The sequence below is a fragment of the Gorilla gorilla genome, chromosome 1, assembly GCF_029281585.2.
Source record: "Gorilla gorilla gorilla isolate KB3781 chromosome 1, NHGRI_mGorGor1-v2.1_pri, whole genome shotgun sequence".
Lineage (NCBI taxonomy): Eukaryota > Metazoa > Chordata > Mammalia > Primates > Hominidae > Gorilla > Gorilla gorilla.
This window is the reverse complement of record NC_073224.2, coordinates 191,716,239-191,775,845: the sequence shown is the minus strand read 5'-3', so window position 1 is coordinate 191,775,845 and position 59,607 is coordinate 191,716,239. Positions and strand designations below refer to the sequence as shown.

Sequence of the window (59,607 nt, the reverse complement as noted above, 5' to 3'; positions counted from 1 at the left end):
TTTCCTTAGCCCTGTCCTCCTTATTCCACTGTCAATTAGAAAAGACTGAGGAGGCTAATTTGAGGTTTTCCTGCATAAGGCACTGGGTTCTAAGCTGACTTTTGTAATTGCCTCCCCTTCCTTAAGGATGGATCTGAGGGGCATGTCCTGTGGTATGGAGATGCAATTACCCATCTGTGAAAAGAGAACAGAAAATAAAAAAGGAAAGAATGTGTCTCCTCTTATTTCCCTATTATCCTTTCCTGAACAGGTCATCGCCCATTTGTCCATAGGGTTCTGGAATGAACCAGTCTCACCAGGTACCCTTAACCTTGGTCTCATCTCATCACAGTTACCCTCTTGAGAACAGAGGAGATACTAGGGTAAACATGGGGATCCTATTCATTTCCAGGGTTCTGAAATTAACCAGTCTTATGGGTACCCCTAACCTTACCTTCCTCTCTGTTCTATTGGTAATCTGTCCTGGGGTCAGCCTTCATCTCTCTGTCCTATGGGCACTTCTGTCTCTTGCATCTGCAGCCTTGGGCTGGCCTATATCCTTGTCTCCATGACCTTATAGTGACTCTAGCTTGGGGCATTCTGGCAACAAAATGATTATCTCTTTTCTTATAATCACATTTCCCCATGCTTTTTAAATATATGAGAAGCCTAGTTTTTAGCTAATTTCTGCAAGAGGCTGGACTTACCTCCCTTCAAATATGACCTTAAAGGTCTTGAGGTATACTGAGAAGGGCATGAAGGTGATTAGAGGAATGGACGAAATTTTGTATTTTGGGTTCCTCATCCTCCCAGGGTAATGTGCAGAAAAAATACTTGAGCAGACAGGACAATCCTATTACTATAGGAGGAAGCTGGAGGAAGAAGGGGGATACTCAAGGAAAGGCTTCATGTGCTTGCAAAAACGACAGCCCTTGGATTTGTGATGGCAACATTTATTTGCCCTTTTGACATAAATGAGAAATTCTGGAAGATGTGGGGCTCGGGATAAGGGCTTACAAATGCAAAGGAAGAATTTTCCCTCCTACCAAACGGGTGCTAACTCATAAAAAGCAAGTAGATGGGGTCCTTAAAGGGCCATAGAGGGAAGCCCTCTGCAGGTGAACAAATTGCTTCAAGAGCCACTGAAAAACTTGGCTATGGAGCATAACAGGGACAAAAAACATAGGGTAAGTCATAAGAAGCTGGCAGAGCCATGGTTCTAATTACTGTCTGTCCCAGCAATAAGCCAAAAGACATCCACAGGGGAGCCTGTTTCCTTGCAGCTGCACAAATGCAGCAAGAGCCACAGGTGTATGAATAATAGGGAGTGTGTGTTTAAGGCAGAGAAGGAAGTCCTATGGCATGTGAAGTGAAAGCAGGGAAGAGACATACTTGCCTTTGAGACAGACTGTCCAGTGGGTGTGCAAGGCCATTTCAGAATACACACCGAGAAAACAGGAGAGTAGGCAGTGTGGGTCTTGCGGAAAGACCTGATTTTCATTTCAAAAGCAGAGGAAGCCCCAGACATGGCACCGTCCTAGGCTTTAGCCCTACCACTCTCACGAGCCTCCTGTCCAGAAGGGCTATTAGTGGCTCAGATCTGTTTGATGTGGACTTCAAGGTCTTTTCCACAAGCCACTCATCAGTGTGAGATGAGAGATCAGCTGTGGGGAGCAGAGCCACTGTTTGCCCCAAGGGAAGAATCAGGGGAGGAATCATTCTGGGCGTTGCTTAGTAAGCAGGAGAGCAAAAGGGGAGAAGGAAACCACATAAGGAGGTTGAATACCTCCAGCCCAAGAAGGAAAGGCATAGAGGTATCTTGCCACTAGGGAACGTATGTGAGTCATGGCACTGAAGTATGTTAGCAGTGGCAAAGACATACAAGTCAGCAGCAACTCGATTCTTGCCTCCTTGAAGGAAATAATTCACCCAAGGATTATAGGCAGAATGAAAGACCAAGGCATGTTTCAGAGCAGGAGTGAAAGTTTATGAAAAATTATTGGAGCAGCAATGAAAGCAAGTAAAGTACATTTGGAAGAGGGCCAAGCAGGTGATTGGAGATATCCAAGTGTGCTGTTTGACCTTTGACTTGAGGCTTTATCTGTTGGCATGCTTCCAGGTTTTTCATCTCTTCTACCCCAATTCTTCCCTTGGGGTAGACTGTCTGTATGTGCAGTGACCTGCTAGCACTTGGAAGCAGCCACATGTGCAGTGTGTTTACTGAAGTTGTGCACCTGCTTATCTGAGGTATTTTTCATTTTTCCCCTGCCAGTTGAGTGGTGACCAATTACTACTTTAGAGAGAAAATTTAACATCCCCCATGACTATCATCTGATGGTCACTTGACAATCCTGGCAGACTTAAATGTAAGGCTCAAACTATAAAAATCCTGGAAGACAACATAGGTGATACCATCCTCGAAATAGGAATGGGCAAAGATTTTATGACAAAGACACCAAAAGCAATCACAACAAAAGCAGACATTAACAAATAGGATCTAATTAAACTTAAGAGTTTCTGCACAGCAAAAGAAACTATCAATAGAATAAATAGCCTACAGAAGAGGAGAAAATATTTGCAAACTATGCATCCAACAAAGGTCTAATATCCTGCATCTATAAGGAGCTTAAACAAATTTACAAGAAAAAAAAAATAAGCAACCCCATTAAAAAGTAAGCAAAAGACATAAACAGACATTTTTCAAAAGATGACAAACACACATAGCCAACAAGCTTATGAAAAAAGAAGCTCAATATCACTGATCATTAGAAAAGTGCAAAGCAAAACCACAGTGAGATACCATCTTACACCAGTCAGAATGGCTATAAAGGTCAAAAAATAATAGGTGCTAGAGAGGTAATGGGGAAAAGGGAATACTTATACATTGTTGGTGGGAATGCAAATTAGTTCAACCAATGTGAAAAGCAGTACGGTGATTTCTCAAAGAGCTGAAACAGAACTACCATTTGACCCAGCAGTCTCAATACTAGATATATACATGGAGGAATATGAATCATTCTACCATAAAGATACATGCATGCAAATGTTCACTGCAGCACTGTTCACAACAGCAAAGACATGGAATCAACCTAAATGCCCATCAATGACAGATTGGATGAAGAAAATGTGGTACGTATATACCATGGAATGCTATGCAGTCATAAAAAAGAACAAGATCATGTGCTTTGTGGGAACATGAGCTGTTGTGGGAGCTGGGACTATTATCCTTAGCAAACTAACACAGAAACAGAAAAAATAATATCGAATGTGCTCACTTATAAGTGGAAGTTAAATGATGAAAACTCATGAACACAAAGAAGGGAACAACAGACACTGGGGTCTATTCGAGGGTGAAGGGTGGGGAGGAGGAAGAGGAGCAGAAAAGATAACTATGTGTGTACTAGGTTTAATACCTGGGTGATGAAATAATCTGTACGACAAACCCCTGTGACATGAGTTTACCTACATAACAAACCGGCACCTAAAATAGAAGTTAAAAAAAAAAACTTTAAGTCAAAGAAAAAAAAACTGCCTTTGTAGACGATATGATTCTTTCTACAGAAAATCCCAAGGAATCTCAAAACGAACAAACAAAACCCTCGTAAAATTGATAAGTAGTTATAGAAAGGTTTAGGATACCAAAGTCAATTGCCTTCAGTTGTATCTTTGCAATTTCTTGTGAATGTATAATTACTTCAAAACAAAAAAAAAAGTCTTAAATGGAAAAATGACCTACTCTCATAAACCACAGATATATGTAATCTTGCTTGGGCTTGATAAATAAATGGTGATAACTTACAAAATGACAACAAGAATTACTGTTCTCTTTTGGACTTATTGATGGGAGGTAAGCCGAGGAATCCACAAAAAACCTCTGGAAATGAAATAATTTATTTTAATATTAACTTATACTGAATCATGCACACAACTGTAGCCTCACCTTTCAAATAATATTAGTATTAACATTTTGGTATATTTCCATCCAGTATTGTGTGTGTGCTAAAAATTGAAGAATTCCAAAACTTTACCGTTCATGAGAATTACCTGCAGGGTTTTTTTAAACACAAACCACTGGCAACACTCCAGAGTGTCTGACTCAGTAGCTCTAGGTGGAGTGCAAGAACTTGCTAACAAGTTCCCACGTAGTGCTGATAATATTGATACAGGGAACACATTTTTGGAATGCTTGACAAACACTATAATTCTATTCTCTTTTTTTACACTCCAGAATACATTATGAACCTGTTTTATTGTTGGTCTTCAAAAACATAATTTTAATAGATTTACAGGTTTCCAATGTATTTCTGTCCCATCATTTATTTTTAAATTTGTATATTTTGTTGGAGCTCCAAAGGGGCAAAAATTATAGCTCCCCTTTTCTTTCAGTCTAAGTTTTGAATTAATTGAGAAAATAAAACTATATAGTAAAGCAGGAGATCAAAATATTACTTTTATTAAAGAACAAAACTCTGATATTGGGAAGTGTGCGCAGTATCTATGAGCAAGTCAGCTTCTGAATACTAAATCCAGGAATTAAGCAAATCTTCCCATTCCAGCACTGGAATTCTTGCACCACCAGGGAATCCCTGTGATGGCATATGCCCAAAGGCAGTTGGGGGCACATGGTCTGTGTGGGTTGCTTGACTCCCAAGAGAAGAAGCCGTGGCTATCCCCATCAATAATAGGAAAACAGCAACCTTTCAGTGCAGCTCGCTTTCACGAGGCTATTCCACAGCACCATGGTTTAACACGGTTTAAAGTCACATGAGATACGACAGGTGAAAGAGCTAAGGACAAGCCATGCCAAAATATGCCGCTTTGACATATTAATTATTTCCAGCTGACGACACTTGAGAAACAGCAGATGCAGGAAGAGTCATCTGACGGCTCCTTTTCTACTGAAAACAAGCCACAGAATTTTCCATAAGAAAGATTCCCTCCCTGTGCCAGGAAGAGAAGAATACCCTTATCACCAGAGACTGGGAATCAATGCTGAAATGGATCTGTACAAACAAACATACTAAAATAACCCTTATCTTCCACTAGTTTTATTCCCTGCCCCACCACCACCATATGTCTCCTAGTGACTTCTCCACAACTTACAGCTCCTAGTTCAAACCCTTTTGTCTTGTCATTTCTTCACAAATGTATTGTTGGGGCTCAGAAACAGATACCCCAAATTCAATGCGTTGACAGGCTGAACAGAAGAAGCCTCAAGGTTTCTCTGACCTTCTCCCTCTGCTGTCTCTCCCAAGGAAGGTGAAGTTCCTTTATCCATACAGTCTAAAGATAGAGGAATTTCCTTTATCCATACCTACTTCCCCTTCCTGTAAGACCACAAATGTGACCACACCAGAACAGGCCTTTTCACTGTCAAAGAGAACTATTTACAAGTTACTCTCAGTTCCAGAATCCATTCATTCTCCTTCATAATCCTTTATTGCCCCTCAATGGAATTCCTCTTCTCACCACTCCCATAACCTGTTGTCAGGATGTTACATAAGCTTCTTAACCCCATTACAAGGTGAGTAGTCACCCTGTAATTCCCTCCATGTGCACTTTCTGTGCATGTTGCATGAAGGCAGTTCACTTCTTAAATTTGTGTGCATTTTATCCTATTAAGCTGTCTCATGTCAGTGATTTTTCAGTGAGCTTTCCCTACAGTATCATTTCTTTATTTAAATGATATAAAAGCTTTCTGTTCCAGTCACTCCTTCAGGTCTTTGTCCTCTTATAAAGATCCCCATATACGCAGTGGCTCATGCCTGTAATCCCAGCACTTTGGGAGGCAGGCAGATCACCTGAGGTCAGGAGTTTGAGACAAGGCTGGCCAACATGGCAAAATCCCATCTCTACTAAAAATACAAAAAAAAAAAAAAAAAAAAATTAGCTGGGCGTGGTGGCGGGCACCTGCAATCCCAGCTACTTAGGAGACTGAGGCAGGAGAATTGCTTGAACCCAGGAGGTGGAGGTTGCTGTGAGCCAAGATCGCACCACTGCATCCAGCCTGGGTGTGGGAGCAAGAGTCTATCTAAAAAAAAAAAAAAAAAAAAAAAAAGAATAAAGTTTGCATGCTGTTCTTCTGTTAATCTGTTTTATGTTGGTTTCATTTTTGGGCCTAGCTAGAAACTCTAAGAGGATAGAAAATTTTTTCCTCTCCCACATATGCATAGGTTTGAATAGAATACTGCTCCTCAAGCTGGTGAAACCCCAGCTCCTTTAGGGCTCTATGGGTGGATGTGTTCTTTATCATCCAATTATTAAGATTAAATTCCTGCAACTCAGATTGGGCCGGGCAGAACAAACGTGGCTATTGGCAAAGCAGGTGGTTCCTAAGACAGCCTGGGAAAATTTCTTTCTCCCCCAGTCACATGCCCCAGAAACCTTCCCTACCTACTCATTGGCCTTTTATCAACATCAAAGCCTTCCCATCAGGAAGTAAAGATGTCACCCCAACCCACACAGAAGTTAAGGAAAGAGCAGTGAAAAATGGATACTACATGCTTTCTGTTAACCTAAAAGGAAAAAAAAAAAAGACTGAGGCAAAATTAATATAAGTAGAGAGTTTATTGGGGCCACATTTGAGGACCGAAACCCAGGACCATAGATTCAAGTTGCCCTGAATATACACTCTGATTGGCAACAGTTACAAGTTGTTTTTTTGTTTTTTCTTTTGTTTTTTGAGATGGAGTCTCTCTCTGTCACCCAGGCCGGAGTGCAATGGCACAATCTTGGCTCTATGCAACCTCCATCTCCCAGATTCAAGTAATTCTCCTGCCTCAGCCTCCCTAGTAGCTGGGTTTACAGGCACCCGCCACCACTCCTGGCTAAATTTTGTATTTTTGTTTTTAGTAGAGATGGGGTTACACCATGTTGGCCAGGCTGGTCTTAAACTCCTGACCTCAAGTGATCCACCCACCTCAGCCTCCCAAAGTGCTGGGATTATAGGCATGAGCCACTGCACCCAGCCTCAAGTTGGTTGTTTTCTTTTGTTTTGTTTTTTCAGACAAGGTCTCACTCTGTCACCCAGGCTGGAGTGCAGTGGCGCAGTCATGGCTCACTGCAGACTTGACCTCCCAGGCTCAAGTAATCCTCCCAACTCAACCTCCCAAGTAGCTGGGACAACAGGTAAGCACCACCACATCTGGCTAATTTTTAAATTTTTGGTAGAGACAGTCTCACCATGTTGCCCTGGTTGGTCTCAAACACCTGGGCGCAAGCAATCCACCTGCCTCGACCTCCCAAATTACTGGGATTATAGGTGTGAGCCACTGCGCCTGGCCACAGGTCAAGTTTTAAAGGAAAAAAGGAGGCAGTTTCTATGTTGTTTATCAAGATGTTCTTAAAATAACATCAGCTATTGATTGGCTATACATTGTTCTTTGTATCACGAATTTCAGAAACATGAAGATAATGAGTGAGGCAACTAGTCAGGAACAAAATATCTTTAAAAAATTGCCCCCAGATATAGGTGCAGGGTGGAGGTGGGGGTGACTGATGTCCTAAACTCTTGTTTCTCTGGGCCTGATAAGTCTTCTATACCTCACATGACTCAGACTGCTCTGAGTTATTTTTTCTTCTCATTTCCTAAAAGCAAAATCTGATGGATAGCACAAAGGTCTTGCAATCTAGAAAGAAAATTCAGTCATTCTTTCAATAATTATGTAACCACCCAACAGATTCTCCTTACCTACTTCCCAGACACAGCCAGTTTATCAAGACAGGGTAATTCCAATAGAGACAGAGTTTAATTCACACAGAGCCAACTGAACAGGAGACTGAAGTTTTATTACTCAAATCCATGTTCTCAAAAATTCAGAGGCTGGGGCTTTTCAAGGACAGGGGAGGCAGGGGAATAGATTCTGCTGATTAATTGAGGATGCAATCCTAGGGGTGTGGAATACGGTCGTAGCACACTGAGTCTGCTTCTGGGTGAGGGCCACAGGACCAGTTAAGTCCAGAGTCGTGGATCCAGGTGGGGCCATCCAGTCATCATAAATGCAAAAGCCTGAAAAGACAACTCAAAAGGCCAGTCTTAGGTTCTACAATAGTGATGTTATCTGCAGGAGTAATTGAGGAAGCTGATTTCCAGAATAATGACTAGTCATCATTTATACCCACATCTTAGCCGAATTCAGCCTCCTCTCATCCTCCTAACCTGATGGTCTTAGTTTTACAAAAGTGGTTTAGTTTGGGGAAGGGCTATTATTATTTAAACTATATACTAAATTTCTCCCAAAGTTAGCTTGGCCCAAGCCCAGGAATGACCAAGGTTAAGGGTAAGATGGGGGTTGATTAGATAAGATCTCTTTCTCTGTCATAATTTTCCCACTGTTATAGTTTTTGCAAAGGTGGTTTCAATTAGGGATTTTCTATGTGTCTGGCACTGTGCTGGGGATAATATAATGAGCAAACAAAGGCCAATCCCTGTTCTCTGGAGCTTGTGGGAAGAACACGGATCTTTGAGAGCTCAGAGTAAGGGAGTGGGCCCAGGAGAACTCACTGGCCAAAAGCAAGAGCATGTGCAGAGGTCCTGCAGTGGGAAGAAGTACAGGACATTGCCAGGAAATCTAAGACAATAGCAGGTGAAACATAGCAAAACAGAGGGAGATTTGAGGCAAAATGAGGCTGCAAGGCAGACTGGGCAGGGACCAGTAGACTATGTTCAGGAATTTTAGCTTTATTCTGAGAGTTCTGGAAAATCACTGAAAGGTTTTAAGCAGAGTGTAAGATTTGGGAAGGACATACACAAATACTCATTTGAAACTATCTCTTTGGCTTGAGTGTGAGAAAAGATTGGAGAAGGGAGGAAAGGCCAGGTCAGTGACTCTGCCATCACCTAAGTAGTCAGTTAACAAACGCTCCATCTAGCCTGCCCCACACGTGCCTGCAACAGGCAGAGCAAAGTAAGGCAAACTCAATCCCACTCTTGAGCAGCTCAATCTTTTCTTCTGCCCACATTTGCCCCCATCCAGTGCTACTTTGGAGACATTCCCTTCTCTCCTTTCTTCTTATTCCCTCAGGGCTAAAGCCTGATAAATAGACTCTGGCTTTCTAAGCAGAGATCTGCATTTAGGGAAAAGAAATAACACACAGCAACCCCACCCCTCAGTTTTAAATTTTTTAACTTAAACAATTCTCTTTTTCCAGCAGAAAAGCCAGGATGTCACTGTTTATTCACAGCCAGGTCTCCACTCTGAACACTAAAAGTCACCGTAGTGTTTGCAGTCCTCATTCAAGCAGCGAGTGTAAAAGGAATTCCATCTGTCTCTAAAGATCTTTTGACAGGAATGAAAGACCTGTGAGGCAGTGGTTTATTCACCACAGCATCTTGATAGCTCAATTTAAAAAAAAATGGCTAGCAGGCTGACATTACCAAAGCAGACATTACTTCTCTTTTAAAATTGGTTTTCCTGAGGCTAAATGCTAAACTTTATAGTTTTTGTAATTAAATATTATCCTGATAGAGTCAAATCAATTATAGCAGATAATAACTGCTTTGCTTTTGATTCTCTGGATAATGAATAAGTTGTCCTTACCAAATCTGATAGCCCTTTGGCAAATTCTTTATTCAAATCACTCAACACGTTTGTCAAGAAAGAACGTGGTTAAGTCCCTGGAAGCCTGCCTCCAGATTGCCATGGTAGCATCAGCTACTGCAGAGTCATCAAACATGCATTTCTCCATATTTCCCGCAAGAGATTTTTGGAAAATGTCCTTTTGAAACACCAACATGAAAAGCTTTGACTGCTGGGCCCATCACATAATTGATGCCTAAGAACTACTTAATTGTTTGGTCAATAGATTCTCTTAGATCTGTTAATCAATTAATCTTAAAAACACAGGTAAAGCAGTAAGGCATGTCTCACATGACTTAGTCTCAACGGGACCCACTGGCTTCCATCACTCCCTGTTTCTTCCTCCAAGTAGTCGCAGTGGATCCTTTAATAACCTGTGAGTCTCCCTTGACGTTCAAGCATACATGGGTGTATGTTTACACTCCATTTATTTACCCATCTCAAAGGGAGCCCCATTCCCTTCTGCCCCTCCTGCCCCTCCTTTCTTGGCTCTGCAGCCCTCCAGTTCCTATGGGGGCACCATGATCTTTCTCCCAGACTAGTGGTTTCAGTGATACTCTTCTGCAGACCAGGCTCTCTCTATTTTCCTACAAATACAGATTCCCTCTAGTCAGGCACCAGTTGCCTCTTCTTGGACCCAGCCAAGCCCATTACAAAGGAGAGACGTGTCCCTCCTCAAATTTTAGTTAAATACCATGATAATGTGTTGAACATGCTCCCAGCATTTCTTACTCATTGACTGATACTGTCCCTCTGCTTGGACCCTATCTTCTCTTCTTTTTTAACAAAACCCCATTTATTCTTCCTGCCTAGCTCAAACCCAACCGTCTTTAGAAAGCCTTCAATAGTATTCTCACTTGATGAGATGTATTCTTCTTTAAAGCCTCACATCAGCATTGTAGGAAGGTTTTAGAGTCCGAGGCTCACCTAGATTGGCATCTAAATTCTCTGCCACAAATAACAAACCATTTGGCCACTCTGAGCCTTGCTTTCTTCAGCTACAAAATCGCATAGGAATTCTTTGAGGATTAAATCACATTTCAAAGTGTTTTACACCTGGCTAGCACTCAAAACTAAAAGCAACTATCGGTATTATTTATTTTGATCTCTTGCTGTAATTAGGCTCACTTTTATTATAGTGTTTATAAATTCATTTTTGCTTCCTTCTGCACTTCCTCCCCTCCTCCACTGTGAGAAACTTGGGAGACAACCTAACTAATCTGTAGAAGCCCAACCTCAAAAAGGGGCTAGGATGGAGAACATTTATTACTAGAAAAACTGACATTATCTAGAATTCTCTGTTGTACAATTCAGAAACCATGTGTGTGGTTATTTATATTTAAAATTAAAAATAAATTAACTTTAAAATTGTGTTGCTTGGCCACACTGGCTACATTTCAAGTGCTCAGTAGCCACATGTGGTTAATGACTAAGATTTTAGACAGCACAGACAGAACATTTTCATCATCGTGGAAAATTCTATTAAACCACAGTGGTCTAAATTCTAAATGCAATGACGTACTGTTCAGCAATAGCTCAGACTTCCAGCTGCCCAGAAAATCCCCATCTGATGCTAACACTGCAGGCAGATGGGGTCACACATAAAATAGTATATGGAAATACCACTAATGCTTTACTCCTCATCCCTGAATGGGAACGCCTCTGAAAGATGCTGAAACCTGCCCCATTGCGCCACCTTGTGCCCAACCCTTGATATTGCACATTCAACGTGCAAATAATTCTTACATATCCACCATCCCACAAAAAGCCGCAGAGAAGAGAATGTCCTGGGCTTACACAAAGCAACTTCCTAAATGCAATAGACTTTCTGAGTTACTACCTCTCCATGGCAAGGGCTTACGAAACACACACAGATCTCTCCATGCTCTGAACTCCTGTCTCAATGAAAGTCATGAGGGTTGTTGGTGTTTACCCAGGCATTTTACACTTGACTCATCTATTACTGACCATAAGCATGTAGCAGTGGCACGTGAACTATCACCCCCAATCCTCACAAAAGTCATGCAGTCCCCATCATTATTTTCACTGGATTAGGAAGGAGAGACTTTGAAGAAAGCCATTTGCTCAAGGTCATACAAATAGTAAGACAAGGAGTGGAAAATCAAACCTAGATCTGACTCCCCAATTGCCCAGCTTTCTCTGTTCCCAGATCTAGCTGGAACTTCACTGGAGGAAAGGGATTTGATCTCCACCTTCTTCTGAACCAAGAAAGGTGTAGCCCAGAACTGGGAAGTGAGCAAATTCCTAAGAGGGATGAGCTAGTGAGCGGGAAGGGAGTATTTGTCACAAATAGCAGCTTCCTTTGCCCGACACCCATTTGCTGTAATGATAATGGGCTGCGATGGACAGATGGACCAAGAGTCCTGAGATTCAGAGAGAGTTTAAGGAGAAAGCCATAACATTTCAGCCAGTTTCATTATATTTCTGAGATATTATCACAGTGTTCCAGAGAATGTTTACAAAAGTTTCAGAGATATAGATACTTGTGGATTTTCAGAGAGAGAGAAAGATTGGGAGAGTTACACAGAGAACTTAAGAAAATTCAGAACAAGGTAGAGAATAAATAAAAAGTCAGATAGGGTCAGAGATTTTTCTATACGTCGGCTCCTACTTGCCAGGAACGTCTCAGAGAATGTTCAACATCTTGCTGCAAAATGAAAAGCCCAAGGAATTCCTTGGCTATCTACAAATATTGTATATGGAAGTTAGCCTTACATCCAGAATGAGATGGGGGTAGAAGGGAGTGGAGAAAGGACAGGTACCTAGTGATCTGCCTCATGGCCCAGAAGGCAGGTGGGATGGGAGATGTTAAAGTGTGCTCTACTCCTCCCCACTGTGGTCATCTTTTGTACTGCATATTCTGAAAAAGCCTTTTTTTGTAGGCAAGCTATTTATTGATAATAAAAAATGCGTCATCAGAGAAGACAATCTGGAAAAATACATAAAGGTGCAAAGAAGGAGTAATTCAAAATTACCTTCTTTGATATATTGAGAATAGCACTTTTTCTGCTAGTACATATGTGTGAATGTATATATGCACATATATGAATGGTTTTGATTTTACAAATATATGGTACGTACTCACATATTTACAAATGGAAATCATACTACCTGTAATTCACAAATTATCACACTAAACATAAACCATTTTTTCTCTTTTTATTTACTTAATATTATAAGCACTTTTTCATGTTAAGCATTCTTTGTAAACACTAACTGCCTGTGTAACATCCCATTCCATCAATGATTCTCAAACTCTAGCAGGTATCAAAATTACCTTGAGGGCTTTAGGAATTCTGAGCCTCACTCCAAGAGTTTCTGAATCAAGAAGTATCAGCTAGGACAAGAATCTGCATTTCTAACAATTTGCCCAATAATGCTGATCTTGCTGGTCTGGGAACTACAAAGTTGTTCACTACGTTATACAAAAATTCCCTTATAATTGAATATTTAAATTGTTTTTATTTTTAACATGAAGCCACCCCTAGCCCCACCTGGGGCCTCTCAGAGCTCTGGGCTTTGTCAGGACCAAGTACCTGGACCTGGTGTTAAATCTGAGTAAAATCTTAATACATGATAATTTTCATAGAATAAATTTCTACAATGGAAATAACTAACTACAAACTTATGAAGGTTTTGGAGACTTAATATGTATGTTCAAGCTGACACAAATAACTGATACCAAAGTGTGTTAAAGGAAAAGACATGGGCCTGGAGGTCGGAGACCTGTGTTTAAATCTTGCCCTGCCACTTGCTTGCTGTCTGACCTCGGACAAATGACTGGAACTCCCTGAGCCTCGGTGCTATAATTACCACATCAAATATAAACAGGAATGGCCTTCTTTTAAGGTCTTGAACTCAGCCCAAATTCTCCAGCCCCATCTTCTGTCTCGGATAGAATACTGGAGTTGGAAGGAACCTAAGACTGTATCTTGCACGCCATGAAGGGTCAGTTTCCCATCCTCTGAGCCTAGGGAGCCATCTATACTTACAACATTCACATCATTTATAACAGTACATTATAAGCAGTTGTTTAAGGGTCAGCCACCTTCCAAGTCAGAGCACGAGGTCATTGAAAGAGATTAGGCCTCGTTCATTTCTGAGTCCCAAGTGGCTATTGCACACACGGCAGATAGTCGCGAAATGTTTGTTGACAGAATTGTGAGGGAGGAGCTCAACCTCCACCATTCCCAAGAAGCCCTGGCATGAGATGATGAAGAGAAAAGAGCATAGCCCTGTAGCTGGGAGCCTTGGGGGTACATCTCAGTTTTCCCATAAATTCACTGAGACCCTGAGAAACTGCCTGACTCCCCCTCAGTTTCTAAGGAATCCCTTATCCCTAATTACCACACAGGGCTAGTAGGTGAAGATAAGAACATGGTGTGTCGTTTAGACTATAAAGTGTGGCATGGCTGGGACTCCTAGGATCCTCCAGCACCATTATCTGTTCCTGATTTTTAAAATTTCAGATTCTTGACAGGGCACAAGATCACCCAAAATAATGACAGTGTTTCCCACCCTGCTTCGCGGCTGGATAAGACCACATGACTAAGTTGTGAGCAACAGAATAATAGTGGAAAGGTTATGTGCAATTTCTAGGAAGTATGCTCTGGAATACTGAGGCAATGGCTGGAGATTGAGCAGCCATGTTAACAATGAGATGGAATATGGTAGAGAAGAAGGATAAAAGGGGCTGTGCACCTTTAAAAATTGTGAATTATCCTACCAGTCCTGTTCTATCTATCTCCAGACTTACATGAAAAAAAAAATCTTTCCTGCTTAAGCTACTCTTAACTTGGGCATGTATTATAGCCAGATTAATCGCAGCTGATACATATGGTTCTGCTAATGACAATATTTACATTGAATTACACTTTATAGATAGCTTTCAGGGGAAAGGAAGAAATTAATGTAATATTCACTCATTCATTTATGAGATGAAACAATGAGCATCACTGTGTGTCAGGCCCTGGGCCATGTGCCAGGAACAGAAATGAAGCTGGTAAAAACCCTGCCTCCCATGAGCCCACCACTAGCAAGGGAAACAGATGAGCAGTCATGACACAATTGAGCGGTGTGGTAATGAGGGAAGCATGGGCAACTGTGGGGTGCCATAGGACCCAGGATCTAGGAAAAGGCATGACGTCCGGGATCGATGGGAATGGTGGCAGGAGCTGTGGCTCCAGATCCCAGGCTCTGCCTCCGATTGCTAATCCCAGGCTCCTCTGAATCTCCTTGGCTCAATTCCTATGGAGGCATTAGGGAACCTGTGGCCTGTATTTTCCCTCCCAGTGAGGACCAGATGCTGGTTGAAGAGCTCCCCAGAGTCTTGTTGGGATAACTGCAGTCTCTGCTTTCTGTAGAGGATGTGACAAGGTGAGCTTCAGACTCAGGCAGAAGCCACCCCAACTTAAGGCCTCTTGGGGCTCTGGGATTTGTCAGCACCGAGTAGCTGGACCAGGTGAACACCAGTGTGGAGCCAGGAGAAGCCGTTCACCTGTGAATGATAACAAGGCCAGCACCAGCTCCTACTGACTGAGCATTTCTGTGCCAGGCCAAGGGGTCTGTGCTTTACACACTCACTTCATACCTCAAGATGACTGTGTGAGGTAAGCCTTGCTGTCCCCATTTCACCTACAGAAAAGCTGAGGCTGGGGAGGGAAAATGAGTTGGCCAGCCTCACACACCTGTGACTGCCCTGCCCGGGCCAGGCTCAGATTCACACGCCTGACTTTTAAAGCCTGGGACTTGAGCCCTCATGGATAATTTAGTCTATCACACTTGAGAGTTCCAAGGTCATTAGAAACTACTGCAGACGTCACTTCACAGATGAGGAAGCAGGGACTCACAGTGACATACAGTCTTATCCGGGGTCATCAATGTGCACTCATGACTACTCCATAGTGCTTTCCCAGACAAGCTACCAATAGTGTGTGTGTGGGGGGGGGGAGGGGTGGTGTGTGCATGCGCGAGTGTGCACCTGCTGGACACACCCATGCATGAACTGTAACTCAACACCAAGACCTACTTTCTAAGGTCCAAATGATGGCCATGTCTCTAGTATTAGCCGCCCTTTCCTCCTGTCTTTGTGTGTGGATGCATTGTTTTATTTTTATTTTTTCAGCTTTATTGAGGCATAATGAACAAATAAAAATTATATCTGCTTAAGGTATATGGTGTGATGACTTGATATAGGTATACATTGTGAGATGATTACCACAATCAAGTTAATTAATACATCTATCACTTCACATAGTTACCATTGTGTGTGTGTGGTGAGAACACTTATGATCCACTCTCTTAGCAATTTTTATATAAACAATTCAGTATTATTAACCACAGTCACCATGCTGTACATTAGAGCCCCAGGACTTACTCGTCTTACAACTGCAAGTCTGTACTCTCCTCCTGTCTTGAGAAACCTGTTTGCCCAGGTACATAGCAGCTGGGCTGCCAGCAGCAACAACAGCTCCCAGCCCTAAGCTGGGGTCTTCCTTCCACATCTGACCCTGGGGGTCTGGAGCACTCTGAGCCCAAAGCAAGACCTCTCTGTTCCAGAACCAAATCTGGTAGCAAAGCCAAGTGCTGTCCCTCAGAGGCCTGAGCCCTGTAGACTGGAGTGAGACTTCTGGGCCTTTCCAACTGCCTCACCTGGGAGTGGAGCCAGGCCACATCCATAACCTTCACAGCCCTCCTGGCGCTGTCAGAGCAGCTGTCAGAGGCCAGCAGGAGCTGCTCCATGCCTGGGGAGCTGCTGCCCAGGAGACTGGGCCAGAGAACTAGGGCCCCAGGAGGTTTTATCCAGGCCAGGCTGCAGAGGGCTGCACAGGTAAGGGTTGGCCGGGGCTGGCAGGGGTGAGGTTTCAGTGGCTAGAGTGTACCATTCTCCTTCATTTGCCTTCCTTTCTTTTCTCCACCCTTGGGTTCCTGTCACCATCCTCCTCAGACCTACTCACCTACATAACAATCCTTTCCTCTTGGAATTGAGCATTTAGCCTGTCCACACAGGGTCTCCTTCCACCCCCCCACCCCCCACCAGCACTTTGCCATCTGACAGGGAAGCACCCTGAGGCCTTGGCCCTGATGGTTGAGGGGGGCATACTGTGATGACAGAGAGCACCTCTCCTGTCTGCAAGGGCCCCGTGAGCTTCTTCTCCCCCTGTACCCAGTGCAGAGAGCAGAGGCACTGCTTCCACAGTGCCAGGGGCATCACTGGTACTGTATTCTTGGGTAATGGTGCTCCCTGGAGCTGTGCAGTGGGACGGCCTGACACAGGGCCTGGCACAGAATGTGCTCCGTGAGTGGCTGAGATTAATCAATGGAATTGCATTTGTGCATGAACTGAGCTGAGCATAGCCATGTGGGAAAAAAATAGCATCACTAGGCCTTATGAAATGAGGGCTAGAGGAGGGCAGGAAAGGAGGGATAAGTGAGGGACAGCTGGCAGAGGAGGGCCTGGCACGGCCTCTGGAACTGGGGCCCAGACCCAGTGGAAACCCCTATCCCCAGTCCAGACATCTTTGTGCCCTCTCATGAAGTGGCATTGTTGTCTGGGGTAAATACCCAAGATTCGTTGTGTCATGGCCATGGAAATCTAGGACGCGGACCCACCAGAGTTAGGTTAAGAGTGGAAGTTAAATAGGCTAAGGAAAGAGAAGAGCTCTCTGTGCATGGGGTTCATGGAGAAAATGGGTTGCCGCCTCCGTGGTGAAATGCAGATTTTGTAGATGAGCTTGAGGAGACAGTGTCTGATTTACATAGGGCACAAAAGATTGGTCAGATGAGGTGCGTCGTTTGCATAGTGTGGAAAAAGCTGACCGCCCCACCGTAATCTTTTCTTATGCAGATGGGTTCTCCCTGGCCGGAGCCATGTTACCTTGTTCTTTAATGTACATGTCGTGACAAAGAAAAGGGAAGGTGGAGCCTCCATGTTGAACATACCTGGCTTCCAGGTAGCCCTTTTCCATTGGCACAGCTGCCAGCATTCACCCGTGCAAGTTTCCAGCTTTCTTATCTATGTTTGCAGCTCGATTTTTCAGACTGCTCTTTGTTAGAAAAGAGATGATTTGGGGGCTGCTTTTTGTTAAAAGGGAAATCTGCGAGGACCCTGGTGCCCTTTCTATCTGCCTAAATAATTTCTTTCTAGCTCCTTTATCACTCAGAGCTCCCATGCAGAGGGGCAAAACAGAGCCACTGTCCACCCACCACCAGGAGGGATGCCCCTTCCATGCCCTCTGCCCTGGAGGGAAGGGATGGTGGTGCAGCACAGCTTTCAGAGTCAGACAACCCAAACAAGCAGTGGAAATCAGCCAATAAATTTCACTCGCATCTGTGTGAAGAGACTACCAAACAGGCTTTGTGTGAGCAATAAAGCTGTTTATTTCACCTGGGTGCAGGTGGGCTGAGTCCGAAAAGAGAGTCAGCTAAGGGAGATAAAGGTGGGGCCGTTTTATAGGATTTGGGTAGATAAAGGAAAATTACAGTCAAAGGGGGGTTGTTCTCTGGCGGGCAGAGTGGGGGTCACAAGGTGCTCAGTAGGGGAGCTTTTGAGCCAGGACAAGCCAGGAGAAGGAATTTCACAAGACAATGTCATCAGTTAAGGCAGGAACAGGCCATTTTCACTTCTTTTGTGGTGGAATGTCATCAGTTAAGGCAGGAACAGGCCATCTGGATGTGTACGTGCAGGTCACAGGGGATGTGATGGCTTGGCTTGGGCTCAGAGGCCTGACATTCCTGTCTTCTTATATTAATAAGAAAAATAAAATGAAATAGTGGTGAAGTGTTGGGACAGTGAAAATTTTTGGGGGTGGTATGGAGAGATAATGGGCGATGTTTCTAAGGGCTGCTTCTAGCGGGATTGGGGCGGCGTGGGAACTTAAGAGTGGGAGAGATTAAGCTGAAGGAAGATTCTGTGGTAAGGGGTGATATTGTGGGGTTGTTAGAAGAAACATTTGTCATGTAGAATTATTGGTGATGGCCTGGATACAGTTTTGTATGAATTGAAAAACTAAATGGAATAACAGAAGGAGAAAAACAGGTATAAAAGGTCTAAGAATTGGGAGGACCTAGGACATCTGATTAGAGAGTGCCTAAGGAGATTCAGCATACTCCTGCCAGCAAAGATTATTTATTTACTTCAAGAGTTAAGAGTGGCACTTTGGGGATAGCACCAGGAGATATCAGCTGTGATGGCTTGGAGAAACAGTATAAACCGGCATTGTAAACAAGAGCAGGGCATGTATGAGTAGTTGAGAATGGTGAATAGGAGTATGACTAGACAGAAGATAGTAGGGATGACAAGTTTTTTTGGGGCACAGTCTAAGTTGGCCTGGTGTCTGGAATGAGACTGGGACCTAATAAAAAGGAGCGCCTATACAGGAGCTTAAATGGGCTGTACCTTGTAGCATTCTGAGGACAGGTCTGACTTCTGAGAAGGGAAAGTGGTAAAAGTATTGTCCAGTCCTTTGTAAGTTGGTGGCTGAGCTTGGTGAGGTGTGTTTTTAAAAGACCATTAGTCTGTTCTACTTTTCCTGAAGACTGAGGACTGTAAGGGATATAAAGGTTTCACTGAATACTAAGAGCCTGAAAAAATGCTTGGCTGATTTGACTAATAAAGGCTGGTCTGTTATGAGACTGTATAGAGGTGGGAAGGCTAAACTGAGGAATTATGTCTGACAGAAGGGAAGAAATGACTGCGGTGTCCATCTCAGACCTTGTAGGAAAGGCCTCTACCTATCCAGTGAAAGTGTCTACCTAGACTAAGAGATATTTTAGTTTTCTGACTTGGAGCATGTTGAGTAAAGCCAATTTGCCAGTCCTTGGTGGGGGCAAATCCTTGAGCTTGATGTGTAGGGAAGGGAGGGGGCCTGAATAATCCCTGAGGAGTAGTAGAATAGCAGATGGAACACTGAGAAGTTATTTCCTTGAGGATAGATTTCCACGATGGAAAGGAAATGAGAGGTTCTGAGAAGCAGGCTAGTGGCTTGTACTATAGCATAGCCTGCCTTTGCTGGTGTGTGGCGATTAGGCCTGGTGGAACTGCCATCAATAAATCAAGCGTGATCAGGGTGAGGAACAGGAAAGAAGGAAATATGGGGAAATGGGGTGAATGTCAGGTGGATCAGAGAGATACAGTCATGGAGGTCAGGTGTGGTATCAGGAATAATGTGGGAGGCTGGATTGAAGTCTGGGCCAGGAACAATGGTAATTGTGGGACTTAACAAAGAATGAGTACAGCTGAAGGAGCCAGGGAGCAGAAAGTACATGCGTCAGGTATGAGGAAGAAAATAGATTTTGGAAGTTACGAGAAATGTAGAGAGTGAGTTGAGCATAGTTTGTGATTTTGAGGGCCTCTAAAAGTATTAGGGCGGCAGCAGCCACTACACAGAGACATGAGGGCTAGGCTAAAACAGTAAGGTCAAGTTGTTTGGACAGAAAGGCTACAGGGTGAGGTCCTGGCTCTTGTGTAAGAATTCTGACTGCACTAACCATGCCTAGGAAGGAAAGGAGTTGTTGTTTTGTAAGGAATTGAGGTTTGGGAGATTAATCAGACACGATCAGCAGGGAGAGCCCTTGTGTTTTAATGATAATTATGCCGAGATAGGTAACAGATGAGGATGAAATTTGGGCTTGACTGAAGTAATGGGGGCTGTCTGTGAAGCCTTGCGGCAGTACAGCCCAGGTAATTTGCTGAGCCTAATGGGTGTCAGGGTCAGTCTAAGTTAAAGCAAAGAGAGGCTGGGATGAACGGTGCAAAGAAATAGTAAAGAAAGCATGTTTGAGATCCAGAACAGAATAATGGGTTGTAGAGGGAGGTATTGAGGTTAAGAGAGTATATGAGTTTGGCACCATGGGGTGGACAGGCAAAACAATTTGGTTGATAAGGCGCAGATTCTGAACTAACCTGTAAGCCTTGTCTGGTTTTAGGACAGGTAAAATGGGGGAATGGTAAGAAGAGTTTATAGGCTTTAAAAGGCCATGCTGTAACAGGCGAGTGATAACAGGTTTTAATCCTTTCAAAGCGTGCTGTGGGATGGGATATTGGCATTGAGTGGGGTAAGAGTGATTAGGTTTTAATGGGATGGTAAGGGGTGCGTGATCGGTCGCTAAGAAGGGAGTAGAGGTGTCTTATACTTGTGGGTTAAGGTGGGGAGATACAAGGGGAGGATGTGAAGGAGGCTTTGAACTGAGGGGAAAGGTGGCAATGAGGTGTGGCCGCCTAATTTAAAGTGTCTCAGCCTAATAAGGGAACTGGGTAGGTGGGGATAACTAAAAAGGAGTGCTTAAAAGAGTATTGTCTAAGTTGGCACCAGAGTTGGGGAGTTTTAAGAGGTTTAGAAGCCTGGCCATCAATACACACAACAGTTATGGAGGCAAGGGAAACAGGCCCTTGAAAAGAAGGTAATGTGGAGTGGGTAGCCTCCATATTAATTAAGAAGGGGATGGACTTACCCTCCACTGTGAGAGTTACCCAGAGCGTCTGTGATGGTCCTATAGGCTTCCGAGGTGATCGGGCAGCGTCAGTCTTCAGCCGCTAAGCCGGGAAGGTCTGGGAAGGAGTCAGTCAGAGAGCCTTGGGCCAGAGTTCCAGGGGCTCTGGGAGTGGCTGCCAGGTGAGTTGAACAGTCCAATTTCCATGTGATTTCCAGTGGGGTCCTGCACAGATGGGACACGGCTTAGGAGGAATCCTGGGCTGTGGGCATTCCTTGGCCTGGTGGCCAGATTTCTAGCACTTGTAGTAAGCTCCTGGGGGAGGCAGTTCTAGAGGAATGCCTGGCCACTGCGGTTTAGGCGTTTGGAAGTTCTTGTGTGCTGGAGATGTGGCTGGGGTTTGTCTCACAGTGGAGGCAAGGAATTGCAACTTTTTTCTATTATTGTACACCTTGAAGGCGAGGTTAATTAAATCCTGTTGTGGGGTTTGAGGGCCGGAATTTAATTTTTGGAGTTTTATTTAATGTCGGGAGCAGATTGGGTAATAAAATGTATATTGAGAACAAGATGGCCTTTTGACCTTTTAGGGTCTAGGGCTGTAAAGCGTCTCAGGGTTGCTGCCAAACGAGCCATGAACTGGGCTGGGTTTTTCATATTTGATGAAAGAGCCTAAACACTTACTGATTTGGGAGAGGTCTGATAAAGAAAAAGGAGCATTAACTTCGACTATGCCTTTAGCTTCAGCCACCTTTTTAAGAGGAAATTGCTGGGCAGGTCGGGGAGGGCTACTCACGGAATGAAACTGTAAACCGGACCAGGTGTGAGGAGGGGAGGTGATAAAAAGATTATAGGGTGGAGGAGCGGAGGCTGAGGAAGAACTGGGACCTAGCTTGGCCTGGCAAGGAGCAGCCTGGGGAGGAGGGGAGAGGTCAGACGGGTCTGTAGAAAAGGAAGATCAGAAAGACTCAGTGACGCTTGGGGTTGGGACTGAGGGGACAGGCGGGAGGGAAAGAAGATTTGGGATGATAATAATCGTCCCAAATAATAATCTGTGCACTGGGCACAGAGACTAGGGAGAGATGAATGTGTAAAAGAATGCCTGAACATCAGGCACCTCAGACAATTTGCCTATTTTTCGACAAAAATTATCTAGGTCTTGTAGGATGGAGAAATCGAAAGTGCCGTTTTCTGGCTATTTAGAACTACTGTCGAATTTGTATTGGGGTCAAGCGGCATTGTAGAAGAAAATAAGGCATTTAGGTTTTAGGTTAGGTGAGAGTTGAAGAGGTTTTATGTTCTTAAGAACACAGGCTAAGGGAGAAGAAGGAGGAATGGAGGGTGGAAGGTTTTCTATAGTGAAGGAGGCAAGTTTAAAGAAAAGGGAGAGTAGAGACATGGAGGGAAGTGGTTCAGGGGTTCTTACCTTCCAGAAAAGCGGGAAAGGGGTTGGGGCACAGAGATACAAGGTCAGGGTGTGGAAATAAGGGATCAGGGTGCAGAGATTCAAGAGGTTGGGGCACGGAAATAAGGGATCAGGGCACAGAGGTATGAGGTCAGAGCAGGGAAATAAGGGATCGGGGTGCAGAGATAAGAGGTCAGGGCACAGAAATAAGGGATTGGGGATTCTTGCCCCCTAGAAAAGCGGGACTTGCCTCTAAGGGTGAAGGAGAAGGGGTTGAGGGGTTCTTGCCCCTCCTCCAGAAAAGCGGAGAAGGGGCAGAGACAAAGAGAAGGGGTTGGGGTACTTGCCCCTCCCCCAGAAAAGCGGGACTTGCCACTAAGGGTGAAGGACCAAGGCAGGCGTCCTTGCATGGTCTGACACCTCTGAAATGTGGGCGAATAATCAGAGAGGCTTCCCTGCAATGATTAAACACCAAGGGAAGCCTGCCTTCCCAGTCTGTGACCGGCGCCAGAGTTTTGGGTCCACGGATAAAATGTCTCCTTTGTCTCTACCAGAAAATGAAAGGAATTGAAATTAAGAGAAGGGAGAGATTGAAGTGTGGCGCCAAGATTGAAAGGAGAAAGAGGTTAAGGGATAGTGAGGGAGGTTGGAGAAGAGAGTAAAAAGAGGCCGCTTACTGGATTTGAAATTGGTGAGATGTTTCTTGGGCTGGTCGGTCTGAGGACCTGAGGTTGTAGGTGGACCTTTCTCACGGAGCAAAGAGCAGGAGGACAGGGGATTGATCTCCTAAGGGAGGTCCCCAGATCTGAGTCACGGCACCAAATTTCACTCGCGTCTGTGTGAAGAGACTACCAAACAGGCTTTGTGTGAGCAATAAAGGTCTTTATTTCACCTGGGTGCAGGTGGGCTGAGTCCGAAAAGAGAGTCAGCTAAGGGAGATAAGGGTGGGGCTGTTTTATAGGATTTAGGTAGATAAAGGAAAATTACAGTCAAAGGGGGATTGTTCTTTGGCGGGCAGAGTGGAGGTCACAAGGTGCTCAGTAGGGGGGCTTTTGAGCCAGGATGAGCAAGGAGAAGGAATTTCACAAGACAATGTCATCAGTTAAGGCAGGAACAGGCCATTTTCACTTCTTTTGTGGTGGAATGTCATCAGTTAAGGCAGGAACCGGCCATCTGGATGTGTACGTGCAGGTCACAGGAGATATGATGGCTTAGCTTAGGCTCAGAGGCCTGACAATAAGCCTCATTTCCTCACCTAAAAATGGGATTCATAAAGCCAGCTCACACAGTTAGTAAAACAATGTAGATCATATTTGGGATGTGACCTACCCGATAATTCTGGCACAAACTGGTAATCATCAGCCTCCTTACCCCTCACTGTTCTGGCAGGGGAAGTTGTCAGCAGGAAGACTGGCTGAGAGTGGTTTTTCAGGAAGAACTTGCAGTGCCCAGGGTGGAAGCCAGCCAGAGGCACATGGAACATGCCCAGGATTTTCCTTGGGGTGGGGAATGCTGGAAGGAGACAGAGAAACACCCAGGCAGCCGCATAAAAGGGGCTTATTTTCTGTATGTAATACTGTGATTCCGTGGGGCAGCTCGAGGGTTCCAGGCTGAAGACCATTTGGTATCCTCAGCCCATAATGCTCTATGCTCCAGGGCTTGCCACAGTGCTGCATTTCCTCAGCCAAAGGCCTCCCAACTGACCTAGCCTAGAAACAATGTCAGTCCCTTTGGGAGTGGAACAAACTCAAGGCTGCTTCTCACTCAGGGCTGCAGGCACTCAGTGAGCACTCATAGGAACTGGGAGCTGAGTGAGGAGAAGGAGCACTAAGGGGTGGGGGCAGGACCCCAGGTGGGAAGAATTGGAGGGGAAGCCACACAGGTCTGCATGCTTCCAGTTCAGTAAGAACAGCCAGGACATTCCTCTCCACCCACTCAGCTCAGCACCCGTCTCTGCCTAAAGTACTGCATCAGCTGCCTCCTTCTTATCCACCCCCATGCTGGCCCCAAGAGGGATTTTCTGAAATGCCAGTCACCACCTACATTCACCGACTTGCTCCAGTCACTGTAGGCATAAACACAAGTAAGATACCAAGGTCCCCACCCTCAAGGGGCTCACATCTAAGGCAGATGCACCCCAAGTCAATAATCACATTCAGAGAGATAAATGGGGAGTACACTGGGGCTGTGGATTTTTCCAGGCTAGGAGTCCGTGCTTCTGAGGAAACAGCGCTCAGAGAGCTGAAGGTGAGGGAGGGTGTGCCCCTCTAGGAACCGCATGGAGTTCAGTTGAGCAGCCAGGAAGCACAGGAGAATTCTGACCCAAACCCCAGGGGGCATGGAGAGGGAAGAGCCTCTTTGGGAGAAGCTGCCAAGGAAGAAGGTGCCTGCAGGACAACCTAGTCACCACGACAGTTGGTGGACAGTCAGCCGATGGAAAGCTTGAGAACAGACAGGTGTTGGTTTACATGGGCCCTGCAGCATGGAGAAGGAGGGACAATGGGAAGCTGGATGGGGCAGGGCAAACATAGCCCCATGAAGGCAGGAAGATGAGAGAGTTGAGCTTTGCACAGGAACTCATACATAAGTGTGGTCGGAAGACAAGGCTGTGAAGCTGGTGGGATTAGCTGGCTCTGAGATTCCAAGCAAGACTCTGGTTTCCAGAATCTTCAGTGAGGGCACAGCCTAAAGCCTATGGGAGACAGGAGCTACGGATCTATAAGTAGGGGCCTGACCCTCCACTTACTGTGAACTGTAGATGGAGTAAACTGGACTCAGGGCACGTAATCCTAAAAGCAATTTTCTTCATCAACTGACTTAAGCAACTTGTTCAATGGGTATAATCCTTCCCTTGTCTTCTGGTTACAATTAAGCCATAGAAATCCCTGCTATCACTTTTAGTCTGAAAACACAGTCTCAATTTGGATATTGTAATGCCCAAGGCCATAGATTATGCAACACTTCAGTCTTCATGCAAACGTAAGACTTCTCCTCCCTGCAGGTCCCACCCCCAGCTAGGGCTGCTGCAGGGCCTGCCTACCTTGGGAAAAGGGAATGTATCCAGCTTGTCATGTTTCTCACTCTCTTCCTCCCCACTCGAGAACTGCTAACTCTGACCCCTGGGAGCAGCCATTTGAGGAGGGAGGAGGAGTTGTAGGGAGCAGGGAAGTTCTGCCTTTAGTAGGATGCTCTTACGAAGGCTCGGGCTCATGGGCCTGGATCAAGCATAAGGCATCTTCCCTGTGGATGCCCTGGTAGAGTATGAAGGATTCCCCCAGTCTGGGAACCTTCCCTGTGCACTCTTCACTAAGCACTGCATCCCTAAGCCGTGAGCCACTTCAGTTCTTCCACAGCCTCCACACTTCCAGCAGTTCACTTCCAGATCCTGTCACCTGAGGACCCAATCCCCCTAGGGAGCATATGGAACAGGATGGAAGATCTCAACACTATCTTTTTCATGTACGTGGCCCACATCTAGTTCACATAAACACATGCTAAAGAAACACTCCCACAATCTTTGCCCAACCCCTAGGGGGCAGGCCAATCCCAAACCAACGACTCCCAACTACCCCCACCTGCATACTCCACCAGGACATCCACAGAGAAGAGTCAGCCTTCTGCTGTTCAGGCCCAAGAGCCAGAGCCTTCTTAGGAGCATCCTACTCAAGTCAAAACATTCCTGATCCCTACAACTCCTCCTCCCTCCTCGAACCACAGCTCCTGGATGCCAGACTTAACAGTTCTCAAGTGGGAAGGAAGTGAGTGAGAAGCAGCGAGGAAGCCAGAGGCTCTTGCCCTTTATGTATTTTTGACTTGAGTCCGACCCTGGTCCACGGTGCCCCAACTGAGGGGCATGCCTCCCAGCTCTCCACGTTTCCCTGCCAACGCTCCTGGACCCGAAACTACACTTGGGGCAAGGGGCAAGCTCAAGGCTGCTTGCCCCAAACCCCTTCCCCCATCATTAGGAAAATGCAACAAAGATTTGTCTAAATAAATGTTTACAAAATCTTTTTGTATCCCCCTTATAGAGTCTTTGGAATTGCAAATTCAGTTCTTAGTATTTCCTTTACAAATCTGCTCTTTATTTTGTAATTTGTATGTATATTATGTCTTTTTTTGTATACATTTTATTGTGGTTAAATATATATAATGTATAACTTACCATTTTTCAGAATAGAGTTCAGTAATATTAAGTACACTCACTGTGTTGAGCAATCATTACCACCATCTATCTCCATAACTCTTTTCATCTTCTCAAATTGGAACTTTGTACCCATTAAACAATAATTCCTAAGCCCTCCTTCTCCAAACCCTGGCAGCCACTATTCTACCTTCTGTGTCTATGATTTTGACGACTCTAGGCACCCTATATGAATGGAACCATACAGCATTTGGGTCAAGGACAAATGCTGTATGGTTCCATTCATATAGGGTAGATCAGCTCTCAACAAAGGGCATTCTTGAATGGCAGCCAAGAATGTTGTTTCTGTTGCTTAAGTCACCCAGTTTGTGGTCCTTATTATGACAGCCCTAGCTATAGGCTCTAAGGAAAAAAGGCAGCAAGACTGGGCATCAATGATCAAGGACTGTTGCTTATGAGAGGTGAGGGTTTCAATGTGAGCTTTTAATCTAGTAAACTCTCTATTTCTTTTCTTATGTATTTGTTTCTTGCCACTCAAAAATTCTCTTTCATTCAGCATAATGTCAAGGTTCATCTCTGTTGTAGTATGTGTCAGCCCTGAATTCCTTATTAAGGCTGAATGATATTCCATTAAATGTTTTGACTACATTTTGTTTATCCCTTCATTTGTTGATGGACATTTGGGTTGTTTGCATCTTTTGGCCGTTAAAATTAATGCTGCTATGAACATGGGTGTACAAATATTTCTTTGAATCTCTGTTTTCAATTCTTTTGGATATATGCCCAAAAGTGAAATTGCTAGGTCATAGTAACTCTGTTTTTAATCTTTTGAGGAACTACCATACTGTTTTCCATGCAGGCTGCACCATCCTATATTTCTACCTGTGATGCACAAGGTTTCCACTGTCTCCACATCCTCACCAACACTTGTTATTTTCTGTTTTATTGATAATAGTCATCCAAATGGGTACAAAGTGATATTGTATCACAATGATAAATGATTAGTGGTGTTGAACATCTTTTCATATGCATTTTGGCCACCTGTATAACTTCTTTGGAGAATTGTCTATTCAACTCCTTTGCTTATTTTTGAGTAGGGTTGTTAGTTTCATTTGTGTTGATTTACTGGAATTCTTCATATATTATAGGTACTAATCCCTTATCAGATGTATGATTTGTAAATATTTTCTCCCATTCCATCTGTTGCCTTTTCACTCTGTTGATAGTGTCCTTTGATGCTCAGAAGTTTTAAATTTTGATGAAGTTCAGTTTATTTATTTTTTCCTTTATTGCCTGTGATTTTGGCATCATCACCAAGAAATTATCTCCAAGTCCAACAACATGAAGATTTTACCCTATGTTTTCTTCTAAGAGCTTTATTTTCTTAGCTCTTGCATTTAAGTTTTCAATCCATCTTGAGTTAATTTTCATATATGGTACAATGTAAGGGTCCAACTTCTTTCTTTGGCATAGGAATATTCCATTTTCTCAGCATCATTTGTTGAAAAGGCTGTCATTTTCCCACTGAGTGGTCTTCACACTCTTGTCAAGAATCATTTGACTGTAACTGTGTGACTTTATTTCTGGGCTCTCTGTTCTATTCCATTGGTTTATATGATTGTCTTTATGCCAGTACCACACTGCTTTCACTACTGTAGCTTTGTAGTGAGTTTTGAAATCAGGATGCATGAAACCTCCAACTTTGTTCTTCTTATGTGTAGTACGTCTTTGTGCCTCAGTGGCAACTTCCATTTATTGGCCTGTTATATTTCTATACTTTTTTATGCATGGCTGAAACCATTCCCCTTCCCATAAAGCTTTCTCAGTCTGTCCAACAAAGGACTTCATTGATCCTTCCTCTGGGCTATCCAGCTAAAAGGAAGAAAGGGGTGGACAAAAGTGACCTATTTTGTGTCAAAAGCCCCTGTCTTTTGACTGTCTGTATTCCCCACAAGGCATGAACAACTAAAGACGTGTGTGCTCCCTGAACAGTGTCAGGGATAGGACAGGCCTCACTTCATGTAGGACTGACAGCATGAGGACATCCTTCACTCTCGGAAGTTCTCTGAGAGAATATTCTGGGTAATTGAGGCCTCAGCTTTGAATGCCAACACCTGCCTAAAATGTTTGACCATTTTGCATGAAACTCTTCCTGCCTGGGTTTCATACTCCATGCCTTCTAAATAGAAAACTCATAATGACCACAGTCATCTTTCCTTGATGACTCTGGGTCATCCGTATGTGTGTGAATCTTGGCTGCTACTCAAGAATGCCCTTTGTTGAGAGTTGATCTACCCAGTTTCATAGGTCTGTTTACCCCGATTTAGTCATCTTTTACATTGTCTTTCCTGGTCTTTCCAGGTTTAATGACCTCTCATGCACCATCAACCCATCAGCTGCCATTCTCCTTGCTGTCCCTGTGTAGCTTTGCCCCCTCTCTTCTAATTTGTTGTGAGTTGGGATATGAATAACAAGACTCTGGCTAAAACAAAAATAAACAGTCTCTGAGTGGGGTCACAAGGCTCACTGATAAGTCAAAGATTTAGGTTTTGGGCATGAGTTTTAGAATGTCTATTCTGGCTGTTTCAAAGCCTTTTTTGCTCCCTTCCTCATGCTCTGTTGGTCTCTGGGCTGCTAATGTGCCTGGTTAGCTTACAGATAAGTCTTAGATGCATTCGAGGAGAGGCTACTATAAACCCAAACCTGCTAGTTTTGGATTAGGTAAGTGTGCAGGGGTTGGGGGTCAGCCTCATGTATCTGTGAGGTGGATGGGAGGACAGAGCATGCAGGCAGCAGAACACTGTCCTAGTCCATCCCTACTGCTACAGCAAAACACCTAAGACCAGGTAATTTATAAAGCACAGGAATTTATTTCTCACAATTCTGGAGGCTGGAAGTCCAAGATCAAAGCCCCAGCAGGTTTGGTGTCTGGTGAGGGCCCAGTCTATGCCTCCAAGACGGCACCTTGTGGCTGTGTCCTCACATGGCAGAAGGTAAAAAGGCAAAAGGGCCTGGCTAGTTCCCTTAGCCCTTTTATAAGGTACTGATCCCACCCATGAGGGAGAAGCCCTCACGGGCTAATCACTCCTAAAGGCCCTACCTCTTAGTACTGTTGCATTGGGGATACAGTTTCAACATGAATTTTGGAAGCAACACAAGCATCCAAACTATAGCAAACTCCAAGGGCTGGGTGAGGGAGCTCCTTGTGGGGAGCATAGAAAGAAGTACAAGACTCAGCTGTCTTCTCCCTGCAACATTCCTCTTCCCTTCTCTGGAAGAGTCATCCGGATCCAGAGCCCTCACTATGGTGCGCTCAGGGGCCTAAGCTCAGACCACTCCTTCCCTGCTCCCTGATTAACACCCAGAGGTCTGCCAGCCTCATTTCCCACTGCCCCTGTATCCAGCTCACCCCCAGGGACCACCGGGCACCTGGTCCATCACATTTTCCTGATGTTTCTAATGCTGCCCCTCTTGCATCCCTGTTCGTCTGATAAACTTGCCTTTCAATGTGTATATGAAGGACTCTTCCTCTGGTATCTAATCCTAACAGGTGCTAGATCCCACAGAGCCCTGATCCAGCTGGGGACTACGCTGACCTCTCTCCCAGATCAATATCCCTCTCCTCGGGGCTCAGCCTGGCCAGTGCCTGATGTTCTGGGATAGGAGAACTGGGGAGAGAAGGCCTAGGACCCTGCCTCTCACTTTTCTTTCCACCAAAAGGGGAAAAAAGAGGATCTGGTCCTCACACCCAGCCTTGGGATCCTTATAAGATGCTGGGGATAGGGTGTGGGACAGGGCCAGTGAGAGCTGGGGATGGGGGTGTGGGACAGGGCCAGTGAGATCTGTTTTCCTGCTGCTCCAGTCTGGGCCCTACAGCAGATGCATGCAGAGTAATATTTGTAAGACTGAAATATTCCAAATGCAGCTACTTTGGAGGGACCATGTGAGCAGATATCTAAGTGCGTGGCATCTGGGCCCCTTGGCTAGATGGTGGTCGATATTGGTTTCTTTGTGTTAACCCCAAGAACATTCAGTAGCTCAGGGTTTGCAGAGGTTCTCAGGAGCACATCTTAGCCTCATTGGTGGTGTGAGGCAGGCAGGGCACAGGTCACACTGATGAGGATGCCCAGGCCCAGAGACATTTAGCAACCTGCCCAAGGGCATCTGTAGTTCAGTGAGAGGTGGAGCTCGGTCTGAAATCTAGGCTGCCTGAGTCCCAGAGACGGTCTTCCCTGGACCCAGGGAGCACTGTATCTTTTTCAGGGAAGGCCTCCTGACCACAACCATTTCATCTGTCACAGTACAGAATAGGAAGTATGGGTCAGGCATCAGAAGATGTGAATTCTGGCTCTGCCTTTTCAGAGATGGCCCTGCCTAGTTCCTTGGAATAAATGACGATGTCTTCCCCAGCCTCAGTTTCCTACACTATATAAAAAGAGAAAGCAACATCTCGGTAGGTTGGAATGGGAGTACATGAGGTGGTGGCCACTTTGCTAGGGTCACAGTAGACTCCTCACCTCCTTCCCCTTGTCTTCCTCTCACTAGGTAAAAGACAATTGCATTGAACTCTTAAGAAAATTGGACTCCAGTCCCGGCTCCACCTTTACTTCCCTGGGCCTTGGTTTTCCCACCACACAGGAGTTTGAACACTTTGATTTCTGAAGTCCTTCCCACCTCTGGGGTTCCAATATTCTGCTCCTTTTCTCCTCTTCCTCCTCCTCTTCCTCCTCCCCCTCCTCTTTCTCCTCCTGCTCATCTGGGGTTAGGGAGATTGCGTGTATGTGTGTGCATGTGTGTACACATGCATGTATGTGTGTGCACGTAGTGGCAGCAAGGAAGGGGAAGGAAGGAGTCCTGCAGGGGTTGGTGGTAGCAGTTGGGAGAAAAGGAGGCAGGACTGTATGTGCCAGCAGGGCTCAGAGTTTTCTCACCAACTAATGGTGCTTGGGGCAGTTTAATCATTAAAGGAAAGGAATGAAGCCAGGAGCGCCTCAAAGTCCAGCCTGCTGTTGACCAACACTAACAGATGAGCAAGGAGCTGGCAGCAATGGGGCCTGGAGCTTCAGGGGACGGGGTCAGGACTGAGACAGCTCCACACATAGCACTGGACTCCAGAGTTGGTCTGCACGCCTACGACATCAGTGTGGTGGTCATCTACTTTGTCTTCGTCATTGCTGTGGGGATCTGGGTAAGTGGGCCCTGAGGCTGGGGCTAGCAGGGGAGGTAGTAGTGGTCTCTCAGCTTGGGTGGGGCTGTGGAGCTGGGGCAGGGCTAGGCAGAAAGAAGCAGATCATAGAACCATGTGGCTGAGAAGGAAGGGCCTTCAGGAATCAGGCTCCTGATCTCCTCATTTTTAGAAGGGCAGAGAGGGGTATGGCTGGTCTGAGGTCACACAGAGAGTCAGAGGCAGACCAGGCCCCCGACTCCTGACTCCTCTCTGAGCACCTGCTGCCTTTGGCCCCAACCATCCCTGGTTGCCCTGAGCCTCACTCCTTCCTTCTTCCCACCCCAAGGCCCCCAACTCTGAGAACTCTTGACCCCGGCCCTACCTCAGTCCTGCATTCATTAGCATCTTGGCTAAGGTGATTTCTAAATGAGAAGGGGCTCATGTGCTCTCAGGGAAGTGTGCCAGGCTTATTCCAAGGTTCCTCTGTTCTCCATTGTTCCCAGGAGCCTCAGTGCTAGGGGCAGGGGCCAGGCTTTGGGGTCAGGGAAACCTGAGTTCAGGTCCCAGCTGCAACAATGAGAGCCTCATGTCCCTGGGAACATATGAGGCCTATCAGCTTTCTCAGGTGAACAACGAGAATAAGGACTACGCTGTGATCATTCAGCAACAGGACATACTGCAGCACCTGGCACGGTGCCTGGTGCCCGATCAGCAGGCAATAAATGGCTGCTATTATCACCACGTGTTCTGCAGAAGTGTGAGCACCTTTAGACTCTGCTGTGATTCAAGTCCCAGATGGTCACTTCCTAGGCTGTGGCCAGGTCAGAGACCCTCTCCGAGCCTCAGTTTCCTCATCTATAAAGGGGGGTGAACAGTCCCTGCCTTCTAGTGCTGGTGTGAGGAAGAATTGGGCTAACAGATGATCACTGGCTCCTGGAAGTGGCCAGCCGAGAAAAGCACCAACTCCTCTGTGACGTTGGACAAATTGTTTCCAATGTTGGGCCTCCATTTTCACATCTGTAAAATGGATCTGTTTTGCTCATATGGCCTCCAAGAGGATCAGAGCTGACAAGGGAAACACAAGCAAATCTTAACAAGCACAAGGCCCCACACACATTTATCACTCCCTCGTGACTGATTATTTTCCCTTAGGGGAAAGTCAGAGAACTGTTGGCTTTTGCATCTGAATAGCTGCTTCAAGTTCATCCTTCCCTACCCACTGCCCTGCCCTCACCCTGTATCTCCAGAGAATATTCCAACAGGCTGCTAACTGACCACTTACTGGTGTAAGACAGGGAGGTCCTGCATGGGGCTCAGTGGCGTGATCTGACTTCAACCCAGGGCAAGGGAAACTCCAAAACAGTACCCATAAGTCTACTCAGGGCTCAAAGTCTCACAGTCAAACTGCAGCCCTCTCTGTCCTCCCGCCTCCAGTGTGGGAGCTCAGCTGGGAGCAGGGAGGGGATCAGCTCAGAGAAAGGGTTAGCACTACACATCTAAGGAGGTGATAACAAATCATACTCTGAAAACGCACTTTGGGGAGGGAAGGATAAGGGGACAAGAGTGCGCAATCAATGGCTTCACACACGTGACATCCGTTACCTCCTTTGCTCTTCACACTGGCCCTGGGAGATGAATGGCGAGGCTCACAGAGAAAGTGACTCTGCCAAGATACATAGCTTAGAAACCGTGGAACCAGCCTCAGGCAGCTCTCTTCTGCCTCAGTTTTCACCCTCTGTGTCCCCACAGTGCCTGCACTGAGAGGAAGGAAATCTGCGGGGAGGGGGCAGGGCAGAGGTTCGGAGAGTCTTGAGAAATCCTCATCTCATCTATTTCCTTTCTAGTCGTCCATCCGTGCAAGTCGAGGGACCATTGGCGGCTATTTCCTGGCCGGGAGGTCCATGAGCTGGTGGCCAGTGAGTTGACCCTTCTCAACCACCCCTGGTGCAGAGGCTCCCAACTTTCTTCCTCCCCACTATCCAAGCACTTGTCCTATCTTCTCACACCTGGACCAAGGCAAAGACCTCCCCGTTGTGTTTCCTGACTCTGGGCCCCTTCTCTCCCGCCCAAACCCACCCCGCAACCTGAGTGGTCCTGCTAGCACACACCTTGGACAAACATCCCCTGGCCCCTCCTAGGTGTGGCCCTACATCTGGCACTTGACTTGCAGTGATGAATCTGGAATGTCCCTGTCCTAGAGAAGCTCAGAGCTGAGTGGGGCAGATAGATTCATAAACATCATGCACACTGCTGAGCCAGAGGGAAGCAGGGGGCACTCACCAGAGCTTGGAAGCCCCGGACCACCAGACAGTGGAGTCAGCTAGGGTTAGGAAAGATTTTGGGGGGAAGATGACACATAAGCTTAATATTGAAGAACAGTTAAGTTAGGGGAATCACAGAGGTAAAATCCCCAGCAATCTCAGGGAATCGATCCCCAAAACTTTGTGAGCCACAGTTTCTCCCATCAAGCCACACCACATTTCTAAGTTAGGGGAATCACAGAGGTAAAATCCCCAAAAACCTCAGGGAATCAATCCGCAAACCTTCGTGAGCCACAATTTCTCCCATCAAGCCACCTCACATTTCTATTGGTCCTCAAAATTAACTTCCTCCTCCTGGAATGGAATGGAGGGAGGAAAGCCCTGCCTCAAAAATTACCAGTAGAGTCATCAGCCCCAGTGGTAGCTGAAGCAGTATACACACCCAGGCATGCAAAACTCACACAGCATGTGTGCATACCCACTCCCACATGCACACTCTCACACACTCACACACAACACTCTCACACTCACATACAAAGGCACCCACACATGTTCATACATGCCCGCACTCATACATGCTTGCAAACTCATGCACACAATCATACTCCTATTCTCACACTCACACCTTCTCTCATGCACTCACACACTCATTCTCATACACACTGTCACAATCACATACACTCACATGCAGTCTCACACTCATGCTCATTTACACACTTACACTCAGACTCACATTCATGCACACTCACACCACCAGCCATCTTCACGCCTCTCCCTACCCTTCTCCTTCTCACCACCTTCCCCACTCTCTAGTGGTCACAGACTCATTAAAGAGTAGCAGAAACACAGGAGGCCTCCAGGGCTCTCTGGAAGGTTTAGGTATCTGGGACAGGAAGAAGTAGGGGCAGGGAGCTCTTGTCTGTCCAGCATGACAGAATCCCCAGGGATGGCGGGGAGCTGGGCCTTGCAGCTCAGTGGCGGGGTCACTGGTGCTATCAGCCACCTTCTCATCAGGAAAAAGGAAAAACCCTTCAAAATGGTTCTTTTCAGCTAGTGCCCCCCAAATCACAGCCCTGGAAATGAAGGAAAGGAGGAGAAAGAAGCAGGACAGAGCAGGTTCCTCTGACCACTTCAGGAGAAGCCCAGGGGCCCTGCTGATTGTCTGGTCAACCCACAGAGCGCCGAGCTCTGGCCCAACGATTAGTGTGAGGAACCTGAGGCCTCCGAACAAGAGGGAGGCCTTGGCAGGCACTCCCAGGTTCCCACTGCGCCCCAAACACAGAGCAGGCACCCAGTGGGAAAGAGAGGATGTGCTCCCCACCCTCTGGTGGGCCAGGCTGTGGGCTGTGCCTCCTGCACCTGAGACCTGGGTCCTGCCTGAGGCCAGAGTAAGAACCAGCTCTGGGTAGGGAAAGCTCAGTCCCACCAGCACTGCTGGAGTGTTTGTCTGGGCGTCTGCCCTGCCCTGAGTCTGTGCCCCATGAACAGCGTGGGGCTTGGGAGGCTGAGAGCAGAAGGTGCAGTCGCCCGTCCTGTTCCAGAGAGGTCTGCATGGTCCTCCTCCCCATGCCTCCCCTGCTGATCTTGTTGATGTCTTCTGGGTTAGGAGCAGGAGAAGTGAGGTTAAAAACCCTGGGCTGGGTTGGGGTGGAGGTGCCTCACTGCTCCAAGAACTGCCTCGGGGAGGCTTCTTCCCCCTGACGTAGGAGGCCTTGGTGTTCTCTGCTCTGACTGGGTGGTTCAGCCCAGCCCTACCAGCACCCTGGGACCGCCTGAGAGAGGAAGAGTGAGTGTGTGTGTGAGTGCCTGTGTGAATTTGTTTCCATGTGTGAGTATGTATGCATGTGTGAATGTGGGCACTGTGTGTGTGCATGAGTGTGCTTGTGTGTGCTTTGCGAATGTATGTGCACGTGTGTGCATACCTGTGTGTGTGAGGGCATATGAGGACATGTGCATGTGTGTGAGTGTATGTGTGCGACTGTGCAAGTGCATGAGTGCGTGTGTGTGTCAGAGTGTGTGCGTATGTGTACTGTGCCTGTGTGTGCGTGAGTGCATGTGTGTCAGTGTGTGTGTACTGTGTCTGTGTGTGTGATTGCATGTGTGCGTGTGTGTGAGAGTGTGTGTGTACTGTGCCTGTGTGTGTGTGAGTGTGCATGTGCACATGTCAGAGGCACTAGCACCAGGGCCTCAGCAATGTCAGGCCCGTTCCTCATTCTGTGCCTTTACACTGCTTACTGCCTTTGTCTGAATTTCTCAGTGCTTTTCCTCTCCTCTCACTTTCTCTCTCACAGCACCTCTGGAAGAACAGGAAGTTGGGCGGAAGTGAGTCCCACATTGTATAGGTGAAGAAGCTGAGGCGTTGATAGAGGAAGTGATTTTATTGTGGTGACATAGGATACAAAAAGGAACACGGCTCTGCCCCAGCTGCCCCCAGCCCTCTCCCCGAGGTCTCCTTAAGCCTCCTCCCAGGCTCCAGAGCCCCTTCCTCTCCCCCTTCTCCCCTCCCAGTCAGAGATCCCATCTAATAATAAGAGATAATATTGACCAAGTGCTCATTAAGTGGCAAGCACCATTTGTGTAGTGTTACTGGAGCCAGACAGCCAGGGATTGAATTCTCATTTGGTCACTTACTAGTTCTGAGACTTGGGCAAGTTACCTATCTGTGCCTCAGTTCACTCATGGGTAAGATGGGGATAAAAGTAGCACTGAGGGTTGTGGCGAGGATTAAATGAGTCCCCATACTCAGAAGGCCAGCTGGTTCCTGGAGATGCTGCACAGGCCCTGACTGCCCTGATCATGCTCACCATCATCACTGCTCTCTACTGCCTCCAAGTGCTTGGCTGCGCCCCTGGAGAACTAACTCAGCTCAGAGGTCGATCTGGCCTGTGCTCAGTCCCTCGGCTCCTCCCTCTGCCTGGCTCGCCCTGGGGTGGTGGGAGGGCCTTTCCTTCCCTCCTGTGGGGCTTCCCTATCCTCTTCAGCTTCCTTCCTTTGGAGGCCCTCAGACCCATGGCCTCAGGGCGGAGGTCCACACTCCCCACTTCCAGGCTTCCTTCCCACTTTCCCTTTTTTCCCACTTCACCATTTACTCACTGGGTGACCTGGAGCCAGAGAATTCATCTTTCCTTACATTAGTTCCTTCCTCTGTAACCTGGGATGACTAATACCCCTCCCTGTGGATATCTGTGGAATTAAATGTATTTATGAATGCAATGCCTGGCATACACTGGGTACCCAACAAATATCAGCTCCATGCCTCCTCACTACTCATGGTCCTCACTCCAGATTCATTCAGATCACTCCCAACTTCTGACCCTTGACCCAACTGTGCCTTGCAGATTGGAGCATCTCTGATGTCCAGCAATGTGGGCAGTGGCTTGTTCATCGGCCTGGCTGGGACAGGGGCTGCCGGAGGCCTTGCCGTGGGTGGCTTCGAGTGGAACGTAAGGAAGCTGGCCTGGTTTCTCCAGAATACTGAGGGTCTAACCCACCTCTGTCTCTGGCATTAGTGCTGGGAGGATCCTTAGAGATGCCTGGGAGGCTACATGGTGAATCGAGAATCCATTTCACAATCGAGAATCCAGTTCACAGATGAGGAAATCAAGGTCTGGAGGAGAAAGAGGGATCCATCCAAGGTCACACGGGAGGACTGGGGTCAGGTCCCAGGTCTCTTATTTCTCTGTTCAGGGGCCTCCCACAGCACAGCACTGCCTCTGGGTGGGAAGCTGCCCCTCTGTCTACATCCAGGACCTGGATACCTTCTTCTTCTCCCCACTCTCCCAGGCAACCTGGCTGCTCCTGGCCCTTGGCTGGGTCTTCGTCCCTGTGTACATCGCAGCAGGTGTGGTCACAATGCCACAGTACCTGAAGAAGCGATTTGGGGGCCAGAGGATCCAGGTGTACATGTCTGTCCTGTCTCTCATCCTCTACATCTTCACCAAGATCTCGGTAGGTGTCACTGCAATGTGGTCACTGTGTCTGGAAATGCTAATTAGGGAACTGCTGAGTGCATCACCATGTGCGTGTTGCTGAGGGGAAGCTGACAATCACTGTTGAAAAAAAGGAAGGCAGGACGTATAAACATTTAATGCATGTTCTGCCTCAGCACTGGGGTACTCAGAGATGAATGATAAATGTTTTTGGAGTGAATGACAGCCCCTACACTCAAATAAATCACAATCCAGAGTTCATTCATTTATTTTTTCATTAATGGATTCTTTGTTCATCAACTGTGCATTAGTTGCCTAGATTTTTGGAGTTAGAAAGGTCTTTAGTCCTCCTCTACTGACCTAAAATCAGGAAACAAACCTAGACAGGTCAAATGACTTGCCCAAGCCCACACAGAGGGCTAGCTCTAGAACTGAAGCTGAAGTGTGGGTTCCATGACCCAGTCCAGGCTCCTTCCACTCTGTTATGTTTTAGACCCTGTAACAGGTTCACAAAACAATCATGGAATGGTATCCACAAGCATACACTAAAGGGAACTGAATCACTGCGTTGCCAGGTCTAGGGCTGAAAAACACTTTAAGGCCCTTGTTCCACCAATGTTTGAGAACACCCTAAGTCAGCTTAAGCTCAGGCTATAAGCCCATGTCTGCTAACAAACCCAAGTATGTAGATGACCCAGACCCATGCCTATCTGCACCAGGGCTCCTGCCGCATTGGGTGAGCCATGGGCCACCTGACAGCCAAGCAGGCTCTGCTCTGCCAGGGAGCAGCCAGCAACTCTCCGGTTCTTCCTCTCTTCTCCTAAATGAGCTCTTCTTCTCCAGCCCAGCGCCTTCCTTCACTTCCTCAGCCTTCCACTTCATTCCTCACCACTCCCTTCATGTCCAGCAGACCAGCTACGTGATTAAATTTATCTCAGTTTGGAGGCTTTATACAGTACTTCTCTGCTTTAAAGTCTCCATGGCGCCTCAGTGTCTGCAAGATAAAACCCACACTCCTTAGCATAGCACTTAAAGCTCATTTTCATCATGTGATGAGGGCTGAGGGTGCCTGGCATTGCTGGGCAGGCAGGTGATGTGTCCATACAACCCTACTGAGGGCCTCGGGTGGTCTGGCCTCTTGGGTCCTGGCTCTCTGCAGACTGACATCTTCTCTGGAGCCCTCTTCATCCAGATGGCATTGGGCTGGAACCTGTACCTCTCCACAGGGATCCTGCTGGTGGTGACTGCCGTCTACACCATTGCAGGTAGGCAGAGGGAAGAGGGCAAGAGGAAAGCTTCTGACTGGTAGAGACCCAGAGAGAAAGACTGAAGGAGAGACAACCAGAGAGAGAGACAGAGTGACAGAAAGCTGATGCTGACAGAGAAAAGGAGAAACAGGAGAGGCAGAGACAAAGAGAGGCTGAGACAGAAACGTAGAAGAGAAGAACACAGGGGAACAGAATGAAAGACACAGGGACAGAGACCAGGGGGATAAAAAGGGCAGAAATGGGAGAAGGAACAGGTCAGGCAGAGACAGGGAAGGAGAGACAGTAAGAAATACCACAAAAGACTAACTGCCCAGGGAGCAGGGTAGAGAGGAGGACTATGACCCAAGCCAGAGTCACCGCAGGCTGCCCCAGGAAGAGACCACAACCCACCTCCTCCAAATCTCCTTGCACAGGGCTGGGCACCCTGGGAGGCCAGCACAGGACAGCCTTACTTATGGTTAAGTTGGGGTCCAGAGACAGGGGGGCATTTAGATGGGCATTGGGAGGAGAAAGCAGGGAGTATTCCTGGCAGAACTACAAGTCAAGGAATGGACTTGGGATATTAAACAATAACACAAAGCTGTGGTGTGGTGGCCACAGTCAGCTGTTGTCAAGATAGAAAGAAGGGACCCCACCACCTTTGACTGTGACCAGCTGGCATCCTGCCGGGGAGGGAGAGAGGGGAGCACTAGGTGCGGAGAAAGGCAGGTGGCCAGAGTTCCCCTGCTAAGAGGGCTCTGTGTCTTCTCTGGTCTCCCCAGTGTGGCCATGCACAGGGCAGGCAGCCAGAGAGGACCCCAAACTGGTGCTGACTGATGAGCCCTCTCCTTGGGTCCCCAGGGGGCCTCACGGCCGTGATCTACACAGATGCTCTGCAGACGGTGATCATGGTAGGGGGAGCCCTGGTCCTCATGTTTCTGGGTAAGGAAGAGACCTAAATATACCCCACCCTCATTCTTAAATTCCTCTCTGTCCTGTCTCTGTCACCTCCACAGTTCAATTGAAACTTTCCAGTGCATACAGCCATGTGAGCCATGTCCCCTCTCCAGGCTGCGGCTCCCAAAGAGCAGGGTTCTCGCTACTTCAAACCAAGGGTCTTGAGCCCAAGCCCCATCTTCCTCCTTCACCCCCAATCCCCATGCCAGTTCCAACCTGAGGGCCCACATGAGGCTGGGGCTGGGCTTGCTGAGCGACAGGCTCAGTGGGGTTTCAGGGCTGCTTCACTCACTGTCTCCTCACAGGCTTTCAGGACGTGGGCTGGTACCCAGGCCTGGAGCAGCGGTACAGGCAGGCCATCCCTAATGTCACAGTCCCCAACACCACCTGTCACCTCCCACGGCCCGATGCTTTCCACATGCTTCGGGACCCTGTGAGCGGGGACATCCCTTGGCCAGGTCTCATTTTCGGGCTCACAGTGCTGGCCACCTGGTGTTGGTGCACAGACCAGGTAATCCCCCAGCCAGGCTTAGCCCAGCCTGCCAGGAAGTGGGGTGGCTTCCTGCAGAAAAACCCAGTGCCTGGATGCATAGAGGGTTGGACCTCATTCTGGGATTGTGACTGGACTGGAGTAGGGACACAGTCATGCCCAGTGTCAGGGCTCACCTGTGGCTTAGTGAGCCTCTCCTCTACCTGCGCTGCACTCCTCATTTGCTGCCCTTTCAGGTCATTGTGCAGCGGTCTCTCTCGGCCAAGAGTCTGTCTCATGCCAAGGGAGGCTCTGTGCTGGGGGGCTACCTGAAGATCCTCCCCATGTTCTTCATCGTCATGCCTGGCATGATCAGCCGGGCCCTGTTCCCAGGTAAGAATGAGCCTTGCTCTCTGGGTATTGGGATCTGAGGCTTTCAAGGAGTGTCTGGAGAATGGGAATGTGGCCCTGGGCAATGTTAGGCCACAGCAGGGGTTGGCAAGGTTTGTCTATTAAGAATACATAGCCGGTCATGGTGGCATGCACCCATAGACCCAGCTACTTGGAAGGCTGAGGATCCTAGGTCCAGGAGCTTGAGTCCAGGAGGTTGAGGCTGCAGTGAGCTGTGATTGCCCTACTGCATTCCAGTTTGGGAGACAGAGCAAGAGAAACCCTATTGAAAAGAAAGAAAAGTAAAGAAAAGAAAGGAGAAGAGAAGAGAAAAGAGGGAGGGAGGAAGGAAGGAAGGGGAAAGGAAGAAAAGAAAAAGAAGAAAGAAAAAGAAAAAGAAAGAAAGGAAGGAAGGAGAAGAAAGGAAGAAAAGAAAGAAAGAAAGAAAAGAAGAAGAAGAAAAGGAGGAGGAGGAAAGAAAAGGAAGGAAGGAAGGGGAAGGAAGGAAGGAAGAGAGGGAGGGAGGGAAAGGAAAGAAAAAGAAAAGAAAAGAAGGCCAGGCATGGTGGCTCACTACTGTAATCAGAACTTTGGGAGGCTGAGATGGGCGAATCATGAGGTCAGGAGTTCGAGACCAGCCTAACCAACATGGTAAAACCCCGTCTCTACTAAAAATACAAAAATTAGCCGGGCGTGGTGGCACATGCCTGTAATCCCAGCTATTCAGGAGGCTGAGGCAGGAGAATCACTTGAACCCAGGAGGTGGAGGTTGTAGTGAGCCAAGATTGCTCCATTGCACTCTAGCCTGAGTGACAGAGCGTGACTCCATCTCAGAAAAAAAAAAAAAGATAGAAAAGAACACATAATAAGCACTTTAGGCTTTGTGGGCCAAACATATAATAAGTATTTCAGTAGAAAAAATGTGAATCAGGTAGTAAGTTATATGGACGAGAAATTTACCAAAGACCCAGACACCATTTGCCCCCTAACCTTGTAGACATGGGTCCCTGTCAGAGTCTCCAGTGAACATTATCCTGTAGTTTTGGAAAGCAAATACTAGGCCAACCTGAGAAGGCACGAGATCACGGACTCTAACTGCCATCACTTCTTCCGCAGATGAGGTGGGCTGCGTGGACCCTGATGTCTGCCAAAGAATCTGTGGGGCCCGAGTGGGATGTTCCAACATTGCCTACCCCAAGTTGGTCATGGCCCTCATGCCTGTTGGTGAGTCTCTTCCCCCCACCCCACCCTGCACTCTCACCTCCAGCCTCCTCCAATCTCCACTGCCCAGGAGGGAAGGCACTAACATGGACGGGAAGAGGGAAGAAAACTATTCACCTCTGCACCCCCATCCTAACACATACACACACTTTTTACAAGCATTTGTACGTAAGACACCAGCTTTGTGGGCAGGTTCTGGAGATGCAGAGATAAAAGGCAGGCCCCTGCTCAGGCATCATGCGGTCTCCAGGGTGCCTGGACTTGCCACAGGCACAATCCAGTGGGACCAGTGTGGTGACCCAGTATGGGCTAAGGGAGCCCTAAGAAGGCACCTGACCCAGCTGGAGGATGTCTGGAATGTCTCCCAGAGGGAAGGAAATGGAGCTACATCCCGAGTTAAATCTTAGGCAGACACAGCCGGAGGAGCATGGGAAATGTCATTCTAGGGATGAGAAGCTGTGCGTGCAAAGGCCCAGGGTGAAGACAGGGCATGAAGTCTGAACTGAAAGCAGCCCAGTGTGGACGCAAGAGCCAGGAGGAAGGAAGACAACCTTCCTGGTGGGGATGTCACAGCCAAGCCTTGTTCTAGAGCAGAGCGCTGGGACACTGCGGGGTTTTGGTCAGAGAGAGCATGACTGGGTTTGTGTTTTAGCAAGACCAGTCTGTGTGGACAACTCTGTACGAGGCAGGCTTGTGGGTAGGCAGGGAGATTGTCCATGGGGAGTTTGCAGTGGTCCAGGTAGGTGGACCAAGTCAGTGGCATCAGAGATGGAGAGAAGGGATTTAAAGATGTTTGTGAGGTTGAATTGACAGGACTTGATTTGAGGGATAATACAGACAGAGAAATCCAAGAAGCCTCCCAGATCTTGGCCTTTAGGTGGTGGGCTTATAATGATATTGAGATTAGGGACATATGAAGAGAGGTGGGATTATGGAGGGCAGCAGAGTAGAGTTATTCCCTCCCTGTGGTAGAAGGAGGAGTGAATCCGGGAAGTAGTGGCCATGGAGGGAGGCCCAGCTAGGACAGAGCTGCCCTGAGGGGCAGGTTGGAGGTAAGCAGGGAGGGGAGCAGAGCAAGGGTCTCAGGTAGCCCTAAGGCTACCTGCTGTGAGGCTGGAAAGACAATAACTAAAGAGGGGAACAGAAGGCCCCAGAGGGAGATGGGCACCTGAGTTTGGAGCACTTGAGCCTGAGGCACCTGTGACACTTCAAGGGGGACATCAGAAGGTGGTTAAATATATGGATTTGGAAGGAAAGAAGACTGAGGTGGCACCAGGGCTGGGATCATCTCCCCAGGGGTGAGCAGCCATATCTTTAGAAGCTTGGTCACTGTCAGAGAAACTTCAGATACCAGTGGGTCCCATCCTCCCTTGTTCAAGTGGAAAAATAGGCCCAGAAATGGCAAGGAGCTAGTCCAAGGATCATACATACAGCTGGTTACTTGCAGAGCCAGGAAATAAGCCCAAAGCTGCTACCTCCCAAGCCAGGGCTTTAGCCCAACACCACCATGTCAATGAAGAAGGTATAGAAACACTAAACAGATCCACCCAATTATTAATAATCACCTTTCTCTTCTCCCCAGTAGCAACCCACTAACCAAGTGTCTACAAGCTGTGAAACCTAGACTGAGATGTCAAAGCTTCAGTGAACCTTAGAGATTACCTAGTCTTACATAACTTAATAGGATAGATGAGGAAACTGAGGCTTAGGGTGGGGGGTGGAGGGGCAAATGAGTCACCCAATGCCACATAGCAAGGCAGGGACAGAGCCTGGGCAGAACCCAGCCTCTAGTTCTGTGGTCTAGGATTTCTTATCTGTGCTGGATGGGAGCCTCATCCAACCCCTTCCCTCTCTCATCCCCACCCCCAGCTCCTGACTCTACAGAATGCTCCAGCAGCCTCTGTGGTCCTGGAAGAGCCGGCCTTAATGGGCCAGCCGTTCACATGAGCCTCGTCTCTCCCCAGGTCTGCGGGGGCTGATGATTGCCGTGATCATGGCCGCTCTCATGAGCTCACTCACCTCCATCTTCAACAGCAGCAGCACCCTGTTCGCCATTGACGTGTGGCAGCGCTTCCGCAGGAAGGCAACAGAGCAGGAGCTGATGGTGGTGGGCAGGTGCGCCGGCCCCTCCTTCCCTCCTTCCGAAGTGCCCTCTCCCCTCTGCCCTGCCCTGGGTTACCCTGAACAGTCGTGGCTGGGTTGGACCCTGGACTGGCAGCCAGAGTACTGGGTTCAAGCTCCAGCTCTCCACAGGATTTCAAGTAAGTCCTTCCCCAACCCTGGACCGCTCTTCCTTTCAGAATAATAGGAAAAAACACCTCTTCCCTGGTAACTTTATCTCGGAATTGATCAACAGGGTTATCGAGAGATGAAAAAGTACTTAAGAAATGAAAGGTAAACTGTGTAAGTGCAAGGAAAGTTAGCAAGCAGCTCACCCAAGGTATTCCCAACCAACTCTGGATGTTACGCCCGGTTTAAAAAAAATGCTATTAATTTAATCCATCAGATTCATTCTGAACATCTACTATGCATCACATCCCACATGCAGGGGACCCACGGATGGGTCATATGGCCCTGCCCTCAGCGTGCTCACAGTTTATTAAGGAAGGTAGAAACACAGGTAACACAGCAAGGTATTTGCGTCAATGGAGATTTTCATAGGAGGGCTCTCTCCAAATGATGCAGAGCCTTGGACACCAAGCTAAGGAATTTGAACTTTATCTTGTGGGTAACAGTTTTATGCTTTTAAAAGCATAACTTGGTGGCTAACATTTTTGGTTTTCCATAGGCTGGAGATTTGTAGTTTACATAAGGTTAAGGGGCCCTTTTTTAGATCTTTGCTTCATAATCGAAGGTTCCCTAACTTGGATTTCTGGACTAAAGTTCTCCCACTTTGTGGATAGGTTCTTGAATTTAGGAAGCTTGCTCTTTCACATCTCCCTGCCTTTGCACTCACTGTTCTTTCCACTAGGATGCCTTCTGCCCAGGGCTGCCTAATGGATTCCTACTGCCTGCTCATCTGTGCACCCCCAGCCCTAGGCAAGGGGACTGGCCATTGCAGGATCTGAGTGCAGGACAGATTGTGCAAAGAGGAGGGGGATGAGCAGCAGGGAAGCTACTTGGGGGGCTGATGCTCTAGTGGAGTCTAAGAGAGGCAAAATGGGAGGAAAAGGAGAGGAGAAGACAGGTATGCAGTGACATGTCAAAAGAAGCATTCCTTATCTGTGCACATGAACTGGTTTTGCTACCATTTCCTCAATCAGTGAGGTTTGGGCTCTATCTACTGGTCATATGTGTTACTGCACCCAACACATCCAAGAAAAGTTTTTCATCAACTTCACACATCTGCAAAATCATACATGCAGAATGCTTTGGGGACTTAGGTCTAAGCCACAGTTTGTTGAGAGGGAGTCAGGTGAATAAGTGGGATTCTTTCCCAAGATCAATGCCACAGTAAGGGAGAGAGGATCAGTGCCTGGAGGAAGGAGCAGTCCCTGGAAGCTGCAGTCATCCTGGGAAAGAGCTGCCCTACACAGGGCTGGGATGGAAAAGAGGAGAAGACATTCTAAGCAGAGACCAGAGGCCTTTGACTGGGGTGGGAGGTGGGGTGGAATGTATGAATTCCTCCTTGAACAGCAACAGGTGGGTGACATGACCTTGAAGGCGTCTAATATATAAGTGCCACGGAGGCATTAGAATTATAAGGTTCTTCAGTTCCAAAATTCCTATATTCTGGGATTTTAAGACTAAGTTTCTGAATGTTAGTATTTGAGATTTTGGCTGCCAACTTTCTCTGATCTAGTGATTGTGCATTCCCCTCCCTTCTCCCTTCCTGGTTCCTGCGCATCCCCTTCACCCCACACCACACCATGCCCACCCGAGTGTGCCTCAGTGCCCTGTGCTCTCTCTGGCAGAGTGTTTGTGGTGTTCCTGGTTGTCATCAGCATCCTCTGGATCCCCATCATCCAAAGCTCCAACAGTGGGCAGCTCTTCGACTACATCCAGGCTGTCACCAGTTACCTGGCCCCACCCATCACCGCTCTCTTCCTGCTGGCCATCTTCTGCAAGAGGGTCACAGAGCCCGTGAGTGCAGTGTACCTGTCTCTCACATACAGCAGAGGGGCTGGAGACCTGGTCTGTCAATCACCTGGTCTCTGTGACCTTGAGAAAATCCACTTCCCCTCTAGGCTTCCATTTTCCTGACCACAGCATCCAGCCTAGATTCATTCATTCACTCAACAAACATTTATCAGTCTTATAATGGCAGCTCCAGGGATGCAGTGGTTTACGAGATTCACATAGATGGGCCATCACTTGGCTGGCAGAGAGATAACTGAATAAACAATAGTTACAAAGTATGCTGGCTGGTGGGAGAGTAAAGGGCACAAGCACCTAACCTATGGGGCTCCTGGGAGGAGTCAGGTAAGACTTCCTGGATGAAGTGACATCTGAGCTGAGGCCTGAAGGATTAATGGGAGGGGGAAGAATGTTCCAGACACAAGGAACAGTGTGTGTGAACGTGCAAGAGAGACTGTAAGATCTCTAGGGTCTGTTCCATGTCTAACAATATAAGGTTCTATGTGTACGCAAAATAACAGCAATGACAATGATGATGACAAAGTGTGACCTTACAAGGGCTCCTGCACATGCATTATTCACGCAGTGCCACTGAAACCTGACAGAATCTGGGAGGAAGCTAGCGGTACCCCAGGGCTGGAGCCTTGGTTACTCCCCAGGATAGCCTAGAAGAGACAGGCTGGCTGTACCTTGAGAAGCTGAGGGATATCATGGACACCACTCCACAAAAATAATGTGAGAGCTCAAGGTCATTGAAAATGAGGTCATGGAACCCCCTCCCTTGATGGTGCACCTAAGCAAGTGTCTACTGTCTGCACAGGTCTCATCTCACTGACAACCATGCCGCACAGCAGGACCTGGCTGAACTCTGGGTGTTTCTGCTCATTCCAAAGTTTTTGAAATCAGGATCAGTATCTCCCATACTCTTACATGCTGGGAACAGGTACAGGTTAGGGCCAAATGGAGCTATAAAGAAGAAAGACATGAGAAGTACCAGAGCTTTTCTTAAAAACAACAGCAACTAAAGGAAAGTCTCTATTCTGATTTCTGATTTATCATAACAGAAGGTTGGGAAGGGGATCCTGGTATTCCCTGATTATTACAAAAGTTTATTCCATTGTAGTTGAATATTAACCATCTGTTAATTAACTTAGTACTGATTTAATTTTATGAATTTTAAAATTACTGCCCCCAATAAGAAAACTCTGAGTCAGCACGGCCGAGTCATTGGTTCAGTCAGTTCACAATGGAGCCAGGATTCAAATCTTAGTCTACCTGACTCTAGAGCCCCTATTCCACTGTGCCTTTAAGTCAAGACAAAGTCTCAGTATTAATGGAGAACTCATTTTCCCATTAGTAGATGGATTTGCCCAACATGGTAATAAACCAGTGGGAGAGAGATTTGGGGAGAGAGTAGTTTTACCTTCCTAGGGTCTCCCACCTGGATCTCACCTCAGCTCTTGTCTGCCCTCTCTCACAGGGAGCTTTCTGGGGCCTCATGTTTGGCCTGGGAGTGGGGCTTCTGCGCGTGATCCTGGAGTTCTCATACCCAGCGCCAGCCTGTGGGGAGGTGGACCAGAGGCCAGCAGTGCTGAAGGACTTCCACTACCTGTACTTTGCAATCCTCCTCTGTGGGCTCACTGCCATCGTCATTGTCATTGTCAGCCTCTGTACAACTCCCATCCCTGAGGAACAGGCAAGTGTTGTGCTCATACTGAGGCCCTCCAGAAATGCTCTCCCTTCCCCCATAGCCTAGAATTCCACTGCTGACTTTTACTCTGTTGGGTTATGGTCTCCGCTGTGGCCACACAGATGTCCTTGGGAGGGAAAGTGCCTTGGGCTATGAATTCCCCAGTGAAAAGTAATTCATTCAACTCGAAAATTACTCAGTGAGTACTTACTATGTGCTAGGCACTGTGCTGGGCTTACAAAGATGAATGGTCCCTGCCAGAGACTATCCTCAGGGAGAAACAGACGCTGACACAAGCTATCACTATACAAAGAGAAAGTGCAGAAGGACCAAGCTCAACCAGAGGGGCCAAGAACAGAGGGAGAGGCAGTCACCTCCTGGGGGCCCAGGGAGGGCACACTGATGAGGATACTTTGAATTAGACCCTGAAGAATGAATAGAGAATTTTCGAGTGGCCAAGAAACAAATACAAGAGAAAAGAAACAGAGAGCTTACTAGGTGAAGAACTCAAATTGAAATCCTCCCCTGTCACAAGCAACAGCCCTTGAACACTTACAGCCTAGAGCTAGGGCTGCTGAAATAAAAGACCACCGATTGGGTGACTTAAGCAACAGAATGTATGATTTCACAGTTCCAGAAGCGAGAAGCCTGAGATCAAGGTGTCTGCAGCGTTGGTTTCTTCCAAGGTTTTTCTCTGTGGCTTGTAAAAGACTGTCTTCTCCTCTTTGTCTTTACACGGTCTTCCCCTATGCCTGCCTGTGACTGAATCTCCTCTTCTTTTAAGTCATAATGGATTAGTGACCTCATTTAACCTTAATTTTCTGTAAAGACCCCATCTCCAAATATAGTCACATTCTGAGGTACTGGCGGTTAGGACTTCGACACAGAAATTTTGGGAGGACACAATTCAGCCCATAACAGAGCCCATGCTGGAAGACAGTCCCTGAAACACTGAGTGGACATCATGGATAATACCCTTTTGATGGATGGTGCTTTAGAGTTTGCAAGATGACTTTATACCCTTGGTTTCACTGATTCCTACAAAAAAGCAGGGCCTTTCCAGGCTGACTTCTCCAGTGGCTCACACCAGAAATGGGCCCCTCTTCCTGCCGAATCCTCAACCTCTTCTCCATTGCCTGTTTCCTCACTCTTCTTCCCGAAGTCTTCCCCAGTTGAAAATCCTTCCTTGAATCCTGTTATCCTCTAGTTCCTGCTGCCTCCCTCTCCTCCCTTCAACAGCAGACTTTTGCAAAGAATGGTTTCCTTTCCCAGCCTCCACTTCCCACCTCTTGTCTGCTTCTCAACCCGCTGCTGTCTGACTGTTGTCCCCAACATTCTGTTGAAATCGCTCTCACTGAAGTCACTGATAACATCTTATTGCTAAAATCAAAGGTCATGTTCCTGTCTTTAAGTGAATTCCCAAGAGAACTGGACACTACTGACCACTTCCTGCACCCCGAAGACCTCTCTTCTGTTCACTTCCATGAAATATTTCTCCCCTAGGTTTTGTTTTTTTGTTGTTTGTTTTGCCTACCCTTCCAATCACTCTTTTGACTTCTTCACAGGCTTCTCTGTCTGGCCCTGAAATATCAGTGTTCCTTAGGAACCCATCTGTGGCCTATAACCTGTCTCACCCTACAACACCCCTGGGCTATAAATTCAACAACTTTCTATATAAAGGTGACCCTCAATTCTCTATCTACAGCCAAAACCCCTCTCCCAAGATTCAAACCCCAAAATCCAACTGTACCCTGGTGACATAAAGAGACACAGTCCATATGCTATTTGTGACACCTATTAGAAGTATTAGGTAAGGTTTATTGAGAGATACTTACAAGCAAAGAAGCTTCCCAGGCTCTCATGATCCCAGAGAGATGCATGCTTGGGCCCAGCACAGTGGAAAGTAAGAAGTTGGGAGCAGGATAAGGGATACCCAGCTCAACATGCACCAGAAAGCTGCCTTAGAGCTCAGGCAGTGGTGAGTCCAACATCACTGATATAAGGCAGAGAACTGCTGTGTTTTAGTTTACTGAGCCGCCAAAAAGGAGAAGAGAGAAAGCCACCAGGGCCATCCAAGGAAGTAAGTTTCATTTCTCCTCACCTGAACATCTCCACTTGGAGGACCTGCAGACTCCTGAAGCACATCATCATATTTGTGTGTGTACACGTTCTCTCTCTCTCTCTTTCTCTATCTCCTTCTCTCTATCTCTATCCCTTCTTTCACCAGCACTAATGCCCACTCCTTGTCCTGTGTTCTCTATTCCTGGGAAAGGCACCACTACATGTCTGGTCACCCAAGGCAGGAACCCTGGAGCCGTATTAGCCTCTCCCATGTCCCTCACCTGGCTCTTTCAGTCAGTCACGGTGTCCTGATTTCACCTCCTTTACCCATTTCCTCAGGTGCCCATTATTTTTGGCTTCACTTTTACAACATCCTCCAGGCTGGAACCCTTTCAATTCACTCCAAGAGAACTTTGAAGATCCCGGCACTTACAGTCTCTATCTGCTGCTTAAAGTCTGCAGTGACTCTCCATTGCCTACAGGGTTTTTGTTCTTTAAGCTACGACTCCTCAGCCTGACCTTTGAAGACTTGTTCTCAAGTGCCTGCCTCCCTGTCCAGCCTTGTTTGCCTCAGTCTGTAAAATCCATGAGGACAGGGCCCAGGTGTGTTTCAGGTCTGTATTCCAGCACCTAGCACAAGCCTGGGGTAGAGCACCTGGTGTAGAGCAGGAAGTGCTCATATTTGAAGAAAGACGAAGTCAGGGCTGAGATCCAAGCCTCCTGACTCCCAGCCCTGGCCTTGTTCTTTGTACTCTTTGCTTTTGCTCAGATGGCCTTCCATAAATGGGCCTCTGTTCTTCTACAGCATGACTTCTCTCCAAGGCAACTGACTCCAGTGTCTTCTTTCCCTCCAGCTCACACGCCTCACATGGTGGACTCGGAACTGCCCCCTCTCTGAGCTGGAGAAGGAGGCCCACGAGAGCACACCGGAGATATCCGAGAGGCCAGCCGGGGAGTGTCCTGCAGGAGGTGGAGTAGCAGAGAACTCGAGCCTGGGCCAGGAGCAGCCTGAAGGTAGGCTGCAGCAGGCCGGGGGATACTCATCACAGAGGAACAGGGGGGACAGACCTATGTCATGGGCGGTCTTTGGGATGGGGACTCTGAGGGAGCCCAATAAATATCACCCTAACTCCTTTCCCACGTGGCTACTGAACTATTTGAAAAATAAGACAAATGAGTCAGGCAGATTGGAGCCAAAATAGTGCCCTCATTACTGATCAAGTATAAGTGGAAAGAGTTGGTTTATATCTATAGGGAGATGCACTTCCTAATACTGAACCCCTGTATTCCACAGAGGTACCCATCCAGTCACCAGCAGATCTGATCGGGGCACAGAATAAAGAGGGCATGCTTGGCTCAGTCCTGTCCTTCTTGTAAAGAAGGGCATGGCTGAGCTAAGCATGTCCTCTTTATCCTTCCCAAATCTACCAACACGGAAGTCCCTTCACCTCCCCTAGGTTGAATGAGTACAAGGGCAGAAAATCAAAGAATGTTACACCCACGGTGTTTCCTCCACAAGGAAGGAAACATGAGGCATGACAAAGAAACCCCTTACCCATGTCCCCCCCACCACTTTTCTTTATTATTTATTTATCTCCCCCTGGGCTCAACAAGTCTGCCTATAGTAATACAGAAGCGTGGTTGTCCCTCATGGGATGAGAGCAGCCATGCCTCCATACAGTTGTTTCTGTTTTCATGAGGTTCCTACAAAACACCCTCCCACACCTCTGGGTGTCTCCTCGAGCGGCTGATGGGCCATATGACATATGGAGTGCACCCCTGGAGGTTCCTACATGTGTTAGAAGATTATGTGAGTTAAATCTACTCCAAGGCCACACAGTATCTAAAGTTGAAAATTATTTTAAGACATGATTTGAGGTACCTGTGTTAGTCACAATGCAGCTATAACCTTCCTGGAGTAAAATGAAATACCAACATCAAAACATTCTGATTATAGAGTGAAAACATTATAAAGATTTTTTCAATTATAGAATTCCCAAGGAAAATGTTAAACTCTATAAAGCTCTACCTGGGTGACAAAATAATCTGTATGCCAAATCTCAGTGACATGCAATTTACCTATATAACAAACCTGCACACGTATCCCTGAAACTAAAATAAAAGTAAAAGAAAAAAAAAGGCGTCCCAGGAAAATAAATAAATAAATAAATAAATAAATAAATTCCGAAAAGTTAAATAAGTTTGCAAATTAAAGTCCAAAATTAATCTCTCTTGCCCTTGTGAATTAAAAATTCAGACACTTAATTCTTAAATTTATTTTCTGCCTCAGTGAAAGAAAGTCTTAATACAAGTAGATGAATAAGACATAGTTTCTGTCCCCAAGGAGGTGAGAATCTCTTGGAGGCAAACAGGTAGTGCAAAGATGTAGAGTTTACACTAAAATGGATAAAAATGTCAATAACGTAGTAATATTTGGCTTTTAAACACAATGGCATGTCATTGTTTATAATGTCCAGGCAGAGAAATAAAATACATTTTCATGTGAAAAAACAGTAAAATCATTAAGATTTTTTTTAAAAAGAGGTCTCAGTGCCTGGATGGAGTTAGGGTTCCCTCAGCAGCTGCAGCTGCTTTCTCTCATTGGATTGGCCATAGCTCTAGTTTTATACCAGCCTCTCATGTGCCAAACTTTAAATAATTCTAGAGAGCTAAGAGCACAGACAGGATTAGCAAAGCATCACTTGCTGCACCAGCATGGCTGGCAATGCCATGCCACTCAGTTCTCGTGACTTTGCCAGGTTTTAGGGGCCCTATACTTTCCTCCAGACCTGAGAAGGCTCCCACCTTTCTTGAGGCCCTTCACCTTTGCTTAAGGCCTTGATTCTAGAGAAACAGCCACTTGCCTAGAGCTAATGACATCATAAGCCCCAGAATCCCACCAAGGTCTAAGGCTCAAAGCTTCTTCCCAAGATACAGCAGTTAAAAGCCAATAATCCAGTATAAAAAGCTATTCATAATGATGGATATAATTTTTTCCAAACTTTCATGGTTAAAACCCACATAGGCTCACTTCAGAAGACACTACCGAAGATCAACATCACCCTGCCTGCTCTTATCAGTTGCCCCAATTACTTCATGGTATATTTTGCTTTGCAAATATATATATATATATAAAATATATATAAATTATATTTATATTATATATAAATATATTATATATAAATTATATATATAAAACCTGTGTGTGTGTGTGTATATATATATATATATATATATAAAACCTCTGTCTCAGAAGGTTGCCAAGGGAATCAAAAGACAGAATATTTGGAACAGCTTAGAAAATGATAAAGCCTAGTACAAATGAAATGCTGAATTCATATTATCGTTAGTGCAGTTCTGTTGCTATGTGACCTTAAATAAGTCTCTTCCTTTTCCTGAGACTTTTATATATATACATATAAAAAACTGCTCCCCCATCATCATTGCAAAGACTGGGTCCTGAGCCTTGTAAAACTTACGGTATTGAAGAAAGCAATCTGAGAGCATGAGCTTTTGTAGATGAGGCAACTGCCAAGAGAAGGAGGAAGGAAGAAGGGGCAAAGCTGCAAAGGAAGTTCCCAAAGAGAAAGAGGAAGGAGACAGCTTGTACTTTCCCACGGCTGAAACCCAGAACTAGACGGACTTACACAGAGTTACACAAATGGACCTACTCCCCAGCTGGTCCCCATGCCAAGGGACAGAGTAGTCCCTGGAGAAGCCAAGAGAAATGCCTGCTCCCTGTGGACAACTTGCTCCCAAGCAAGAAAAAGGAGGCACCAAGTCAGCCAAGAAGTCCAATGAGAGAAACCTACCCCCCTTCACAGACCACCACCATGAGGAAGTAGAAGGGTAGGGAAAGGCTGGTGCCATTATACACTAAAGCTCCTTCCCTGCCCAGAGAAACAAACATCAGGAATACGGAAGAGGCACCCCTTCTCCAAAGGCCTGCAGGTAGGCATAGTATAATGTTGAGTCCTGAAAAGAAAAGTTAAAAATATTTAAAGGAGGCTGGCACAGTGGCTCACACCTGTCATCCCAGCACTTTGGGAGGCTAAGACAGGGGGATTGCTTGAACTCAGGAGTCAAGACCAGCCTGGGCAACATGGCAAAACCCCATATCTACAAAAAATACAAAAATTAGCAGGGCGTGGTGGTGCACACCTGTGGTCACAGCTGCTCAGGAGGCTGAGATGGGAGGACTGCTTGAGCCCAGGAGGTTGAGGCTACAGTGAGCCATGAACGTGCCACTGTACTCCAGCCTGGGCAACAGAGTGAGACCCTGTCTCAAAATATATATATATATATAATATATATAAAAATATATATTTTAAATATAAAAAAAATTTAAAGGACAGCAGAGTAGATCTGAAAGAAATATGTACATCCCAGTTTTTAGATACTAATTTATTGAGTTATGGCACACCACTTAATAACTCCTTTAGTGACATAGGCTCTCTGGGCATATGAATTTAAATACGAAGCTCTGTGCATCCTCTGTCTCAGAAGGTTGCCAAGGGAATCAAAAGAGAGAATGTTTGGAACAGCTTGGAAAATGATAAAGCCTAGTACAAATGAAATGCTGAATTCCTATTATCGTTAGTGCAGTTCTGTTGCTATGTGACCTTAAATAAGTCTCTTCCCTTTCCTGAGAGTTTTTTCTCCTCTGTGCAATCAGGGAGCCAGACCAGATGGCATCCAAGGTTCTTGCATCTCTGACACCCTGTGGTTTTATTGAACTTATGAGCTACCACATTCTAAACCCATTAAAATAATAAAGCATTCATTCCCAGTACATTCTTTTCAATCTCAATGAAAGGATTTTTATATTAATTTTATTTGTAATATAATATCTGCTGATTTTTAAAAAACTTAAAAATATTTACCTTATTACTTCTTTTAAATTTAGTTTTTAGTGAATTGTGCTACCTTTTAACCTCAGAGCAGGCCCCTTTCTCACCCCAAGGAAGCCCGTGTCTGCATGGGTTCGGTCTCGTGCACATTTAGAATATCATATACACCAGAACCTCTCCCACTGCTCCAGTACTGATAGCTTTTTAAAGTGCTGTCCAATTTCCATCCTCATTTGGTAGTCAGAACAACCTGGAGAAGAATGGGGCATATGTCATTGATACGTTTGAGACAGAAAGAACCTCCAGCTCAGAGAAGCTGAGTGATTTGCATATGGCCTCACAGTCAGCTAATGGCAGAGCTGGCTCTGGAACCAGGTTTCTGGCTTGCAGCCCAGTGCTCTTTCCAATTGCGGTTGTAGCAGTCTGTCTGGTTCAAACGCTTCCTTCTTCCTGGGTGAGGTAATGCTCCTTCCTTCTTCCCTTATTCAGGACTTGTGCTATGAATTGGGATGAATTGCATCATCCTGCCACCTTAATACACCATCCCCTCTTGAAGAAAGTGGTGCTTCCACTACATGACTGTTTGGGTGCTGTGGCCAAGATCAGAACTTAGTCTAGAGTACCAGCTCAGCACCCAGTCTGTGGTTTGCAGAAAGTACAAGTCAATGGCTTCACCCCTCCCCAGTTTCTGTGCACCCCCCATACTTTCCATCAGTATCTCACCATCTCTCTCCCTCCCCTACTCTCCTATCACTTTCCTTTCTCCAATCTTCTTTGCCTCTCCCCTCCTGCTGTCCTTTGTCTTCTGGCTTTGTCCCTCCAGCCCCAAGCAGGTCCTGGGGAAAGTTGCTCTGGAGCTGGTTCTGTGGGCTCTCTGGAACACCGGAGCAAGCCCTGAGCCCAGCAGAGAAGGCTGCACTAGAACAGAAGCTGACAAGCATTGAGGAGGAGCCACTCTGGAGACATGTCTGCAACATCAATGCTGTCCTTTTGCTGGCCATCAACATCTTCCTCTGGGGCTATTTTGCGTGATTCCACAGACCTGGCTTCAGTGTAGACAGATTAAACAAAGCCCAAGCCTGTCAGCCACAGAAACAGGCTCTCCTCTTACTTTGCTGTCTAAACTGGAGACCACAGAAGTCAAGACTGCAAGCTCCCCTGAAGAGAATCCAACTCAACCTGCACACTTGACAAGTGGAGAAACAGAAGCCCAGAGAGAGCACTGGGTTTGTTCAGGACCACCCAGAAGGTGTCACACGGGGTTTCCCCACTCTTTCTGATATATTGCCTTACAGACCTACCTCAAACACACTGTTTCCACCCTCTTCTTGAATGTATTCAGTAGCCTTTACTGAATGTGTGTCTTGAGAGTAGAAAAGTGGAGGATACAAGAAAAGGAGCAGGAAGAAATTTGCAAAAATCCAAGAGCACCTTTGCTCCCCCTTATCCTCCTTCCTCTTCCCCTTTCTGGTTCCCCTACCTCTCTATCTTTCTATTCTCACCAATAATCTATTTGTTGCATGAATTTACCCAGGAGGGTCCTATATTTCCATTGGTGGCTCCACAGTGGTGGCTGTCAGACCTGAAGGGGTGGAGAGCCAAGGGTGGACTTTAAGCATGGTGACAGATGGTATTTTGGGCAGAAAGCTCTGGGACAATGGACTATCCAAAGCACTATTTAAATTCTGCCTCTTCCTACTCTCTAACCCAAATATGCACAAACTCTCTATGGCCTTGAGAAGCAGTTGGAGAGACATGACTTGTTAAAACCTCGAAGAATCAAGACATGTTACTCTGTATTTAAGGGTAAGCCCCACAGCGGGAAGCACAAACAGCCTGGGGGCCACTGTGCCTGTGCTTCTCTGTCCTTCTCCCTTTGCTTGCCATGAATCCGCATACCTTGGAATACACTGTGACCCCAGTTAAGTGTTCCTTCGCCAGGAAGCTGCCGCAACGTCCAAACCTGGGTCAAGGTCCCACTCCTGCTCCCATAGCCTTGACCTGCTTCTGTCACAGCACTGATCACACCGAGATGGAAGACTCCAGGGGGCAAGGACCAAGGGCCATATCCCAAGTGACTTTGTACCCAGAAAATAACAGCTGTTCAATAAATGTGTATTGAGTTAATTAGTTCTCCATGGTCCTGGTAGACTTTGTGCTGCAGCTGGCTGGGTAGTGACTTGGAGTGTTAGCTGTTAGGGGTGAGTCTTCTTCACTTGGAGTTTAAGTAACTGAGTCTCAGACACCTAGAGTGGGATCACAGCCCCAGCCTACTGACAGACACCAGGTGAGGGCGTGCCTTTCTTCTATCTCCCAGTCAAGGCTGCCTCTACTCTCATCCATTTACACTGACCAGTAATTACAACTGGATACAAATAAAATTCTATTTCTTTGAGGTGTAGACACAGCAGATTCGATGAATACCTCATGTCACTGCAGCCTCCACATTTTTGTTTCCATTGACCTTTTGACCTCATTTGCTTCTCACCTTAGTTGGCTCTGCCCTCTCCATTGTTCCCCGTTGATCCTTACTGAGAACTCCTCAGTTTTCCCCTGATTTCTCCCAAAACCTTTCACACTAGTATTTGTGTGTGACATATTATATTGAAGGTTTGGGGAGAAGAATTTTAAGCCACAGAAGCACAATCTAAAATTAGATACTGAATATCTTATTTTTAAATGTTCCTCAGCTCCCAGAATTTCTCAGAGGTCTCTTCCTCAGTCTCCAACTTCCTGCCTTCTGCCTGGCTCTTGGCGCCTCCCCCTCTGTAGATTTGAGAGATGTCTCTCCATTCCTCCAATCTTGGCCCTCCTCCTCCTTTATTGTCCTGTTATTGTACTGAGCCTCTACTAAACTCCGGACGTATCTCATCTGACCCAAAGACAAGACATGCTGTTGAATACAGTAGGACTGCAGAAGGGTGGCCACTCCCCTTCCCTACCATTTTGCCTGATTAATTCCTACTTATTCTTCACATCTCAGCTCAAAAGTCACATCCTAAGTAAAGCCATATAGTCCCGGTCATGATCTTAGCACAAACACCTACATCCCAAAGATGAGCCCCTAACACCCAAGATACAGTCTCATGATCCCCCAACTTTGCCTTCAAAGCATATGTCAGTGTATACTACTAATTTGTGTGATTGATTACTTCTTCATTAATAGGCATCTCTTCCCCTAGATCATGAGCTCCCTGCTGAATCCCCTTCACCTAGATAGGTACCTGGCACATGGTGGGTACAAAATTCTGTGTTATATGAATAAGTGAAAGAATAATTGAATGAAATGAGTGAGTGAAAGGGCACCCCTAGCAGAGGAAACCAAAGATTAAAAACACAGAGGTGGGAAAAATTATGACATAACTAGGAACAAAAATAGTTTTAAATGTCGGGAGTGGAAGATACACGTGGACAGGACCACTGCTAGTCCTTACGCTTCATTGTGAAAGTGAGCAAAAGATGCCTTTCTTCTTGGCAGATACAGATCCTCACTATAGGGTGACAGGTGGCAGCCAGAGCCCACGCTCACTTCAGCTCCCACATGCCCCTATTGGCCAGGTGTATTTGTGCAGGGCACCACCTGCACATCCATGAGTGTTAGGCCTGCATGTTGGGGAATGGGTGGTGCAGTGACTGGGAGGTAAGCAGGTGATAGCTCAGGAAGGAAGGTCCATGCTAAACTTGGGACTTCATCTCTTACCTGGATCATTTCAACAGCCCTTTGACTCTTATCTCTCTTCCCAGTCTCTCTTCTTGCAATTCATCCTATGCACTATAGCAAGAATGATTTTTCTAAAATGCAAGTATTGTTCTATTTAAGACTCTCCATAGATGGTGTTTTCCAGCTTGGCATGAGATCCTATGAAAATTGCTAGAAATATATCCCAGGGTTTTGTCCTTGTGCCCCCTTCTGTACTACAGCCAAAGACAGGCTGTTATGCGCAGTGGTTAAGAAGACTGCAGGGGCTTGAAAGACTGATCTTCTGGAACCAATTCCTCATGCTGTCATTTTCTAATGACAAGATATTGGAAAGGTTGTTTAACTTCTCTATCTTTTCTCATCCACAAAATGGAGACAGTAATAGCAGCTACTTCACTGAGTTGATGAGAAGATAATTAGTTAATTCAAATAAAGTATTTAAAATAGTGCCTCGCACATAACTAAAGTACTTAATAAATGTTAGCTATTACTGAGACAGCCAGGTGGGAAGGGCTCCCTGGCAAAACTCCAACTGGCCTATGCACCGAGAGGAGTGCGCACTGGGATGGAGCCACAGACGTTCGTGCCATTTGCAGCAGGGAGGAGCCTGGCCTCTCCTCTCCTTGGGTGGAAACTAGAATTCAATCTGTGAGGTGGGAATCCTACACTAGCAGGAACTCTGGCCTTGAAGTGAGTTCCTGTTCCCCCTTTTTTCCTTTTTACCCAATAAATCCCATTATTCTCACCCTTCAAATCATCTGCGAGCCTAATTTTTCATGGCCATGTGATAAGGACCTGGCTCTTAGCTAAACTAAGGGAAACGTCCCACAACATTATTACTGCTATTAGTAGCAGGCAGGATGAACACATAAGGAGGCATGACACTACATAGCAATGTTATTTTAGATCTAGCAGAAAATGCTGTCAGAGAAAAGAGCAGGGAGGAATTAGTTCTATCAGGGCAATCAGGAAAGGGCATAACATAAAAGTGCATAATGGAGCTAGAGTTTGAAGGAAGAATGAATTGGAGTTTTCTA

At 46.5% G+C, this 59,607-nt stretch overlaps 1 protein-coding gene across 4 annotated transcripts; it reads left to right on the top strand.

Annotated features, from left to right (window-relative positions):
• Nucleotides 1-16,145: 16,145 nt before the first annotated feature.
• Nucleotides 16,146-57,001, top strand: SLC5A9 (solute carrier family 5 member 9). Of its 4 annotated transcripts, XM_055358366.2 has the most exons (17): nt 20,844-20,978; nt 21,075-21,190; nt 30,815-31,004; nt 31,097-31,739; nt 33,563-33,634; nt 37,318-37,422; nt 37,763-37,927; nt 39,068-39,173; nt 40,017-40,097; nt 40,418-40,623; nt 40,839-40,974; nt 42,088-42,195; nt 44,157-44,307; nt 46,107-46,275; nt 47,750-47,965; nt 50,875-51,034; nt 55,694-57,001. In XM_055358366.2, exons 4-17 carry the CDS (start codon nt 31,578-31,580, stop codon nt 55,900-55,902), a joined length of 2,046 nt encoding a protein of 681 aa, XP_055214341.2. In that variant the 5' UTR covers nt 20,844-20,978; nt 21,075-21,190; nt 30,815-31,004; nt 31,097-31,577; the 3' UTR covers nt 55,903-57,001. The 4 variants fall into 4 exon arrangements, with proteins under 4 accessions (XP_004025802.3, XP_055214341.2, XP_055214393.2 ...); XM_055358418.2 differs by having other exon boundaries at nt 20,844-21,190; XM_004025753.5 differs by lacking the exons at nt 20,844-20,978; nt 21,075-21,190; nt 30,815-31,004 and adding an exon at nt 16,146-16,407 and having other exon boundaries at nt 31,505-31,739.
• Nucleotides 57,002-59,607: the final 2,606 nt, after the last annotated feature.

What these genes read in the sequence shown, in the direction of transcription:
- SLC5A9 (XM_004025753.5), top strand. Translation starts at nt 31,578, where the DNA reads ATGAGCAAGGAGCTGGCAGCAATGGGGCCTGGAGCTTCAGGGGACGGG. An exon ending in TGGGTGGCTTCGAGTGGAAC is followed by an intron (nt 37,423 to 37,762) that starts GTAAGGAAGCTG and finishes CCACTCTCCCAG; the next exon opens with GCAACCTGGCTGCTCCTGGC. An exon ending in CAGCCGGGCCCTGTTCCCAG is followed by an intron (nt 40,975 to 42,087) that starts GTAAGAATGAGC and finishes CTTCTTCCGCAG; the next exon opens with ATGAGGTGGGCTGCGTGGAC.